Here is a 72,089-nt window from a genome sequence, read left to right on the forward strand (position 1 = left end):
TTAATGAAGGCAGATCATGCTCAACTTACCGAAATGATTTTTTATGAAGTAACAGGGAAGATAATGTGCTGAATGTTGCCGACATGGATTTTAAGAAAACGTTTGATAAACTACCACATAAATGGATAGTTACCAAAATTGAGGCTCGTAGAATAGGAGGGTTAGTGTCGAATTGGATAAAATAACTTGGCTTAAGGGCAGAACACAGCGACTCAGAGTAAATGATTGTTTTTCTTTTGGAGGATGTTAGATGGTGATGTTCTCCAAGGGGCAGGGCTGGGACCACTGCATTCTTTGTCATATATCTTGGACTTGGATCTCGGACGGCAGAGCAGAATCTCAAAATTTGCCAATGTTACAAAGCTTGGAGGTGCAACAATTAGTGAGGATGATATGATCTGACTGCAGCAGGACATAGTTAGGCCAGCAGAATGGGCAGAGAGGTGGACGATGGAATTTAATACTGAAAAGTGTGAGGTGATGCATTTGATAGAAGGAAACACTTTTATAAAGTGTGCATGGACAGAGGGGCCTGAGGGTGCAAGATGATCGATCTTTGAAGGTGGCAAGACATAATGAGAGAGTAGTTAGATATGCATATGGAATTTATGGCTTCATAAATAGAGACATTGGCTATAAAAACAAATGAGTTAAGCAGAACCTTTGTAATCGCCAGTTCGGCCCCAACTCCCAGTATTGCCTCCAGTTCTGTTCTCCACACTTTAGAAAGGATGTGAGGATCTTTGAGAAGGTGCAGTAGATATTTATCATAGCAGTTACAGAGAAATTTTAGTTACTAAGTTAGGTTGTAAAAGCTAATGTTGTTCTCCCACAAGCAAAGAAGATTGAAGGGAGACTTGAAAGAGGGGGATAAGATTATGATATGTTTAGATAACTTAGACAAGGGAACACTACTCCCATTAAATGATGTTACAAGGACCAGGTGACACAAATTGAAGATTTTGGGCAAGGGATGCTGAGGGATATGAGGAAGAACTTTTTTACGCACGAGTGGTAATGACCCGAAACTTGTTGCCCATGAGGATGGTGGAAGTGGGGACAATCAACGATTTCAAAAGGAAATTGGATGAGTACTTAAAGGAAATAATATTTCAGGGTTTGTTGATTGTTCGGGGCAGAGGGACTGACTGAATTGCTCTACGAAGAACTGGCATGGGATTGATGGGCCGAATGGCCTCTTTCTATGCCATAAATGATTCTATGAGTTTATGACTTCTTCCGTAGTCAAAGAAGATTGAAAAAGTATTTCCAAACTTACCCAGCCCCACCACACAAGAATTTTGGATACATCCCATTCAGACCAGCTGACCTTTCCACTTGCGCACTCTCTACCTATCTATGTATTCTTATCCTTTACAATTTCTCTACCCTCCTTATCAACTGTGATTTTGGCAGGTTTTCCCCACTATTGTGCACACAAAATGCAATTTGCCACATATTGCTTGAATTTAATGCAAGCATGATACAAGTTCTCCCTGTGACCGCGTGGGTGCTCCCGTTTCCTCCCACAGCCAAAGACTTGCAGGTTGATAGGTAAATTGACCATTATCAATTGCCCCTATTATAGGTAGCGGAATGGAGGTAAGGTGGGGATGTGGTAGGAATATGGGATTAATGTAGGATTAGTATAAATGGGTGTTTGATGGTCGGCACAGACTTGGTGGGCCGAAGGGCCTGTTTCAGTGCTGTATCTCTAAATAAAATTTTTTAAAAATACATAAAATAATATAAAAACTTAACGAATTTAGAATATACAAATAGTCGCCTCCCAAGTGACTGCATCTTGACATACTGGGAAGGCTTGCGTGCTATCATGACCCATTCACCACAACAAATAAAGTGTGTGTGTGGGGGCGGGTGGGGGGGGGGGGTGGTGGTTGGCGGAGTGGGGTGTCTGCAAGCGGCAGGAGTATCGATGTTGGGGAAAAAACAAATGACTCTCACATCCCCACCTCCCCTCTACTACGGAAGGCCCACTGAATATGGTGCTATTGAATTTAGCACAACGATGGGCCTCACATAGTATTTAGGACACTGTCACTGGAAGTACCACTCTTGGAGAGCTACTGGCCAATCAGAGGCCAGCTGCAGCCGAGGCGGTGGCTGCTGCAGTAACCATAGCGACCAGGAGCCGAGGAGCAGTGCTGGAACCAGGCTCACGCTAGGTCAGAGCAGGGGGTTATTGTGGAGCAGGGGTTGAGGGGGAGTAGCAGGGAAGGTGGTGACCATCAAAGGGCCCGCCCCTTCCCATTGGCTGGTCCCTCATTCAGTGCTTTTGAACGAAGGACGCCCAACACCACCACCAGCACTACCCCCATCATCCAGCTTCCGGAGTCGGGAAGCAGCCGCACATTATTTGCTGCTGTTCTTTCCGTGCCTTGGCAGGGCTGCCTGCCACATGGGTAATTGCGTATGCGGCGGGAAGAGGCCCTTAATTGGGGATTAATTACCCAGTTAATGTCCTCAATTGTTAGTGGGGCATGAAGGCCGTTCACAGGCCTGCTCGTGCCGGACAAAAGTGTGCTGGAGGTGGGATGGCGATGGGGTTATCCCCACCTCCCCTCACATACAACTCCACCACAATCCCAATGTTATGCTCTCCCCACCTACACACTTGCTGGGCTGAGGGGAAGGGAGAGGGAGCAGAAAAATTCAAGTTAAAGTATTTACATTCATGAAACAAAATGACATAGAATTAAGATGGATTCAATGCCTGGTATTAGTTAGTAGTAGCAATGTTTATTAGTAGTAGCAGGGTTTATTTATAATTTGAAAGCTATAGTAATGGCAGGGCTGTTCAACCTCCGAAGTGCGCATCCTGTGCTATGTGGGAACTCCTGGATGCTTCTCCTGCCTTGGATATCGTTATGTGTAGGAAGTGTCGTCCGTTGTAGCAGCTTGAGCTCTGGTTTCTGGACTTAAGCAGCAGCTGGCGTCACTGCAGAGAATCCGTGAGATTTACAGCTTTGAGGATAGCACATTTATGGATGTGGTCACCCTGCAGCTAAAAAGTATAGAGGGAGAAAGGCAATGGATGACCAACAGACAGTCGAGGAAACAAGCAGAGTGTGCAGAACCACCCCCTCCACCCCCACCCCCTGAACCACGAGTGTATCTCACTGTCCAGTATTCAGTTCTGAAGAGCAATAGTGATAGGACATTCGATAGTCAGTGAAACAGGCAGGCGTTTCTGTGTCCACAGACATGAATTCAGGATGGTGAGTTGCCTCCCTGGTGCCAGGATCAAGGACGTAATTGAACAGCTACAGAGCACTCTGAGGGGGAACTCGACCAACTGGCAGTCGTATTTCACACTGGTCCCAACAACAGAGGTAGGAAGAGCGATGTGGTCTAGCAGGAAGTGTTAACTGGGCTAGGTAAGAAATTAGCAAGCAGATAGTAATTTCCAGATTACTCATAGTACCATGTGCAAGTAAGTAAAGGGATAGAAGGATAGCACAAATGAATATGTGACTGGAAAGATGGCACAGAAGAGAGGACTTCAGATCCTTGGAAGTTTGGGACCGGCTCTGGAGGTGATGGGACCTTTGCAGGCTGGGCGAGTTGCACCTAAATCGAGCTGGGACTGAGTTTCTTGCTAGATTTTCTAGTTCTATTGTGGAGGATTTAACCTAAACTGGCATGGGTGTGGAAACAGCAAGAAATGTCAGAGAGTAATACCAAGTCACACAGAATACTGGGAGAGATAGGTAGCACTAAAGTGGGGAATCATGAGTTATCAGGTTGATTAATATTTGATGTCAGAGTAATGGAGAAATCAATAAAGTCTAAATCAAGATTAATGTGGATGTGAATGCACGAAGTGTGGTTAACAAGATTGGTGAGTTACAGGCGCGGGTTGCCATATAGAAATATGATTTTGTGACTGTAACAGAGACCTGGCCCAAAGAAAAGCAGGACTGAGTGTTACATATTCATGGAAATAAGAGGGGAGGGATGGCGGTTAATCATAGAATGCAATTTTTAAATCCATACGTCATTAATTTCATACATGGCATGGTGTCAGTATTGAGTGTGTGGGAGGGAGAGCTGACGTTTCACCTATGGGGCTAGAAATACATGCGCCCGATTTGTGGGCGTGGTTGCAATCCACGACATGTCCACCCCAGCTTTGATCTAAGTGGGAAGCATGCAAATTTGAAGCACTTACATCATCTGCATTATTGCAGTAGGAAGCGGTCCCAGCGCTGCTGAATTATTCTTGGCGCTGTTGCCTGCCTCGACGCTCAGCAGGGGACTGAGCAGCATTATGAAGATACAACGTGATGCAGCCAGGCGAATGGTCTTATAGGCAGACAGTCCCTCTTAAAGGGAAGCTGCACTGAATATTATTAGTGACATTCAAATGTTGGAAGAGAGAATACCAAGGCAGGGAGAGGATTACAGGGTGACAGAAACCGTGCTGGAGGCATTAGTGGTGATGCTCGGCAAAAGTAAAGTTGCCAAGGTGCCCCAGTAGAACAGGAGACATCATGGCACACCCTCATAAAAGAGTTCATTGCGCCACAGCAAAGCAATGCTAGGCCTCTGTTCCATCTCTGCAATTAATTTTACGCCTCTCGTCTCCAGCACTGGATTTACCTCGCCTCATGTCAGGCTCTGTTTTATAGAAGTTGACAGAGAGCGATTACTATGATCATTCAACAACGGCATTGTGGTTGCATCATGCGGCTATCAAGATGACAAAACACGAATTAGACTGAAATGTATATTGCATAGTGTAGATAATATTCTCATGAAATTTGATAAGTTTCCTTTTTATGATTTGGCTGTTTATCATTTGCACCCTGTTTCAAAAAGTATAATTTTGTTGGATTCGTTTTATAATGTTTGATGACACTAAGGATATCCAATTGATGAACTGGATGGTCTTTTCTTTTTATTTCCACGAACAATTCCTCTGTTCGATGTTTATGGGCACAGAAACGCAGCTGTAACGGTGCCTAGTGAGCAGCGAACAATGCCCGAGGACATTATGTGTTTCTACTACAGAGGAGGCACTGCCATCAAGATCCAAACCATTCCCAGGTGGAATATTGAGGTGCATTCATTAAACAGTTAAACTGAGTATCCAAACAACAGATCAGAGGTCAGAGTCTCTGTCTCCCACATAAATGTAGCCGTTCTCCGGAGCCCTCAGGACTGATGGGAATGTAACAGGCCTGAGTCAGCACAGGGTAAAGAACAGGAAACTAGCTGAGAACAGACTGATTTGTGTGCTGATGCAGCATCCTCATGCATTCTTAAATTCACACAGTGGGTAAGGATCCGAAAGCGACTGACTATGTATCTGGGAGGAGAGGCCATGTGTGACATGGACAAGAAGAGGAAAGAATGGGCATAGTGTACAATTCATGGTGGGTTTTACTGTTTTCATGAGCTAAATAACTTAACAATTAGACTCAGTGGATATTTCACCCCATTCTTCAACTCCTCTCTGAATTTACACTGGGTCCCTGCATAAATAAACGGATTAATGCAGGAACTCAAAAACTGAAGCATATATCCATTTTCCTCCAGAATAAATGTTGAGTCACTGAAATCGGAACCTGAAAAAAAAGTAACGTTCGCAATTCAGACATAGATGATCGTTATAAAATATAACAAATAAAGCAGGATGAAACTGCCCGAGATGGCAAAGAGTAAAACAATGGACTTTCTCCTCTTCTCCATCTCTGGGTCACTCTGAGTCTCTCCATTGCTGTGGGCTCGGAGTCTCCTGCGAGCTGTACTGGCTGCTAGAATATATCTGACAGTCAGAGCATTGAACAGTAAAATTAGAATGAATGGGAGACAAGGGGTTAAAATGACGACAATCCAGTCAAATGCGGCCCATGCAGGTGAGGTATAAAATATTAATTTTACACTACAGAACCAGGGTACATTGTTAAGTATGTGCAAAGGTTCATATATAAAATAAAAGAAAGTGTTTTTTAGACAGCTCAGGGTGGACACAATTCCTATAACCCGCGCTGCCGTTTTCTCAGTGCAATATTTTATTTTTAGTTGTTGGCAACAAATGGCCACAAATCGATCAAAAGTGAAAGCGACCGTTAACCAGGCAGAACAGTTAATGGAAGCATAGATGACGGCAATACGGAGGCTGCATAGGGGTGTGATGGACAGGAAACTGTATGGGAAATAAATACCAGAAATCCGGTTTAATATCACCGCAGTGATAATGAGAAGGAGATCCATCACAGCCATGGATACCAGGTAGTAAGTGATACATCTGGAGAGACCGCATTTTCCTCGGGACAGGATTGCAATCACTGCCAAGTTAGCAGTAAGAAAGAGGAAGAGAGAGACTGAGAGAAAAATGGAGAGTATATGTGTCCCAACAAAATCAGCCATTTTACAGGTTTGTGTGCGAAATCTACAGCCTTGATGCATGATCCTGAGTGGAAAACTATCGCTTAAGCTATGTGCACGTGTTACTGTGTTCATACCAAATAATCTGGTTAAAAATACAACAGACCAATTATATCAAAACGTAAAATAAAGCATTGATACATCACAGAGAACAAGACGGCATCAAAATCATATCAAAACCAACAGGAGAACATCAAATACACATGAAAAATAATAGATCAGCAAATAATTACCGAAAATATTGAAGAGGCATATCACACAATAGAACAATAAGTGTGAGGATGCAGTGATAACTCTGAGCTCTGCATCTGACAGTAACCTGAGATCATCAGTGCAATTTGAATCTGTAGAACTGGCAGATGATGAGGTGTCATAATAAGAAAGGTACCTTCTACCATGCAACACTTCCTTAATACTACATTGTGCGATTGTGAGAAATGATCAGATTGATTCTTTAGTGGATACTGAAATTAAAAGTATGTGTGGCAGATGCGTCAGATGCCACCAATTATGTGGCCTCTCAAAATATGAAGAAAATAGTAATGCCAGTCCGGGCCATTGCTAGGTACAAGGAGCAGAAGGAAATTTCAGGACTCAGCATTGGCCACTGTTGAACAATCAGTAGCAGCTAATGTGGAAGAGAAGAGCTGGACTGAATCAATGCGTATTAGAGACTAACAGCAGAAACACAGAGCGCTGTGAGTTTGGGGCAAATATAGATCATTCATAAAACGCTCACTGTTGTGTTGCTCGTATTTCTGTCAACATGTCTGTGCCTAATAAAGTCCTTTCAATAAATGCATTCAACAGATTCAGTTTGGAATTATTCAATGCTTAAATTCTGTGCATCAATGAATCATTTGTGGCAATTAATCTGTCACTGTTAATGTCAATAACACAATAGAACTGCAAGTACACCCTGATAACAGTGCGATAATATACCCACAGTAAAAGTGTCAAAAGCACAATAGAACTGTATTTACTCTGTGATAACAGTGTAATAATTCATCCACAGTAACAGTTTCAATAACACATTAGAATTACGTTTATACTGTGATAACAGGGTGATATTTCACCCACAATAAACAGTGTCAATGACACAATGGAGGTAAATTTACACTCCAATAACAGTCTGTTTAATTTAACTACAGGAATAGAGTCTATGACAGAATAGAATACATTTACATCGTGGCGTAACAGCAGGAAATGGGAGAACTTATTTAGTTTAAGTGATGGAATGGCACTGGTCAAAGGAAGAGTATATACTGTATATATAAAATATATATAAATTGGCTAGCTGAAAGAAGACAGAGGGTGGTGGTTGATGGAAAATGTTCATCCTGGAGTTTAGTTTCTAGTGGTGTACCGCAAGGATCTGTTTTGGGGCCACTGCTGTTTGTCATTTTTATAAATGACCTGGATGAGGGTGTAGAAGGGTGGGTTAGTAAATTTGCGGATGACACGAAGGTCGGTGGAGTTGTGGATAGTGCCGAAGGATGTTGTAGGTTACAGAGGAACATAGATAGGCTGCAGAGCTGGGCTGAGAGATGGCAAATGGAGTTTAATGTGGAAAAGTGCGAGGTGATTCACTTCGGAAGGAGTAACAGGATTGCAGAATACTGGGACAATGGGAAGATTCTTGGTAGTGTGGATGAGCAGAGAGTTCTTGGTGTCCAGGTACATAAATCCCTGAAAGTTGCCACCCAGGTTAATAGAGCTGTTAAGAAGGCATATGGTGTGTTAGCTTTTATTAGTAGGGGGATCGAGTTTAGGAGCCACGAGGTCATGCTGCAGCTGTACAGAACTCTGGTGCGGCCGCACCTGGAGTATTCTGTGCAGTTCTGGTCACCGCATTATAGGAAGGATGTGGAAGCTTTGGAAAAGGTGCAGAGGAGATTTACTAGGATGTTGCCTGGTATGGAGGGAAGGTCTTACGAGGAAAGGCTGAGAGACTCGAGGTTGTTTTCGTTAGAGAGAAGGAGGAGAAGAGGTGAATTAATAGAGACATATAAGATAATCAGAGGGTTGGACAGGGTGGATAGTGAGAGCCTTTTTCCTCGGATGGTGATGGCAAACACGAGGGGACATAGCATTAAATTGAGGGGTGATAGATATAGGACAGATGTCAGAGGTAGTTTCTTTACACAGAGAGTAGTAGGGGCGTGGAACGCCCTGCCTGCAACAGTAGTAGACTCGCCAACTTTAAGGGCATTTAAGTGGTCATTGGATAGACATATGGATGAAAATGGAATAGTGTGGGACAGATGGTTTCACAGGTCGGCGCAACATCGAGGGTGGAAGGGCCTGTACTGCACTGTAATGTTCTATGTTAAAGGGGAGGAATGGCACTATTAAAGGGGTGAAATTTTATCGTGAATGACGAGGAATTATGTCAGCGAAGGGAAGAAAGTATATTGTTAAAATGGAGAATTAATACTGTTAAAGTAGAAAAAAATACTGTAAAAGGAGAGAAATTATACCAATTAAAACAGAGAAATTTTCTCATTGTAAAGGGGAGAAATTACATTGTTACAAGGGAGAAATTATTCCATTAAATAGGAGAATGGATATCGGTAACGTCGAGAAGCATTAAGCATGATACCACAAAGCAATGATTTCCGTAATTAATAAATATCTGCACTAGTTTACCTGGGACTCCAATAGATGCAAGGATGGGATAGTAAATGGCAAACACGAGACCTTTTGGTGTTCCGTGCATTTCTATCAGAAGCCCTGAACGTGTTCTGTACTACACTGAAAGATTGTTACATTTATACCCGATGTCAGGCTCCAGGGTGATAATTAGATGGTTTAGTGTTTTACATTCATTACACTAATTGAGAAAAAAAGCAGATTAGTGCAGCTGCTGCAGGAGTCGTTAGCTTGTTTTGATGTAATGAGATGTTTTTCAAGGGATCTGATATAGCTTTAAAGTGAAATACCCAGAGTGTGCAAAGTGATTCCAGTTACATTTCTTCATAAACAATAATGAAAGGTAAAATAGGCGTTTGCAATGGCGCAACTGAACGTTGTACACGAGGAATTATCGGGTTAACCGCACAATGTTGAGTTCAGAAGCACAAGAAATAACTGACCAGAGATATTCTGGTCCTAAAGGGGAAAAAAAGCCAAGTTTGCACCATTGATTTGCACCATGGTTCAATCCATATGGTCACGAGTCACATGCAAAGTGGTTACACTTACACAATGCAGTTAACACGACTGTGTGCATTCAGTGTGGACATGTCCAGTTAAGCATGGTTACATTCGGTGTGTACAGGCCCAGTTCTTCACGATTACATTTAGTGCCGACTTGTCCTGTTTAGTGTAGTTTTTGTTCAATGCATACAGGTCCTATTCTGCCTGTAGAAATTCAATGTAAACTGGCCCACTTCAGCATAGTTTGGTTATATTCAGTATGGACAGATGATGCCCAGGTTTGGGCGCTTATATTCAGTGTGGAGAAGTTCAGTTCAGCAAGGTTACATTCAGTGTGGACTGGTCCATTTCGGCACAGTCACATTCTGTGTTAACCAGTCCAGATCAAAGTGGTTACATTCATTCTGCACAGGCTCATTTCCACATGCTTATATTCTTAGTTGACAAGATCTTATTCAGCAGGGTTACATTCGGTATCCATAGGTCCACCTCAACACGGTTACTGCTAGAGTGGGCTGGTCCACATCAGTTTAATGTGAAATAAAACGCTCATCTCGTCTGTGGTAACAGATTCTGCCTGACCTGCTGAGCATATCCAGCACTTTATGTTTTTACTTCGGATTTCTAGCAGCTGCTGTATTCTGCTTTTATATTTAGTGTAGACAGGACCAGTTCACCAAAATTTCACTCAGGGCATGAGTGTGAGCATGGGCAGCTAAGCACGGTTATATTCAATTTGCAAAGGAGCAGTCACGTTCTGCTAATTTCTTTGCGAACTGATTCTTGTCAGCATGTGTACATGTACCGTGAAAATGCTCACTCAGTCTCTTCCCATCTCCATCCATGAGACTTCACTTACCATCCGCTACATTGACAGTTTTCGGCTTCCTGGTCCTAACCCTTTCCTTTTCACCATGGACAGTCCATCACTCTACCCCTTCATCCCCCATCAAGATGATCTCTGATGATTTCCTACTGAACGGTGACCCAATCATTGCCCACGCATCAGTACCTTTCTCCGGTTGTCTGAACTTGTTCTTACTTTGAATAACTTCTCCTGCAACTTCACTCGTTCCGTTCAAATAAAAACTATTTCTATGGAATTCTGCAGGGTCCCAGCTATGTCTGCCTTTTTGTAGGATATGTGAAACATTCGCTGTTCCAGTCCTACTCAGGCCCCTCCCTCACCTCGCTTTTGGTATAATAATGACTGTATTAGTGTTGTTTCTTGCTCTCACCCTGAATTGGAAAATATCATTAGCTTTGGTTCCCATTTCTACCCTTCCCACGCCTTCACATAGTCCATCTCTGTCATTTCTATTCCCTCCACGACTTCGCTGTGTCCATTTCTGGATATCGGCTATCGATCAATATTCATTATAATCCCAACAATTCCCTCAGCTTCCTTGGCCATACTTCCTCATATTGTGTTTCCTCCATTCTCTCATTGCATCTGTTCTTTCCATGCTTGAGCTTTGGATATGTCTTCATTGTCCCCCAGCCAAGAATTTCCACCCCACCATGTTCGACAAAGCCCAGGACTGTGTCCATCCCATTTTCTGCACTTCTGCTCTCATCCCTTCCTCCTTCTCATAACCTCGATAGAGTTCCTCATGTCCTCACCTAGCACTCCACTAGGTTCTACAATCAACAGACCTTCCTTTCCCATTTTCCACCACGCCCAGCCTGATGCCAACATCAAATACATCTCCCCACCCTACCCTTTCTGCATGCAGAAGCTGCCGTTTGGTCCGGGTCACTCTTGTCTACCCCTATGTCTCCCCAACACCTCCTTCCTTCTCCTCGGCAACATCTCATGCAAGTGCAGAAATTGCAGCACCCACCCTTCTCACTGTCCAGGGCCCCAAAAACCCTTTCCAAGTGAAATAGTGTGTTACTTGCACTTCTGTCCATTTAGTATGCTGCATTTGCTGCTCCAGATGCAGTTTCCTCTACACTCAGCATCCCAATTGTAGATTGGGTGATCGCTTTGCAAAGAACCTCCATTCAGTCCGCAAAGTGATCTCGAGTTTCGCGTCACTTGTCATTTTAATTCTCTTCTCCGCTCCCACTTTGACACTTCGGTCCTCGGTCTCCTAAACTGTCCCAATGAAACTCAACGTAAGGTCGAGGAACAGCACCTCTTCCTTTGATTAGGCATTTCACACCCTTCTGGATTCAACATAGAGTTCAACAATTTCAGATCATAACCACTGCCCCCATTTTCTCTTTTTTGTTGTGTTTTTGTTATTTATTTTGTTTTTGGGCAGCAGCTCCTTTTGATCTTTCTGATTATTTCCATTTACACTAAATCGAGACATTAGCTTTTACTCTTTACTTGTCCTATTACCATATCCTATTGCCTTGCACCACCGTCCCTTTGTCCTTTAATCTCTCGTGCCTTTATTACAGACCTTCTCTTTTGTTCTTTGCGACCCCACCCTTTTCCTGCTTCTTGTTTAAAACCTTTCATATCTGATGATGACTTTGACTTCAATTATATCATATTATGAAAGTGCTTCCATTTTTAAGTGGATTCATTGGAGGACTGACGTGATTCCATAGATGCTGGACTTTTTTGAAGGCTCGCTGGATGGACTCTGCTTAAAAACAAAATTTACTAGATTCACACATCTTCAGTTAAGTAAACAACAGGCGCCTTCTGACTATGGTAGTTGTTCACAAGAGAGGTGACATGTCATGATTTATGGTGGTCAAGAGTTGGTCATTTTGAATATTGTTTTGAGTCAGTTAGGTTTGTATTCTGCTGAAAGAAACACCCAGCTCATCTATTCTCCACTTCTCTGAGAACCCTGCAAAAAAAAAATCTAGTATGTGCTAGCTGTAATTCCTGATGATGCATTTCTCCTGAGAGGAGTTTGGAAGACTTCCTTTCGACATGTCCTCAAAAAAATTGCTTCTAAAGAGATCCCAGTGACCTGGTATACTCGGACTTCATCTACAGCACAACATATTGCATTCTTTTTATTCAAGAATTAAGTAGCACTTGGACCAAAGCATCTTTATTTTTCCTTTAACCAATGTGTGTGCATGCGTGTGTGGGTGCTGTGTATTTGGAAGGGAATATATATATATATATATATAGACATATATATTCTGTCATTTTTCAAACTGTGTATTAAAGCTTTGCTTCTTTACTGAATACGTTGTCTTTTATAACAAATTAATACTTTTGTTGTTGATGAAAGAAACCTGGTTGGTGGATTTTATTCTGAAACTAAAATAGGTTCAGTATATAATTGGCCGCATTGGTAACTGGGTACGCATCTAAATATATGTTCTGAGCTGTGGAGAAGTGAAACTAAAGAAAGGCAGTGCACTCCTCGAGCCTTTGTCGAAACTATCATTACTGAACATGTACTGAACCTCTTCTATAATTGTGACCAATTTACTGGGCTTGAGTCTGTAGCAGTTTTGTTTAATTGGTTTAGTTTCCCCTACCATCAACCGCATGAATCGACAGTGATGTATATCTGGCTTATCTGCACCTACCGGCTTACACACCATCAGTAAGTCAGTTATTTATTTCCTCTGGTGCTCAGGTAGGTGTTGTAGCACCTCACTAAGACCCTATAACACCTCTGTGTTTGTAATCCTCACTGCAGGAGGCTCAATCTGGAAAACTCAATCTCAGGCTCAGCCTTTGGTTTATCCCATGCATCAGTGTCACCATCTACATTCTCTACCACTTGTGCTACAGCTACACAATCTACAAGAACACTGCCAAATGCTTTGGCAAATGCATATATTGGCATTAATGGCGCTTGTTTAATCGAAAGCTACAATTTCCCAATCATATGACATGTGTGATATGTCTGACACAAGTCAAACACATCATTGTGCAGCTTTGGCTAGTAAAAATGGATCATTACTCTGGCCTATATCTTCTGAATATTCAAAAGACCTGCAACTGGAATGTCATGGGCAATTCTCAACATTTCCCTGCAGTAGCAAGGAGGGAAACCAATTTGATGAGCTGCAGCCCGATCCTCAAAGGCGGACATTTGGGGAGGTCTCCACTTCCTCATAAGAATGCCATTCTTGACACAATAATACTCAGTGACCTGTTCAGCCTCTCCTTCAGAAAACGACATCTGAGCCAAAAGTCCTAAGTCAGGGTCTGCCTGTTGTGCTTCAATCAAGGAAGATCTGCTAAGCAGAAAAACAAAACAAAACAAAACACCATATTAGCATTGGAGCTTTTACAACCAAACTCTTCATCCAAATCCTTGATAAGAGTTTGAGACAACTGAACACCTGAATTGACCACCACAACAAATGAAGCCTTCTCATCGTACTTAACTATGAGTGGAATCTAGTTACATCGCAATACGGGAATATTCCAGAATGCTCTTCCAGGAAAACCTCAGTTTCAGCAACGTCTGCTGGATTTTCTGAAATTACTGGCAATGCCACTACCTTATCCCCAGCGAAGTGATTTCCTAGCAGAAAATCTACCCGCTCAATAGACCAAATTGGATTGACACCAACGGCAACAGGACCAGTGACCAAATCAAGTATTAAATTAACCCTATAAAAGAGAACGGATCGGTAGGTTCACCAATCCCTTAGATTACCATATTTGCATTCGACACACTGCCAGGGAAAAATGAATTCATGTCACCTGCCAACATCAGTGACAGTAGCATCCCTGTATCTCTAAGGATAACAATTGGCTTATCTACCACACCACATGACTCTGGAGATAATTCACCCTGAAACAGAAAACTTCTATAGACTACTGAAACCTGATTCACTCTATCCATGAATGTTGGAGTAATTACCAGCTTGCTGTGAACGTTATCCTCCCAGACAGTATTTCCTGGGAGGGCACCATTCAACCAAACACATGCTACAAGTTTATTTTTCCACTTCCAACACTCAACCTTCACATGTATTTTCTCATAACAAAAACAGCATGTTGGTCTCCTTGAACCAAACCTTTCCGCTTGGCTTTCCCGATGTCAAATACCGGCTCATCAAAGTGGAGAACCCCGAGAAAAGCTGCCGCAAGTATCCAGCATCTCCCGAGGAGAACAAACAGGGCAAGGTCATTATTCTCGAAGACTATGCAGATCCATTCGATGTTAAACAGGCTGGAGTGGCCCAGGTCGGACAAGAGAAAGTTACCGAGAATGATAGTTACATGGAACATTATGAAGCCCAGAAAATGATGGCAGGTAATAAATCTGCTGTGAGCTGCACTGAATCCAATGGATCACTTATCTTATTATCATATTGTACTCTGCTGCCGCCCGAGAAAGCTCACCGCGTAAGGTGGGTGACAGCTTCGAGTGCCGGTACCAGCAGGAATTCACCGACATTGCACTACAGATGCACCTCGAGCTGCATCAGAATACCTGAACGAAATCAGCTACAACAAAGGCAAGGTCTCCTTCCATGCTGGACACTGCGGGACACTGATATCGAGGAGGCCGCGCAAGCTGTGGGCTGGCCTGTTCACCAGGGTTGCGATCCACTTGTTGATGAAGACAATGCAGATGGAAGCAAACAGATTCACCGACAGCCCGATTACCCTAATGTGGTCCTTTCTTAAGGGCATTACTACTTACCAATTAATGAAGGTACCTCACCAGCATTCAGATCACTACAGGACAATGGTGGGAACTGATGAAATGTTTTATTAACTGCACCCCCTTCCTCCACCCCCTCCTACCCCTTCCGCCTTCCTCCACCCCCTCTCCCCCGCTTCCCCTTCCCAGCTACCCCCTCGCGCTCCCCTCCCAGCTCACCCATCTCGCGCCCCCTCCCCCACCCCCTCACACCCCCTTCTCAGCTGGCCCCTCGCACCATCTTCCCTCCACCCCTTCCCACCACACCCCTCCCCCACCGCACCCACTTCGCCCCAACTACTCCCACCGGAATCCACCCATCCCTGAGCAGGGACCCTAACAGCCCCACTTCCTCGTGGGCTTCTCGGGAGAGACCAAGGCTAAGGGAGTAAACCCTAACAGAAAACCTGGAGTGGAACCCCAAAGGCGTTCATGTGGCACCTTTGGCATGTTTCCGGCAGTTCCTGCAGCCATACTGGTGCCAAGCGACGTGCTCTGCACTCCTCTGGACCCCACCAGGAAGACGAGAGGGGGGTTTTGACACCAGGCAACTCACAACCTCCATACATCCGCCCAGGCATGCGCCATGGAGAGGTCACTCCATAGTCACCTCACAGCGACCAAAACAACCCAGAAGGCAGCAGTCTCGGGGTACAGGTCCAGCTCAATTGGCGTAGAGATTGGGCACCACCGGTTGCCTATGTCGGTGAGAGAGGTGATCGCATCTCACTGGACAGCTACCGCCCGACTCAGACCGGGCAGCCCCCGGTCAGTAAGGTTCTGTCCCGCCACAGTCCACTAGCTTCAATGGGTGCTTGGAGCTCAGGGTTATTGCCCGAAAAGTGGACTACAACATCGCACCAAACAGCACGACAAAAAAGGAAAGAAGATACCAGCCCTTCGTTTTGTAAGCTGGAACGTCAGAACTATGTGTGCTGGCCTGTCGGAAGACCTTACACAAATCAACGATTCTCGGAGGACCGCCATCATCAACAACGAGCTCAGTAGACTCAATGCGGACATTGCAGCACTTCAGGAGACACATCTCCCTGCGAGCGGACCTCTAAGAGAGCAAGATTACACCTTCTTCTGGCAGAGTAGGGATCCTGAAGAACCAAGACAGCATGGAGTGGACTTTGACATCAGAAACTCTTTGCTCAGCATGATAGAAGCACCCTCAAATGGCTCAGAACGCATACTGTCCATCCGACTGCTCACCACCTCTGGTCCAGTACACCTACTCAGCATCTATGCTCCAACACATTGCTCCCCACCTGAAGCTAAAGACCAGTTCGATGAGCAACTCCATAATATTATTAGTAGCATCCTCAATACCGAACATCTGTTCCTGCTGGGGGACTTTAATGCCAGGGATGTGGCCGACTATAACTCATGGCCCTCCTGCCTTGGGCGCTATGGCACTGGAATGATGAATGAGAATGGACAGAGATTGCTTGAGTTGTGTACCTATCATAACTTCTGCATCACCAACTCGTTCTTTCATACTAAACCCTGACACCAGATTTCTTGGAGGCACCCAAGATCACGTCGTTGGCACCAGCTGGACCTCATCATCACAAGGCGAGCCTCTTTAAACAGCATTCAAATCACACGCAGCTTCCACAGTGCGGACTGCAACACCGACCACTCCCTGGTGTGCTGAAAAGTTAGACGCAAATCAAAGAAGCTGCATCACTCCAGGCAGAAGGGCCGCCCACGCATCAAAACTCGCAGAATTTCTTACCCACAGCTGTTACATAAGTTTCTAAATTCACTTGAAAATGCCCTTCAAAACACTCCTGCAGAGAGACCAAGTAGGCCCACATCAGAGATGCCATCTATGACTCAGCAATGACCACCCATGGCAAACGTGTGAAGCAGAATACAGACTGATTTCAATCTCACTTTGAAGAAATGGAACCTGTCATAGCTGCTAAGCGCATTGCACTGCTGAACTACAAGAAAGCCCCCAGCGAGTTAACATCTGTAGCACTTATGGCAGCCAGAAGCGCTGCACAAAGAACAGCCAGGCGCTGCGCAAATCACTACTGGCAACACCTATGCAGTCATATTCAGCTGGCCTCCGACACCGGAAACATCAGAGGAATGTATGATGGCATTAAGAGAGTTTTTGGGCCAACCATCAAGAAGATCACCTCCCCCGCAAATCGAAATCAGGGGGTACAATCACTGACCAATGCAATCAAACGGACCGCTGGGTCGAGCACTACATAGAACTGTACTCCAGGGAAAATGTTGTTACTGAGACAGCCCTCATGGCAGCCCAGTCTCTGCCAGTCATGGATGAGCTGGACGTACAGCCAATAAAATCGGAACACAGTGATGCCATTGATTCTCTAGCCAGCGGAAAACCCCTGGAAAGGACGGCATTGCCCCTGAAATAATCAAGAGTACCAAGCCTGCTACGAACTGCTTTGCCTGTGTTGGGATGAGGGAGCAGTACCAGAGGAGAAGCGCGATGCCAATATCATCACCCTCTATAAGAACAAGGGTGACCATGGTGAATGCAACAACTACTGTGGGATCACCCTGCTAGCATAGTGGGGAAATTTTTCGCTCGAATCGTTTTAAATAGGCTCCAGAAGCTGGCTGAGCATGTCTACCCTGAGGCACAGTGTGACTTCCGAGCAGAGAGATTCACCATTGACATGCTGTTCTCCCTTGGCCAGCTACAGGAGAAATTCCGTGAACAACAGATGCCCCTCGACGTTGCTTGCATAGATCTCACCAAAGCCTTTGATCTCGTCAGCAGACGTGGTCTCTTCAGACAACTAGCAAAGATCGGATGTCCTCCAAAGCTACTAAGTATCATCACCTCATTCCATGACAATATGAAAGGCACAATTCAGCACAGCAGCGCCTCATCAGACCCCTTTCCTATCCTGAGTGGCGTGAAACAGGGCTGTGTTCTCGCACCTACACTGTTTGGGATCTTCTTCTCCCTGCTGCTCTCACATGCGTTCAAGTCTTCAGAAGAAGGAAGTTTCCTCCACACAAGATCAGGTGGCACGTTGTTCAACCTTGCCCCTCTAAGAGTGAAGACCAAAGTACGGAAAGTCCTCATCAGGGAACTCCTCTTTGCTGACGATGCTACATTAACACCTGACACCAATGAGTGTCTGCAGAGACTCATCGACAGGATTGCGGCTGCCTGAGCTGAACTTGGCCTCACCATCAGCCTCAAGAAAACGAACATCATGGGACTGGACGTCAGAAATGCTCCATCCATCAATATCAGCGACCACACTCTGGAAGTGGTTCAAGAGTTCACCTACCTCGGCTCAGCTATCAGCTGTAACCTGTCTCTAGATGCAGAAATCAACAAGCGCATGGGAAAGGCTTCCACTGCTATGTCCAGACTGGCCAAGAGAGTGTGGGAAAATGTCGCACTGGCACGGAACATCAAAGTTCGAGTGTATCAAGCCTGTGTCCTCAGTACCTTGCTCTACGGCAGCGAGGCCTCGACAACGTATGTCAGCCAAGAGCGACGTCTGAATTCATTCCATCTTCACTGCCTCCAGAGAATCCTTGGCACCAGGTGGCAGGACCGTATTTCCAACACAGAAGTCCTCGAGGCGGCCAACATCCCCAGCATATACACCCTACTGAGCCAGCGGCGCTTGAGATTTCTTGGCCATGTGAACCACATGGAAGATGGCAGGGTCCCCAAGGACACATTGTACAGCGAGCTCCACACTGGCATCAGACCCACCAGCCGTCCTTGTCTCCGCTTCAAAGACGTCTGCAAACGTGACATGAAGTCCTGTGATATTGAGCACAGGTCGGGGAGTCAGTTGCCAGTGGTCGCCAGAGCTGGCTGGCAGCCATAAAGGAGGAGCTAAAGTGTGGTGAGTCGAAGAGACTTAGCTTAGTTGGCAGGAAAAAAGACAAAAGCGCAAGGGGAGAACCAACTCTGTAACAGTCCCAGCAAACAATTTTATCTGCAGCACCTGTGAAAGAGTCTGTCACTCGAGAATTCGTCTTTAGCGCCACTCCAGTTGCAGCTTCACAAACCACTGACCACCTCCAGACGCTTACCCATTGTCTCTCAAGACAAGGAGGCCAAAGAAGAAAAAGAAGAATCCGTTGTGTGTCAGTGCTTTACCCTTGCCATCTTTCTCAATCGAATTAGATCTTTTTTTTCATTATCAACCTTTCTATCTGTCCAACCTCTCTGAAAGTTTCCAAACTGGGGCCTGTGACTACTGCTTTTGGAGGTCATTTATTTCTTATTCTTTCATGGGATGTGAGCGTCACTGGCTAGGCCAGCATTTATAGCCTGTCACTCCAGAATTGGCCTTTATAGCCACTCCAGGCGCTGCTTCACAAACCACTGACCACCTCCAGGCGCGTATCCATTGTCTCTCGAGATAAGGAGGCCCAAAAGAAGAAAGAAGAAGAAGGTGGTGATGAGCTGCTTTCTTGAACCGCTGCAATTCATAATCATCTGCCATTATTGCACAATCCCTTATTTTACCAACTTTATGTCCTCTCGGATCGGGCTCTTTCCTGAAGGGCACTATTCTTGAATTCTTCCATCAGAATTACTTCCTAAAGCTTTCAAAATTTTGTACATGCTTTCGCAATCTATATCACCTATGAATCACCATTTCCTTCTCTCTAACAAATTCTACATATGTCTAGCCCTGTTTCTTTGTCTTAAATTCCTAATTTCTGTCTGTAGGCATCTGCTACCAACTCAATTGCATTAAATGCACGGAGCAGAGTGCATGAAGCAGATGAGCTGAGGGAACAGATAGACATGTAGAAGTATGCTTTTTTAAACAATCACTGAACCATGGTTTAGAGAGGGACAGAATTACGAGCTTAACGTTCCTGATTAAAGATTTTCAGACGAGATAGAGGCATGAAAAAGGAAGTGTGTGGCAACATTGTTTAAAGAGGAAATTACAGCCGTGAAAAGGGATGACATGTTAGCGGGATCATCAATTGAGGCTATATGTGTTTGTCTAAGGATCGAAAAAGGGGCACTAACGCTGCTGGGAGTTTACCATAGCTTAATGGGAGGCATTCAAGAAGTAAACTCAATGGGTTCAGGGGAAACACGTTACCAAAAAGGCAGCAAATTGCTGAATGACAAAGTGCATCTGGGTAAGATAATGTAAAAAATTGTGCGTTCATTTCAGACACTGAGAGCTTAATACTTCAGAAAGCATCAAAGAGCACAGAAAGTGTAATGGTGAGAAACCACGAGAAATTGGGAAACAAAGCGAGGGCATAAACATACTGGGAAGTAAAATCAAGGGAAACCAAAGATGTTTTTAGTAATATATTAAATGCAGGAGGATAGATTCATGACTATGTTTCTGGGGATGAGGAACTTCAGTTACGTGGATTGATTTGAGAAGCTGGGGCGTTCTCCTTGGCGAAAAGTAGATTAAGTGGAGAGTTGATAGAGGTGCTCAAAATCATGTGGGGTCTGTACAGACTAGATCAGGATTAACTGCTCCCATTGGTCGAAGGATTCAGAACCAGAGGACACCTATTTAAGGTGATTAGCAAAAGATGCAACGGTGACATGAGGAAAGACTTTTACACAGCGCATGGTTAGGATCTGAAATGCTGTGCCTGAGAGTGTGATGGAAACAATTCAATCGAGACCTTCAAAAGTGAATTGTATAATTATTTGAAACAAAAAATTTCAGGGCTATGGGGAAAAGGCAGGAGAGTGGGATTAAGAGAGTTGCCCTTACAGACAGCTACATGGACACGACAGGCCAAATGTCCTTCTTCTGTGCTGTAACCATTCTCTGATTCTGACTCAGGGAAGACTATGGCCTATTAAGGACCAGAAATGTCACTTAAGTGTGGAGGCAGAAGATGTGGGTTAGTGTTTTAATGAATACTTCACAAAAAAGAGGCTGATGATGACATCGTAGCTAAGGAGGAAGAGTATTAAATATGGGATGGGAATATTAGTTGGCGAGAAAGTAGATCAATCACCAGACCAGGATGAAATATATCCCAGGTTGGCAAAAGAAGCAAGGGAGGATATTACGGAAGCTCTGACCGTCATATTTCAACCCTTCATGCTTAGAAAAGTGATACCAGAGGGTTGAAAGACTACCAACGTTGTACCATTGCTTACAAACGGAAAAGGGATAATCTGTGTAATTATAGGCCAATCAACTTAACTTCGGTTGTGGGAAAATTATTGGAATCAATTCTGAAGGACAGTAGAACCCATTAATTAGAGATTGACCCATTAAGAATAGTTCATGTCTGACTGACTTGATTGAATTTTTTAAGGAGGTGACAAGTAGGGTTGATGAGGGCAGTGTGGTGGATGTGACCTATATGGATTTTAGCAAGGCTTTTAACAAGGTCCCTCCTGGCAGGCTGATCACAAAAGTAAAGGCTGTTGGTATCCAAGGTAGAGTGACAAATTGGATCCAAAGTTAATTGAGTGACAGGAAGCAAAGGGTAATTGTTGACGGGTGTTTGTGCTACTTGAAAACTATTACCCAGGTTTCACATGGCTCAGTACTCTGTCCCTTGCTTTTTGTAGTTTATATTAATGATTTAGATTCAAATGTAGGAACACAATAAAGACGTTTGCAGATGATAAAAAAAATGGCCGGATGGATGATAGACTGCTGGAAATCCTTAGATTTCAGGAAGATTTAGATTTCTGGTCTGTTGGGCAGAAAGATTCTATCCAGAGAATCACAGAATCGTTACAGTGCAGAAGGAGGCCATTCGGCCCATGTATGAGATAATACATTTTGGGAGATGCAACAAGGCAAGGGAAGCAAAATAAGGATACTGTGTAGCGTGGAGGAACAGAGGGACCTTGAAATGCATGTCCACAGATCCTTAAAGGTAGCTTGACAGGTCGATAAGGTGGTTAAGGCATATAGCGTGCACTCCTCTGTTAGTTTAGGCACAGAATGTAAGAGCAGATAGTTTATGCTGGAGCTGTATACAACCCTAGATGCACCACAGCGTGAGTACTGCCTGCAGTTCTCGTCACCACCTTACAAGAAGATGCAATTCCACTGCACTGGGTGCAGAGCTGATTTATGAGAATGTTGACAGGATTGGAACATTTTCGTTGTGAGGAAAGATTGGATGGTCTGCGTCGTTTTCCTTGGAAAAGAGGAATCTGAGGGGTTATTTACTTGAGGTGTATAAAATTATGAGGTTTAGCTGGAGTGCACATGAAGGACACAATTACCTTAGCAAAGGGGTCAAAAATTAGGAGGCATAGAATTAACTGGCAGAAGGATGGGACTTCCTTGGTTCGTGAAGGCCCTACATCAATGAAATTCATTCATTTGTACCTTTAAATTTTGTCCCATTCACCAAACATTTGGGGTAGTGTAAAGATACATTAATCAGGTATTCCTTTAGTACCCAAACATTCTATCTCGTTCAGCAAACACCAGTAGCAGGCTAAAGCTATATTGATCAGCGAATCTTTTATTACCCTAACATTCACCAAAACGTTTGAAGTGCATGTTCGTAAAACTAAGAGAGTGCTTACCAGGTTGGTGACCTGCAGACACAAATTATCACGTGGATAAATTATATTCTGGTGATACCGGAGACCTTGCTCAAAACAGGGGATGATTCTATTCTTAATATTCCTGGATACAAAATATTTAGGAAGATAGAGAAAGCAATTAATAATCCCAACAATAAAGAGTCTAATCTCCTCCCCTTGACTATTAATGGCATTACTATGGCTGAATACCCTACCATCAAAATTCTGGGAGTAACCAGTAACCGGAAATTTAACTTCACCAGCCAGAAAAATGCTATGGCTGCAAGAGCAGGTCAGAGTCTAGATATTCTGTGGTGAGTAATTTACCTCGTGACTGCACAAATCCTTGTCGTCATCTACAATGCGCCTGTCAGGAGTGTGATGGCATATTCAATGGACTAGTGATTCAGAGGCTTGAAGTAATGCACTGGGGACACGGATTCAAATTCTACCACGGCATTCAATTAATTAATAAGAATCTGGAATTAAAAGCAACTCTCTGCAATGATGTCAAAAACTATCATCGATTGTCATAAAAAACATCTGGTTCACTAATGTCCTTTAGGGAAGCAAATCTGCCATCCTTACATGGTCTGGCCTACATGTGACACCAGACAAAAAAATGCAGTTGACTCTTAACTGTCGGCTGAAATGTCCAAGTAGCCACTCAGGTGTAACAAATGCTGGTCTTGCCAATGATGCGGACATCCCATGAAAGAATTTTTAAAAAAAATCTCCACTTGCCTGGATGATTGCAACTCAAACAAAACTCAAGAGGTTCGACACCATTCAGGACAAAACCATCCACTTGATTGGAATGCCATCCATTACGTTAAACGTTAACTTTGTGCACCACTGGAGCACCATGGCTGTCACGTGTAGCATCTATGACTTCTGTGATTCACCAACAGGACCTTCCAAATCCGCACCTCCATTGCCTAGAAAAACAAAGGCAACAAGCACATGGGAACACCATCATCTGCAATTTACTCTCCAAATCAAACATCTTTCTGACTTTAACTTTCTTCACCATTGCCAGGTCAAATTCTGAAAATTTCTGCCTCACAGCAATGTGCATGTATGTACATCAAAAAGACTGAAGGGGTTCAAAAAACTGTTCACCACTATATTTTCAAGGGCAATTAGGGAAGGGCAATAAAGGCTGGCCTTGACAGCGACACTCACATCCCATAAATCAATAAAGAAGGACGAGAGCAGCAGTTTGAAGAAAATATTGCAGAGTTTTAGAGAATGTCCTTGGCATAACAAAGACAAAATCTGGACCACCAATCTGTCTGCACCTCCACCCCCCCCCCCCCCCACCCCCACACCATGACGGTCAGAGGGCTCTCCGTTTCTTCCTTGAGCAAAAGCCCAAATAGGCCCCATCCAGCACCACTCTCCTTCGCCTGGCCAAACATTTTCTCACATTGAACAACTTCTCCTTCAACTGCACAAACTTCTTCAAATAATCGGTGTTGCTATCAGTACCCGCATGGGTCCTAGTTATGCCTGTCTTTTTGTAGGGCATGTCGAACATTCCTTGTTCCTGTCCTACTCATGCCCCTCCCAAAACTCTTTTTCCGGTAGATTGATGACTGTATTGGTGCCCTTTCCTGCTCTCGCCCCGAAATAGAAAACGTCATCAACTTTGCTTCCAATTTCCACCCTTCCCTCACATTTACATGGTTCATCTCTGACACTTCCATTCCCTTCCTCGACTTCTCTGTCTTCATCTCTGGGCTGGACTATCCACTAATATTAATTATAATCTCACGACTCCCACAGCTATCTCGAATAGACTTCCCCACACGTTGCCTCCTGGAAGGAGTCCATTCCATTCTCTCAAATTCTCCCTCCCCGACCCATCTGCTCTGATGATGCAACCGTCCACAACAGAGCTTCTGATATGTCTGCCTTTTTCCTAAGCCGAGGATTGAACCCCACCCCCCTGTGGTTGACAGGGCCCTCAACAATGTCCGACCCATTTCCTGCACTTCTGCCATTACCCCGTCCCCTTCCCTCCCTCCCAGAACTGTGGTAGTGTTCCCCTTGTCCTCACTTTCCACCTCATCAACCTACACATCCAAATGATCATACGCTGCCATTTCTGCCACATCCAGCATGATGCCACCACCAAACGCATCTTTCCGTCCCCTCCCCTGCCAACATTCCAAAGGCTTCATTGCCTCTGCGACACTCTGGTCCACTCCTCCATTATCCCCGACATCTCGCCCCCTTCCTGCAGCACCTTCCTATGCAATCGCAGGAGGTGTAATACGTGCACTTTTACCTCCTCTTTCCGCACTATCCAAAGCTCAAAACGCTCCTTTCAGGTGAAGTAGCACTTTACTTGTACTTCTTTGGTACACTATATTCGTTACTCTCAATGCGGTCTCCTCTACATTGAGAAGGCCAAACTCAGATTGGGTGACTGCTTAGTGGAACACCACCACTCAGTCCGAAAGCATGACCCCGAGCTTCTGGTTGCCTGACATTTCAACAAACCGCCTTTCTCTTAGGCCTGTCTTTGGCCTGTCTTTGGCCTGCTGCAGTGTTCCAGTAAAACTCAAGGAACAGCACCTCATTTTCCAATTAGTCACTCTGCAGCCTTCCGGACTGAACATGGAGTTCAATAATTACAGAGCATGGCTGACCCTTTTATTGTTATTTTATTTCGTTTCACCATTGTTTTCACCTTGTGCCTGTCTTAAATTGGGTTTTCATGTTTGTGCGTTTGGCTCGGGCTGTTAATTATTGTGTCATTAGCACTTTATCTGCACTAATGCTTTGTCTTTCTCCACACCATTAGTACAGCCTCTTTGCCTTTGCCCCATGACCTCCTTTTTAGTTAATCTCTATGGCCCTCTGTTCTCTCACACACATTACCTTTTGCTTTCTTCCCCCTCAAGCACCCCCCACCTCACCCCCACCCACCCTTGAGTTTCTTGTTTAAAACCTATCACATTTCTAATCTTTGCCAGTTCTGATGAAAGATCACAGACTTGAAACGTTAACTTTGCTGCTCTCTCCACAGATGCTGCCAGACCTATTGAGTATTTCCAGCACCTACTGTACTTATATCAGATTTCCAGCATCTGTAGTATTTTGCTTTTATTTACAATATCTATTTGGTTGGAAACAAGAAAGCATGAAGGATCTATCACACTTCTCTGTGTATTTTATACATCTCCGGAAAGTAGGAAGGAGATAGAGGAGTAATTTACAAATAAATTAGCGAGAGGCAAATGAAATCCCTTGGAGCAGTGAAAATTGGAGATTTTAACGACTAAAATTCGGTCATGGGATGTGTGCGTCGCTGGTTAGGCCAGCATTTAGTGCCCATCCCTAACTTCCCTTGAATTAAGTGGCTTTCCAGGCAATTTCGGCGGGCATTTACGGGTCAAGAATATTACTGTGAATCTGAAGTTCAGAACAGATAAGGGTGGCAGATTTCCTTCTCTAAAGGACATCAGTGAACCAAATGGGCTTTTACAACAGTTAACAATGGTTTCATGGTCACCATTAGACAGGCTTGTTAATTCCAGATTTATTAATTAAACTCAAGTTTCATCATCTTCCGTCATGGGATTAGGACCCATGCCCCACATTACCAGCCTAGGCCTCTAGATTACTATTCTAATGACATTACAACTACACCACGATCTCCCCTAGAGGTGCCAAAGGAAATATGCAATATTAGAGCATAAGAATCTGGAAAAAAGAGGTAAAAGAGTTGTTAGAGGTGAGGCATTTAGGAATCAAAATGGAGATCCATTGGTGAAGGCAGAAGGCGTGGCTGAGGGACTAAATGAATACATTGCATCGATGTTTGCCGAGTTAGAGGACTTTTCCAAAGCTATGGCAAAAAGAGAAAGTTGCTCGGACACTGAACAGATAAAACAAAACACAGTTAAGGAGACCTTTTTCATTAATGTGATATGGGCAACGCTGGCTAAGCCAGCACTTATTGCTCATCCCTAATTGCCTTTGAGAATGTGGTGGTGAGATGTCTTCTTGAACCACTGCAGTCCTTGGGGAGTAGTTACACCCACCCTGCTGTGAGGAAGGGTGTTCCAGGATTTTAACCCAGTGCCAGTGAAGGAACGGTGATATAGTTTCATGTCAGGATGGTGTGTGGATTGGAGGGGAACTTACAGGTGCTGGTGCTCCTATGCATATTCTGCCCATGTCCCTCTCGGTGGCGGAGATCGCGGTTTTGGATGGTGTTGTCGAAGGAGCCTTGGTGAGTTGCTGCATTGCATCTTGTAGGTGGTACACACTGATGCCACTGTGCATCGGTGATGAAGAAAGTGAAAGTTAAAGGTGATGGATGGGGTGCCAATCAAGCAGCCTGCTTTGTCCTGGATGGTTTCGAGCGTCTTGAGAGTTGTTGAGTATTCCATCACACTCCTGACTTGTGCCTTGTAGATGGTGGACTGGCATTGGAGAGTCAGGAGATGAGTTACTCGCTGCATAATTCCCAGCTTCTGACCTGCTGTTGTAGCCACAATATCTATGCGGTTATTCCAGTCCAATTTCTGGTCAACGGTACCCCCCATGATGTCGATAGTGCGATATTCAGCGATAGTAATTCCATTGAACAACAAGGGCAGATGGTTAAATCTCTCTTGTTGGATTTGGTCATTGCCTGGCACTTGTGTGGCATGCATATTACTTGCCACTTATCAGCCCAAGCCTGGATGTTGTCCAGGATCTGCTGCACCTGGACATGGGCTGCTTCAGTATCTGAGGAGTCCCGAATGGTGCTGAACATTGTGCAATCATCAGCGATCATCCCTGCTTCTGAATTTATGATGTAGAGAAGGTCATTGATGAAGCAACTGAAGATGGCTGGGCCGAGGACGCTACCCTCAGGAACTCATGCAGTCATATCCTGGGACTGAGATGATTGACGTCCAACAACCACAGCCATCTTGTTCTTTTGTCTTAGGTATGACTCCAACCAGCGGAGAGTTTCCCCCCTGATTCCCATTAACTCCAGTTTTGCTAAGGCTCCTTGATGCTACACTCCACCAAATGTTGCTTTCATGGCAAAGGCAGTCACTCTCACCTCACCTCTGGACTTCAGCTCTTTTGTACATATTTGCCAAGGCTGTAATGAGCTCAGGAGCTGGGCGGACCTGGCGGAAGCAAAACTGTGCGTCAGTGAGCAGGTTATTGCTGAGCAAGTGCCATTTGATAGCACTGTCGACGACCCCTTACATCAATGTACAAATGATCGGGAGTGGACTGATAAGGCGGTAATTCGCCGGGGTTGATATGTCTGGCTTTTTGAGTACAGGATATACTTGGGCAATTTGCCACATTGCTAGGTAGATGCCAGTGTTGTAGCTATACTGGAACAAATTGGCTAAGGGCGCAGCTAGTTCTGGAGCTCAAATCTTCAGTAGTACTACCAGAATTTTGTCAGGGCCCATAGCCTTTGCAGTATCCAGTGCCTTCAGTCATTTCTTGATATCACGTGGAATGAATGGGATTGGCTGAAGACTGGCATCTATGATGCTGGAGACTGAGATGGATCATTCACTCGGCACTTCTGGCTGAAGATGGATGCAAATACTTCAGCCTTGTCTATTGTACTGATATGCTGGGCTTCCCCATTGTTGAGGATGGGGATATTTGTAGAGGCTCAGCCTCCTGTCAGTTGTTTAATTGTCCACCATGATTAATGGCTGAATGTCACCAGACTGCAGAGTTTAGATCTGATCTGTTGGTTTTCGCCCTGTCTATCGCATGCTGCTTCCGCTGTTTAGCATGCATGTAGTCCTGTGTTGCAGCTTCACCAGGCTGACACATCATTTTTAGGTATGCCTGGTACTGCTCCTGGCATGCCCTCCTGCACTCATCTTTGAACCACGGTTTGTTCCCCGGTTTGATGCTAATGCTAAAGTGGGAGATATGCCAGGCCATGAGGTTACAGATTGTGGTTTAATTCAATTCTGCTGCTGCTGATAGCCCACAACGCGTCATGGATTCCCAGTTTCGAGTTCCTCGATCTGTTCAAAATCTACCCCCTTTTGCACCACACACCACGATGGTGGGTACCCTCATTATGAAGATGGGACTTCATTACCACAAGGACTGTTTGATGGTTACCTCTGCCAATATCTTGTTAGTTCCCTTACCACCTGCCACAGATCAAGTCTAGCAGCTATGTCCGATAGGACTCAGCCAGGAGGGTACGACCAGGAAGACATTGAAGTCCCCCACCCCGAGTTTATTCTGTGCCGTTGCTACGCTCAGTGCTTCATCGAATTGGTGTTCAACATGGAGAAGCACTGATTCATCAGGCGAGAGGGAGGTAGGTGGTAATCAGCAGGAGGTTTCCATGCTCATCTCTGACCTGATGCCACAACATTTCATGGGGTCCGGCGTCAATAGTTGATAACTCCCAGCACAACTCCCTTCTGACTGTATATAACTGTGCTGCCACCTCTGGTGGGACAGAACATAACCAGGCATGGTGATGGTGGTGTCAGAGACATGGTCTGTAAGGTATGATGCCGCGAGTATGACTATGTGAAGCTGCTACTTGAATTGTTTGTTAGATAGCTTTCCAAATGCTTCCACAAACCTCGAGATTTTAGTAAGGAAGACTTTGCAGGATCGGCAGGGCTGGGTTTGTCACTGTCATGTCCAATGCCAAAGTCGATACCGGGTGGTTGGACCAGTTTCGCTCCTTTTCCTACATTTTGTCGTGCTCCACTATAACTGAATGGCTTGCTAGGACATTTCAGACGGTATTTTAAGAGTCAGCCATATCGCTATGTGTTGGTGTCACATGGAGGCCAGACCAAGTAAGGACGGCAGATTAACTTATCTAAATGACGTTGTAAATCAGATGTGTTTTTTGTTGCACCATTCAACAATGGTTTCATGGTCACCCTTTGACTAGCTTTAAATTCCAGATTTATTAATTGAATTCAAATTTCACCACCTGCTGTGGTGTGATGGAAAACATGTTCCCAGAGCATTCGCCAAGGTGTCTGGATGATTACACCCATGACATTACCCCTACACCATCGCTTCCCCACATGATTAAAATACTGCTGGCAAGTAAAGTGGATACGCCATCTCGTCTAGATGGAATGCATTCTAGTTTGCCGAGGGACACAAGGGTGGAAACCACTATCGTCCAATTCAGCTTCGATACAGGCGTAATGCCAAAGGACAGGAAGTCTGCAAATGTTACGTTCTTGTTCAGAAATGAGGAGAAGGATAAACCTGACAATTCCAGGCCATTCAGTTTAACGGCGATTATGGGGAAGCATAAGAACCTGGAGTACAATAGCAAGTGGAAAATTGGATGCAAAATTGGCTCAGTGACAAGAACCAAGACGTAATATTTAATGGGTATTTGGTGACTTGGAAGGCTGTTTTCCGTTGAGATTCACGAGGCTCAGTACCTGACGCATTGCTTTTCAAATTTTAAAAATTTAGAGTAAATGCATTTTGATTGAGGTTGATTTCAGTTGCACAAAATTACGAGGGGCCTAGTCAGACTGAATTGGAAATATCTATTTCCCTTAGCAGTGAGATCAGTAACCAGGGGGCATATTTTAAAGTAGTTTGCAGAAAGACTGCAGAGGAGGTGAGGATAAATTGTATTATTCATGCAGAGGGTTGTGGGGTCTGGAACTCACTGCCTGAATGGGTGAGAGGTGTAGTAGACCCGCTCATCACATTTTAAGACTTATTTGATATGCACTTGAAGTGCTGCAACCTATAGGGCTACCGACCAAGAGCTGGAAAGGGGAGAAGGCTGAATCGCTCTTTCTGGCTGGTGCAGACACGACGGACCGAATGGGCTCCTTCTGTGTCCTAATTTTCCTACTTTCCTATAAAACAATAATTTAGCAGAGCATTAGGCTAATAAAGAAGATCCAGCACAGATTTCTTTTAAGGGCAAATTATGCTTCAGAATCGTGACTGAGCTTTTGATGGGTTATCATAGAAGATGGATAGGAACAGTGCAGTTGATGATGCGTATTTGAACTTCCCAAAGGTGTTTGCTAAAGTACCACATGTTCGGCTTGTCAAAAAAGAATTAGACCATGGGATAAAATAGGCATCAATGCAAAATTGGCTAAGAGATAGAAAATAGAGACCCGAGTGAGATGTAACCCACTCTGTTATGTAAAGCAAGGAAGGAAATAGGCTTTGGCCATCATTTGCTAAACCTTTCTAGCTGCAGGCGTGGTGCCAGATGAAGGGAGGACTGCTAACATTGCACTACTGTTTATAAAGGGAAGCAGGCACATACTGACAAATTACAGGCAGTCAGCCTAAAATCAGTGGTGGGTATATTATTGGAAACTATTCTGAAGGGCAATATAAATCGTTATTTAGAAAACTAAAGATTAATCAAGGACAGTCAGACGTATTTACCATGAAACTATAATCAATTGTCATAAACACCCATCTGGTTCACTAATTTCCTTTAGGGAAGGAAATCTGCCATTGTTACGATCAGGTGAGAAGGGGCTGAAGAGTTTCCCTCTTTTCCATCTCCTTGTTTGACCACAACAGGTTGAAATATTTTATACAATGAATGCACTGGCCAGTTCAGTGGGTATTTTATTGTTTGTGTGCTATGATCATAAAAGAACCAATCCGAGAGGTTTCCTTGAGTTTACAAAGGCAGGCGGTTAGCTTTATTGAACTTAAACCGATCTAAGGAAAATAATAAACTGCACTTCTACTTTCACACACACAGCCAAGACAGACGAACACACACACACACACACACACACACACACACACACACACACACACACACACACACACACACACACACACACACACACACACACACACACACACACACACACACACACACACACACACACACACTGCAGAGTGGGGAAGTGTAGATTGTCGAGTTAGAGCCCATAGAGAAAAGGCGTAAACGGTCTGTTGAGTTTGATGATTCGTCTGGTTTAAAGCTAAATTCCGTGCTCCTGAGGCTTCTGGTTGGAATGGATAGATGGCTGCATTAGTGGGTCTCTTAGAGACAGCGATGTGTACGATTTCCTCCAAGGGATCTCTGGTTGCAGTCGGAGAATGCAGAGGTAGTCAGTCAGTAGGTAGTATTTTATGCTTGCAAGCTCAAATGGAGAGAGATTGAAAATGGAAGGGCAGCCACTTGGGTCTGCAATTGTCAGAGTCAGATGCTTGTCAGCTTGCTGCAGAGAGATACCGCCTCAAAACACAGATGGGGGGGGGGGAATGCGGCTTGTCACGCGACAGTCACCCAATGATTCATGCATGCTAGTTTTGATAAAAGCAAAATACTGCAGATGCTGGAACGCTGAAATAAAAACAAAAAATGCTGGAAATATTCAGCAGGTCTGGCAGCGTCTGTGGAGAGAGAAGCAGAGTTAATGTTTTAGTTCAGTGACCTTTCATCCCCAAGTTTCAGTACTATGGCCACTGTTTGACCGCTGTCCTTCACATGCATTAATGAATTGTAGTAAGTGGTATAAGGCACAATTTAAAAATTTGCCCATAGCCCAAAACTTGAAAACGTTGTAAACTTTATGGAGATGATAATAAAATTAGGAGAACAGGTTGGTGAAATGGCTGGTCACATAGCAGACAAAAAACACTGCAGAAAAGTTTGAGGCAATACATTATGATAGGCAGAATAGGGAGACACAATATCTGCTGAATGGTACAATTTTATAGGGGGTGTAAAAGTTGAGAGACTTGAAGGTGCTTGTGCACAAATATTATAAGATGACAGGACATGTTAACAAAACAGTGAAACCATGTTGGATCCTGGGATTTATAAATACTGGCACAGAGTACAGAAGGCAGTAAGTCTGCTAACCCTCTGCAAAACACTAGTTTGCCTCCACGTGGAGCATTGCTTCCAATTCCGGACACAACACTTAAGAAAGGGCGTGAAGGCTTTTAAGAGGATAGAGAAGGCATTTATTAGAAACATTCGACTGGATTATAGTTACGTGGATCGACTGGAGGAGCTGGCATTGCTTTCCTTACAGTGGTGAAGTCTAAGAGTAGTTTTGATAAAGGTATCTAAAGTCATGAATGGTTTAGTTAAATTAAATAAAGTGAAGCTGTTTCCAGTTAGTGAAGGATTAATAATAACAGTTTGCAGATTTAGTGATTGGAAAAGGAACCAAATCCATCATGAGGAAATATATTCTTACACAACGTGTATTTAGGATTTGGAATGCACTGTCTGATAGGATGGCAGATACGGATTCATTAGTTGCCTTCAAATTGGCATTAGATTTTTATTTGAAGGTTGCAGGGGTATGGGGAAGGAGCAGAGGAGTGGAAATAACTGGACGGCGTTATGAAAGAGTAGGTGCAGACTCGATGATCCGAATGGTTCCTTTCTGTGCTGTCTTCTTCGATTATTCTACAACTGCAACAAAATTAACCTGTATGCTTATCGCGCCTCTAAAGCAGTAAAATGTCACAGGTCATCTCCCAAGAGTGTTATCGAACACAAAACGAGATTAGGGCAGGGAACTGAAAACTTGCTTGAAGAGGTACATTCTATGGACTGTCTTAAAGAAAGAGAAAGAATTAGAGAAGCAGACAGGTATGGGAACGGAATTCCAGCGATTCAGGACACCAGCAGCAGAAGGCTGGAGTGATTAAAATCAGGTTGCACAAAATGCACATTATTAGAGGAGTGCAGAATTCTTGTAAGTTTTCAGGACTGCCGTAGGCTCCAGGTTTAGTGAGTGGGCGGTCATGGAGGAATTTTAAAGCAATGATGATAATTTTAAAATCTAATCTTTACCAGACCAGGTGCCAATGTCAGCCACAAAACACCTTAGACAGGGTAATGTTGCATTGGTCAGCTATTCTTCTATCACCCGGACATCATGTCCTGTTCTCCAGACACTGGGGTCGGGTGATGATATATTGATCACCCATTCTCCGTTACCAGGACTTTCTGGATGCTTCAGCCGCACTGACAGCTGTGATCAATCCAAAAAAACCGTATTGCTTCAAAATGGCCACTAATTCATGAACTGATGCACCATTTTCAAATGGACAGGTAGGTTGGAATGTGAGGATAAGAATGAAAAGCTGTTGTCTTTTCTCCTCGAACACATGTCCATCTCCTTGTGGAAATCTCCGCCCTCTGCTGTTCATTCGAAATGCAAAGTGGCACTGTGGATTGTTTTAAGGTTTGGAAGCATCCTGTGCGCAAATCTTAATGCATTTATCCAGATGGAACGCAGTCCCTGTTTTGCAGCATTTGGAAAATAGTTCTGGTGCAGAGATACAAATTATCTGTCGTCGTAGCGGTCAAAGATTCACCTACTCCATTTCAGAGACACCGAATTCCAAGGGCCTTTTAATGATAACATTAAATCTGCACCTTGTAAAGTTTGTCCATCCTCAGGCAGCACCGTTACATCTTGAGATACAACTGTTCTGGAATTCAACAACTCCAAAGGGGTTAACGGGCCAATAATTGTTGAGGGGCCGGCAGACGTGTCTCCTTCAGAGCACGTTGCCTGGAGCTATTATTGGAAGATGAAGTTTAGAGGACAGTTGGAATGTTTAAGCCCCAGTACTTTTGAACAAAAAACACTATTCTAGAGTGTAATCCCCGTGCAGGAAACATTGATGCCAAAGTGCAGGTGTGAAATAAAGGAAGAAACTGACTGTATTTTCTTTGGAATAATTGCTGAAGATTTATTGACCAAAAAGAATGTGTCACTCTTTTCGTCAGTATTTACAGTAGAGAAATTTTTCGTCAGTATTTACAGTAGAGAAAGAAAATGTTGCCGAGGAGAATACTGAGATTCAGGCTACTAGGCTAGATGGGATTGAGATTCACAAGGAGGAGGTGTTAGCAATTTTGGAAAGAGTGAAAATAGATAAGTCCCCTGGGCCAGATGGGATTTATCCTAGGATTCTCTGGGAAGCCAGGGAGGAGATTGCAGAGCCGTTGTTGTTGATCTTCAAGTCGTCATTGTCGACAGGAGTAGTGCCGGAGGACTGGAGGATAGCAAATGTTGTCCCCTTGTTCAAGAAGGGGAGTAGAGACAGCCCTGGTAATTATAGACCTGTGAGCCTTACTTCGGTTGTGGGTAAAATGTTGGAAAAGGTTATAAGAGACAGGATTTATAATCATCTTGAAAAGAATAAGTTCATTTGCGATAGTCAGCACGGTTTTGTGACGGGGAGGTCGTGCCTCACAAACCTTATTGAGTTTTTCGAGAAGGTGACCAAACAGGTGGATGAGGGTAAAGCCGTGGATGTGGTGTATATGGATTTCAGTAAGGCGTTTGATAAGGTTCCCCACGGTAGGCTATTGCAGAAAATACGCAAGTATGGGGTTGAAGGTGATTTAGAGCTTTGGATCAGAAATTGGCTAGCTGAAAGAAGACAGAGGGTGGTGGTTGATGGCAAATGTTCATCCTGGAGTTTAGTTACTAGTGGTGTACCGCAAGGTTCTGTTTTGGGGCCACTGCTGTTTGTCATTTTTATAAACGACCTGGATGAGGGTGTAGAAGGGTGGGTTAGTAAATTTGCGGATGACACGAAGGTCGGTGGAGTTGTGGATAGTGTCGAAGGGTGTTGTAGGGTACAGAGGGACATAGATAGGCTGCAGAGCTGGGCTGAGAGATGGCAAATGGAGTTTAATGCGGAGAAGTGTGAGGTGATTCACTTTGGAAGGAGTAACAGCAATGCAGAGTACTGGGCTAATGGGAAGATTCTTGGTAGTGTAGATGAGCAGAGAGATCTTGGTATCCAGGTACATAAATCCCTGAATGTTGCTACCCAGGTTAATAGGGCTGTTAAGAAGGCATATGGTGTGTTAGCCTTTATTAGTAGGGGGATCGAGTTTCAGAGCCACGGGGTCATGATGCAGCTGTACAAAACTCTGGTGAGGCCGCACCTGGAGTATTGCGTGCAGTTCTGGTCACCGCATTATAGGAAGGATGTCGAAGCTTTGGAAAGGGTGCAGAGGAGATTTACTAGGATGTTGCCTGGTATGGAAGGAAGGTCTTACGAGGAAAGGCTGAGGGACTTGGGGTTGTTTTCGTTAGAGAGAAGGAGGAGGAGAGGTGACTTAATAGAGACATACAAGATAATCAGAGGGTTAGATAGGGTGGATAGTGAGAGTCTTTTTCCTCGGATGAGGATGGCAAACACGAGGGGACATAGCTTTAAGTTGAGGGGTGAAAGATATAGGACAGAAGTCAGAGGTAGTTTCTTTACGCAGAGAGTAGTAGGGGCGTGGAACGCCCTGCCTGCAACAGTAGTAGACTCGCCAACTTTAAGGGCATTTAAGTGGTCATTGGATAGACATATGGATGTAAATGGAATAGTGTAGGTCAGATGATCGGCGCAACATCGAGGGCCGAAGGGCCTGTACTGCGCTGTAATATTCTAATTCTAATTCTAATTCTAATTCTAATTCTTGGTCAATCAGGGAAAGATGCTGAGATCAGACATCATCGGTGGGAAGAGCAGAACACTTAATGTGGGAGGTTTTGATCCTGCTGAAGCCTCAACTGCCTCGAACGTGAATCCCTTTGCTTTGTTCCTGAAAATTGAAATTTCCTGATCTCCCCCACCCCTGATGCTGACAGACCTGCTGAGTGTTTTCAATTTCATTTGTCTCAAATTTTTAACCTCTCTTGCTTTTTAAGTGAAATTTATTTTTGTGTGACTTCTGTTGAGATAAATATCTTCCGACAGTGGTGAATTTAGATGTTATGTTTGACACAACAATATGGAGTGATGTAAGTGGCGGCCAGATCAGTGGCTGCAGAGCTGGGGTTCAGGACAGTTTTAAAACAACTGCCCAGTGAATCGTGAGCTACGATGAATAAATAAAAGAGGAATCTAGAGGGCGACTATTTGCACCAATTTTCATTAACCTGTCCTGTATAAAGAGGCCAACACACTTGTGAGCCCGGTCACAAGAGCTCTGGCAGTGCTTTGACCAGGTCAATCGTGGAGTTTAGAATAAAGTTAACTGAGAAATGACCACCTGATAACGGGGCTGTGAATGGCAATGAAGAGGGACAGGATCCCAAGTGACCACCGTGGAACTGGGGAGTAAAACGCCGAAATCCCAATGGCCTCTCTTCCTAATGACGGGAACTGTGGGCAGTACCAGAAAGGGACAGGTTCACAAACCACCAGTAAAGAATAGGCCCTTTAGGTTTCCAAAGGAAAACTATTTGAGAAGTGTTGAATCCATTACCTTTGTAATACTTGGTGTTAAAAGTAGAAAAAGTACATATCATTGAGTGAAATGTCAAGACTTCTTCACTTCAGTCTTACGTTGTGCATTGATATATAGGGGTGATCTACATTTTAAAAATTATTTCATGGGATGTGGATGTCGCTAGCAAAGCCAGAATTTGCTTCCCATCCCTAATTGCCTTTGACAACTGCATGCCTTGCCTGGCCATTTTAGATGGCACTTAAGAGTCAACTACATTGTTGTGGGTCTGGAGTCCCATGTAGGCCAGACCAAATAAGGAGAGCAGATGTCTTTCCTTAAAAGGATTTTAATTGAACCAGATTGGTTTTTTGAAAGTTCGTGATAGTTTCATGGTACCATCACTGACACTAGCTTTCAATTTCAGGTTTTCATTTAATTAATTGAATGCAAATTCCACCAGCTCTGCTGTGATTTTAATGTCCTGAGAACATTAGCTTGGGCCTCTAAATTACTCTATCAATGACATTAACACTACGTCACCATGTCCCCAGTTCTGGAGTGTAACAGCGGTAATTAACCGGTCATTTGTATTAATAAACTTCGTGTGGCAATCCGGATCACTTTCCTCCTGAACTGAGACAGCAGATTGGCATCAATGGAGGACACAACTATAATCTCGATTAGGGGCCATTATGTAATGGCCAGTAAGTGGCAGATTAAGCATAATGTGGATAAATGTCAAGTAGCCCTCTTTTATTTTAGAAAAGAGTCGAAGCAGTTGATTATTTTTAAAAAGGCAAGAGTCTGCAAAATGTTGGTATACAGAGAGACCTGGGTGTCCATGTGCACACAGGACAGAAAGTTAGCATGCAATGACAACAACTCATTAGGAAAGAAATGGCATATTCACTATTATTACAAAGGGATTGGAGTGAAATTTTGTTCAGTTTGTGAGTTTAAAATCCGCTTCATATTCAATAAACCGAATGCAAGGTTCCAATCTACTATTAATCCCTCTTTAAAGCGCCGACAGAGCTGGCGTTGCGTGTCAAAATCTCCAGAGACCATCAGTTGTTTCCTTTCATAGGAACATAGGAGCATAGGCTATTTAGTCCATCGAGCCTTTTTTGCCATTCAATACTATCATGGCTGATCATCCACTTCAATTCCTTTTCCCCACACTACTTTCATATCCCTTATGTTATTTCTATTTAAAAATCTGTCAATATCTGCTTTAAACATACTCAATGACTGAGCTTCCACAGCCCTCTGCACTAGAGAATTCCAAAGATTCACAACCCTCTGAGTAAAGACATTTCTCCTCATCTCGGTCCTAAATGGCTTCCCCCTTATTTTGAAATTGTGTCCCTTGGTTCTAGACTCCCTAACCAGGGGAAACATCTTAGCTGCGTCAACCCTGTCTATCCCTTTTGTAGGTTTCAATTAGAACACCTTTCATTCTTCGAAACTCTAAAGAATACAGGCCCATTTTTCCCAATCTCTCTTCATAGAACAGTCCCGCCATCCCGGGAACAAGCCTGGTGAACCTTCGTTGCACTCCCTTTGTAGAAATAGTACCCTTCCTAAGATAATGGGACCAGAACTGCACACAGTACTCCAGGTGCAGATTAACCAAGGGTATGTACAATTTCTCACAGGAGCCAAGAGGGCTGTGGAACTGAAAATTGGGCGGAGTTTAAAATGGATGGCTGAATTACCACTATCTCAACTGTGCTGCATCTCAAGAGTAATTTCACCCCCATGTTCTTTGTATCAGATTGCTACCTGTGTCTGGATCCATTTATATTAATTGCTTCGTCCATGCTCTTCACTTTAAGGTTGTGCTGGGGAAAATCTTTTTGAACTTACCAAGAAGAAGCAAACATGTAGCGGCCACTTACAGATGGAGGTGGAATTCTGATTAACAACTAACTTTCCATTCTTTTGCTTCAGGTGGATCCATTAGCTAAGACATATATGGGGAGAAGGGCAGGGAAACGGACTATTTGGATTGATTATCACAGTGTTATTTTCTATTGTAACCCCATGTTCCAAGGCAGCTTTCATATTCCTTTATTCATTTTCCTTCAACCAATTCTCTACCTTATATAATATTAAACCGGGTCTCTGTTTCCGTCACTACCACTGATAGTGCATCACAGAGCCTTCGAATCCTTTGTGTAACAGGTGTCCTCCAAGTTCTTTGTCCGAACCCTCTTATATTTTGTCTCATATCTGTGTCATAAATCCTTGACTGATTGGAGCATCTATGTAAAATGCTGACTCTGCATTGTCCTGACTCACCACAAAGAGCAGCATGTATAGAATTGGAATCATTCTTGTGATTCATGTATCCTGGTGATGATACACTTGTATCATTTGATTTCTGTTTGTTATTGTGAAGAGTTCAACTATTTCAATTAATTTGAATAACACACAGAGCTCCTATATCAAGTGCCTTTTTAACCCAATTTGCCTCTGTAAGTTAAAACAAAGATGTCAGTTTCGGGATCTGGATCAATCATTATTGTCTGAACCGAGAGTGAACCAGAAACACTTTCTGGAAAGGTGTCGAGCAGCATGGATACAGAACAAAACCATAATTTTGTGTAATGTCACACAGGGCACACGGAGACCTGTAAACTAAAACAAAAACTGAGATTTACCATTGCTGGGTCGGATCAATCATTAAAAACCTATTCAGTTATCAATTTCCCTGTCCAATGTTTACCTCTGAACCAGCATCGCTGAATCAGGTTATCTGGTTATTATCACATTGCTGTAGGAGCTTGTTGTGTAAGAATTGGCTGCCGCCTTCATAACATTACAACAATTATTACACTTCAAAAGGTTTTTCATCAGTTGCAAAATGATTTGGGATGTCCTGAAGCCATGAAATGGGCCATCTAATAATGAAAGATACTTTTCTCCTACAAGCAATCAGATTCAGTTCTACGATTATCAGTAGAAAAATGCAGCTTTGATAAAAAAAGGTATTAACATATTAACTCTTCTCAAAATATCGAGGTATGATCAAGACCACAATGTGACAGTAATAACATTGTTAAATCTCAATGCTCGTTTGGAAAACAGCGTGTCCACTATTGATAATGCAAGACTAGTGTACACAAGAGCATAGCTTGGTTTCAGAAACAGTACAGCGCCCTGTTAACAAATTTCAAATGAATCTGTATTCACCATAGGACCAGGTAAATTACCACTCGGCTCATCAATATCTGCTCGACTAATTGATAAAGTAACTAAGAAAGAACTTGTATTTATATAGCGCCCTGCACGACCTCAGGACATCCCAAAGCGAGTAGTGGAATTAATTTGGAATTGATAGCTGAATCCAAAGCAATTTCCACTGCCCCAGTTTATCCTCTCTATCACCTTGATTGTATCCAAAACAATTCCTACTACCCGTAGCCCTGTCTCAATTGAGACTTGACCCCATTGCCCCACTCTCTCCCCATCGCCCAGAATAAATCCAGAACAAATTATATTTGCTTTACACTCTGCATCAATCTCCAAGCTAATCTGACTGCTCTGCTCTCTCCCCAGAGCCCTGCATCAATCCAAAACTAATCTCACAGACCACATGGATCGGTTGGAGCAGCAACTCGATGCACTTAGGAGCATGCAGTTGGCAGAAAGCGTCATAGACAGGAGTCTTGTAGAAGTGGTTACACCCAAGGTTCAGGCAGATAGATGGGTGAACGCTAGAAGGGGCAGGCAGTCAGTGTAGGAATCCCCTGTGGCTATCCCCCTCTCTAACAAGTATATCGTTTAGGATACAGTTGGGGGGAATGGCCTATCAGGGGAAAACAGCAGCAGCCAGAGCAATGGCACCACGGCTGGCTCTGTTGTTCAGCAGGGACGGACAAAGCGCAGAAGAGCAATAGTTATAGGGGACTCTATAGTCAGGGGCACAGATAGGCGCTTCTGTAAACGTGAAAGAGACTCCAGGATGGTATGTTGCCTCCCTGGTGCCAGGGTCAAGGGTGTCTCTGAACGGACAGGGGGCATTCTCAAGTAGGAGGGTGAACAGCCAGAGGTTCTGGTACACATCGTTACCAACGACATAGGCAGGAAGAGTGATGAGGTCCTGCAGGGGGAGTTTAGGGAGTTAGGTAGAAAGTTAAAAGAGAGGACCTGTAGGGTTGTAATCTCGGGATTACTCCCTGTGCCACGTACCAGTGAGGCCAGAAATAGGAAGATGGTGCAGCTAAACACGTGGTTGAACAGCTGGTGTAGAAGGGAGGGTTTGAGATATCTGGACAATTGGAATCTCTTCAGGGACAGATGGGACATGTACAAGAAGGACGGGCTGCATCTAAATTGGAGGGGCACAAATATCCTGGCTGCGAGGTTTGCTAGTGTGGCAGGGGGGTGGGAACCAGAGCAGTAGGACAGCAAGTGAAATAAATGAGGGGGAACTAGTAAATAAGGCCAGTAAGACTAAGAGGAAGAGCAGGCAGGGAGATGTTGCGGAGCACAGCGGGACTGGTGGTCTGAAGTGCATTTGCTTCAATGCGAGAAGTATAACAGGTAAGGCAGATGAACCTAGGGCTTGGATTAGTACTGGGAACTATGATGTTGTTGCTATTACAGAGACTTGGTTGAGGGAAGGACAGGATTGGCAACTAAATGTTCCAGGATTTAGAAGCTTCAAGTGGGATAGTGGGGGATGTAAAAGGGGTGGGTGAGTTGCATTACTTGTTAAGGAGAATATCACAGCTATACTGCGGGAGGACACCTCGGAGGGGTCGTGCAGCGAGGCAATATGGGTGGAGCCCAGGAATAGGAAGGGTGCAGTCACGATGTTGGGGGTTTTCTACAGGCCTCCCAACAGCAAGCGGGAGGTCGAGGAGCAGATATGTAGACATATTTTGGAAAGATGCAAATGTAACAGGGTTGTAGTGGTGGGTGATTTTAACTGCCCCCATATTGACTGGGACTCACTTAGTGCTAGGGGCATGGATGGGGCAGAATTTGTAAGGAGTATCCAGGAGGGCTTCTTGAAACATTATTTAGATAGTCCAACTAGGGAAGGGGCCGTACTGGACTTGGTATTGGGGGATGAGCCCGGCCAGGTGGTCGAAGTTTCAGTAGGGGAGCATTTCGGGAACAGTGACCATAATTCCATAAGTTTTAAGGTACTTGTGGATAAGGATAAGGGTAGTCCTCGGGTGAAGGTGCTAAATTGGGGGAAGGCTAATTATAACTATATTAGGCAGGAACTGAAGAATTTAGATTGGGGGCTGCTGTTTGAGGGTAAATCAACATCTGACTTGTGCGAGTCTTTCAAATGTCAGTTGATTACAATCCAGGACCAGCATGTTCCTGTGAGGTAGAAGGATAAGTTTGGCAAGATTCGGGAACCTTGCATAACGCGGGATATTGTCAGCCTCGTCAAAAAGAAAAAGGAAGCATTTGGAACGGCTGGAAAGCACAGTGGCACAGTGGTTAACACCGCAGCTTCCCAGCTCCAGCGACCCGCGTTCAGTTCTGGGTACTGCCTGTGTGGAGTTTGCAAGTTCTCTCTGTGACCGTGTGGGTATCTGCCAGGTGATCTGGTTTCCTCCCAAAGCCAAAGACGTGCATATTGATAGGTAAATTGGCCAGTGTAAATTGTCCCGAGTGTAGGTAGATGGTAGGAGAATCGTGGGGATTTAGTAGCATTGTAGGATTAGTATAGATGGGTGGTTGTTGGTCGGCACAGACTCGGTGGGCCGAAGAACCTGTTTCACTGCTGTATCTCTGAATAAAAAATAAATAAATAAGGCGAGGAGCAGGCGAATCCCATGACGAATATAAAGACAGAAGGAAGGAATGTAAGGAAGGAGTCAGGAGGGCTAAAAGGGGTCATGAAAATTATTTGGCAAACAGGATTGAGGATAATCTCAAGGCTTTTTATACGTTTATGAAGAGCAAGAGGGTAACTAGGGAAAGGGTTGGCCCACTCAAGGACAGAGGAGGGAATCTATGTGTGGAGCCAGAGGCAATAGGCGAGGTACTAAATGAGTACTTTGCATCAGTATTCACCAAAGAGAAGGACTTGGTGGATGATGAGCCGAGGTAAGGCAGTTTGGATAGTCTCAGTCATCTCAACATCAAAAAGGAGGAGGTGTTGGGTGTCTTGTAAAGCATCAAGGTAGATAAGTCCCCAGGGCCTTATGGGATCTACCCCAGAATACTAAGGGAGGCAAGGGAAGAAATTGCTGGGGCCTTGACAGAAATCTTTGCATCCTCATTGGCTACAGGTGAGGTCCCAGAGGACTGGAGAATAGCCAATGTTGTTCCTTTGTTTAAGAAGGGTAGCAAGGATAATCCAGGAAATTATAGGCCGGTGAGCCTTACGTCAGTGTTAGGGAAATTATTGGGGAGGATTCTTCGGGACAGGGTTTACTCCCATTTGGAAACAAACGAACATATTAACGAGAGGCAGCATGGTTTTGTGAAGGGGAGGCCGTGTCTCACTAATTTGATTGAGTTTTTTGAGTAAGTGACGAAGATGATTGATGAAGGAAGGGCAGTGGGTGTTATCTATATGGACTTCAGTAAAGCCTTTGACAAGGTCTCTCATGGCAGACTGGTACAAAAGGTGAATTCACATGGGATCAGAGGTGAGCTGGCACGATGGATACAGAACTGGCCCGGTCATAGAAGACAGAGGGTAGCAGCGGAAGGGTGCTTTTCTGAATGGAGGGATGTGACTAGCGGTGTTCCGCAGGGATCAGTGGTGGAAACTTTGCTGTTTGTAGTATATATAAATGTTTTGGAGGAAAATGTAGCTGGTCTGATTGGTGAGTTTGCGGATGACATAATGGTTGGTGGAGTTGCGGATAGTGATGAGGATTGTCAGAGGATACAGCAGGATATATATCGGTTGGAGACTTGGGCAGAGAAATGGCAGATGGAGTTTAATCCGGACAAATATGAGGTAATGCATTTTGGAAGGTCTATTGCAGGTAGGAGGTATACTGTAAATGGCAGAACCCTTAGGAGTATTGACAGACAGAGAGATCTGGGCGTACAACGCTACAGGTCACTGAAAGTGGCAACGCAGGTGGATAAGGTAGTCAAGAAAGCATACGGCATGCTTGCCTTCATCGGTCGGGGCACAGAGTACAAAAATTGGCACGACATGCTGCAGCTGTACAGAAATTTAGTTAGGCCGCACTTAGAATATTGCGTGCAATTCTGGTCGCCACACTACCAGAAGGACGTGGGAGCTTTGGAGAGGGTACAGAGGAGGGTTACCAGGAAGTTGCCTGGTCTGGAAGACATTAGCTATGAGAAGAGGTTGGAGAAACTCGGATTGTTTTCACTGGAACGACGGAGGTGGAGGGGCGACATGATAGAGGTTTACAAAGTTATGAGCGGCATGGACAGAGTGGAGAGTCAGAAGCTTTTTCCCAGGGTGGAAGAGTCAGTTACTGGGGGACATAGGTTTAAGGTGAGAGGGGCAAAGTTTAGAGGGGATGTTCGAGGCAAGTTCTTTGCACAGAGGGTGGTGAGTGCCTGGAACTTGCTGCCAGGGGAGGTGGTGGAAGCAGGCACGAAAGCGACGTTTAAGAGGCATCTTGACAAATACATGAATACGATTGGAATGGAGGGATACGGCTCCTGGAATTGCAGAAGGTTTTAGTTTAGGCAGACATCAAGATCGGTACAGGCTTGGAGGGAGAATAGCCTGTTCCTGTGCTGTCCTGCTCTTTGTTCTTAGTTCTCATCACTATTCTTACTCCTTTTAGCAATCCAACGCTAATTATTCTTCCTCATACTTTCTCCATAGGTTTCTTTCAAAACAATCTAATCAAACTACACTGCTCCCTCACCACCGAACACCACTACCCCGTGCCGCCAGCCCTCCTCCCTCATCAACAACGCCATAACTCTGCATTAATCCCAAACTGATCCCTCTGCGCCACATTATCTCCACAGGCCTGCATCAATCCTAAAATATCCCTACCACCCCATGCTCTCCCGTTGGCGGTGCAGTAGTCCCAAACTAATCCTATTCAGAGGCGCCATGCACTATCATGTTACAGAGATACCAGAACAATGGACTTTTCAGTACGAGAAAAGGTGCACAATATTAAATAAGAAGTTGAAAATTATCATATATTTTCCAAATGTAATTTAAAAACAATTAAGCCAGTTGAGGCAAACCAGTAAACTAACAGTAAAATTAGACTGTTTGTGTCCCTTATGCAGGAAGGCTGCATTGTCGCACGGAGAGAAATGGGATAATCTGGGGCAGACCATGAGTTCACATTCTCATGAAGATTATTATCTGTAGCAGAGGAAGTCAAGGCCCAACAACTGCAAAACTCTTTTCAAGTCACTGAAAAATTGATGGTTAATTGTTGGTAAATTATAAAGCTTCGGTTAATGGGACAGCAGGAAACAGAATCAGTAAATTGAGTTCTGTACATGTCTGGTACGCAAATGTCACCTGCCAATAAATTGGGAAGTTTATGTCTCTGGTACAGGAAGGTCATCTGTCATTAAATGGGAAGGATTGTGTCCCTGGTACAGGAAGGTCACCTGACAGTAAATTGCCTTTACGATCACTGACTTTTCCCCACATCCATACACCAGTCACTCTAATGTTTCAATGCGACTTTTAGCTGAAAAAGGTTGCAATTTTTGATACACACGACAAAATACAGAAATGTGTTCACTTTTCATTAATATACAGACAACGAGAAAACAGTCTTTGTTTTCCAAGGATAAAGTAGGCTAGTGTTATTCATACAAGACATAAAAATTCTTGCAATTTATTCTTTTCATCATTTACAATTTGCATATTAGATTCAGTGGATGATGCATCATATTACTTAACTGTTTTCTGAATTTACTCTGAGTCACTGCATAAATAAAGGTGTTTGTGCAGCAGCTTAAAAGCTGAAGCATATTTGCACTTTCTTGGAGAATAAATTTGGGATCACTGAAACCTTTGATTATATAATTCTTTAAAAATCGCTCAAAAATGAATTGCAAAACGTATGGTATCCACAACAGGATGAAACTGCTCGATATAGCAAACAGTAAAATGATGGAATTTCTCCGGTTCTTCATCTCTGGGTCTCTCTGATTTTCTCCATTGCTGTGGGTTCGGAGTCTCCTGCGGACTCTGCTGGACAGGAAAATGTGCCTGATGGTGAGTGCATTGAACAGAAGAATCAAAAAGAACGGGAAACATGGGGTTAAAAGATGGTCCGTCCAATCAAACGCTGTCCATGCAAGTGAAGTATAACGGATATCCCTCTTACTGCAATACCACGGGACATTGTTAATTATGTAGATGGGTTCATGTATAAAATACCAGGGGATATTGGTTAAACAGCCCAGACCAAAGACGACTCCTACAACCACGGCTGCCGTTTTCTCCGTACAAAATTTTGTTTTCAGCTTCTGGCAACAAATGGCGACAAATCGATCAAAGGTGAAAGTGACTGTTAACCAGACCGAACTGTCTCTGGATGCATTGATTAATGCAATGCTGAGACTACACACGGGAGTAATGAACAAGAAGCTCCCTGGAAAATAAATACCAGGAATCCGATTTAACAGCACGGCAGTGATAATGACCAGGAGATCCGTCACTGCCATGGACACCAGGTAATAAGTGATACATCTGGAGAGACCGCATCTTCCTCGGGACAGGATCACAATCGCCACTAAATTAACTGTAAGAGAGACACAGACGAAAAGCTACAGAATAGATTTGTAGGAGAAGCAATATATTTTCCAGAATTCTATCAAGTTTCTACAGATCACATGTGATCTCATAGAATAGCTTGTACGTTTAAGAACATTTGCATGCGTTACTTTTATGAATAACTTTGTATATATTTTGTGCAGAATTGCAATGTCAATGCTGGATTGTAAAGCATGATGGTCATTTTCACTGAAATATGTTGAAGTGCCATTTTGGGACATTTGTGTGTGGAAATTTTCATCAATATACAGACATCCATACGGACATGTAGCCTAAACTGGAAAGGAGAAGTCATGCAGCTGGAGGTGGGCCCACGTTGTGGTGGCTGTGGGGCATGACATATTTCCTGTTTGTGAAAAATAGGGACAGCTAAACTAATAGTACTAATTATATGATGTATCAATTAATATAGTGCAGTCTGAGCTAATTATTGCTTTATTATGAAATGTTTTTTCAAGGCTATACTCTGTTCAAATCTTTGTGTAAGAACAATGGGAGAGATCAGTGGAAGACGTCAGCACTCCTTGCAGGGGCAAAATGAGATAAATGTGAAAATGCAGAATTGCAAAAATCGTTAGTATCAGCATGAATGTGACCTTTAGGATATTTCAGTGAAAATGACCATCATGCTTTACAATCCAGCATTGACATTGCAATTCTGCACAAAATATATACAAAGTTATTCATAAAAGTAACGCATGAAATAGAAAGAAACAGGAAGCATTTGTAAAGTGTGTAGATAGAACCATTAACTAGCTAGTGTTTTACAAAGATTTCAACCTGGACCAATTTGGATTCACTAATATGATAAGATCCTCGCTCTCCAAGAAGAATAAAATAAAGGGGGTTATGGAATATCATCGGCACACTTATAGAGGGGTCAACATAACATTGTTGGCACACTTAGAATGAGGAGATAGACCACAGTCAACGGAGAGGAGAAAGGAGAGAACGCCGTGCCCAGTAAGCTTAGAAGCAGGAACCAGTACTGAGTGTTGCTGTATACCTAATTGCCGTTGTTGATTATTAACTTTGTATATCTTAGTTAAGCCTATTAAACTCTCTGACTTGATCACAGAACTTGAGTCTGTATCTTGTAGGTATTTCTTGGTCCAGAATCTCAACGTGAGACGGGCTGGATATCCTCCTTATCAGCTCTATTCAGTTAAAGTCTGCCTGAAAACTCAAAGGATGAACAGATGAAAAGGATTAATGGTTTCCTCCTGTTCCTGTGTTCATATGCTGCAGCTAGATACTTGTAGCGATGGGAGCTGCTTTAATTATGCAGGGTGAAGCTGAGACAGACTAGTGACCGCTGGAGAATCAAAAATGGTATTCAAGTTCATAGTGAAACAAAATCCGTCAAGCTAAATTAAAATTTCAAATAAATGTAATTAATTCATTGTGTAATGAGAAAGAAATAAAGCTATAAGTAATGCATACTGATTTTAGAAAAATAATAAAAACACATGATAAACACAATAACAAGTGGATTAAAATTAAACCAACTTTAAACCTCATAATACAAACAAGGAAACAAAGATTCTGAATACTTGCATTTTTGTGGCTCTCTCACAGGTTCTCAATATTTTAGAACTGTTTCACATTAACCAATTCAACAGTCTGCATGAGTCAGTACCGACAAACAGCAGTGAGACCATTAACCAATTAGTCCAGGAATGGCCACATTGGTTGAGAAAAGAATATTGCCCAGGGCACCAGGAGATCTACTGGCCTTTCTTCAATAGTCTAATAAAGTCCTTGACGTCCAATCCAGTCAACTAAGTTGGATATTAATTTAACTTGTCATAGGAAAACGATAAGTTCAGCCATCCAGCATTCCATCAATATTTCAGAGTTAACTAAGATGAAGGTCCCAGGCAAATTTAGGATGAAGATCTGGCTTGCCATTAACAGAACTAAGATCATACAGTTGAAAATTAATGCACGGAATGCAATAGGATGATACATGAAAGAAAGGGTCACTGGGGAAGTGATACATGGCACCATAGTATTGCCTGGGAAAGGTAGCCCTCTGGTTTTAATTTGGGATACCAAACAAATGATTAAGTAAAAGTGAGCAAAGTTATCTGGTGGGAAAGACTGGTTCTCGAATCGAGAGGCAAAATACAAGGGCGGACCAAAGGTTTGAGCCCGAGAACTGGGTTGGAGGAAAGAGTTAGAACTGCAAGGGTCAAATTTGAGAATGCACGTTCTGGTTGACTGCATTTGTAGCATAGAAACCAGGAACAGATGGTTTGGGAGAAAAGTGACAGATAAGCCGAACGGAAGGGAACGGAAGTAGCAGTAAGAAATAAACTAAACCGATGGAATCAGGAGCCCGGGATGTATGTTCCTGGTATGTGAATTATTAACGATTCCAGTCACTTGCTTCGTCAGCCTTAATGATCAATAACACGTGGAGCTACAATTTACTTTTGATAAGTTATTCCTTAAAACCGATCATAATCGTGTTATTTGATATATCAATTTACCAATTGTTAATTTCTTAATTACTTAATCAAGCCTGTTAATCATTAAAGCATTTGAGGAATTCACCCAGGACCAACATCATTCTGGAATCGAACAAACTCGTTGAATTCATTAAATCCAGTATAATAATGTTAATGCAAGAAATGTGCAAACTTCATCCGTGTCACAGCATGTCTATTAATTGTTGCCCCTCTTTTTCCATGTCATTCCAACAGCCATGTCTATTAATTATATTACCGTTATTTTTCGCATGGTGTATCTAATTCCGAAATAGTCAAAACAATATGTTTCACATACTAATCTTAGACTCACATCTGGGTCCATTGACAGGAAGGACGTTGAACTGATGTGCAGTTTCCATATTTCACACAGTATTACATTGGGTAGAGTTCACTGCGTGTTTGACAGGTGCTAAACAGATTAGGAAAACAGGAGAAGTAGGCCATTCACCCCCTCAAGCCTCAAACTCCATTCAAGTAAATCGTGGCTGATGTGCACTTTTACTCAATTTCACCATCTCAGTTACAGATCTCTTAGTACCGTTTTCTAAAAAAAAACTATCAATGTCAGTTTTGCCATTTTCTATTGACCTTGCCTCAACAGTTTTTTGGTAGAGAAGCTCCAGGTTTACTCCATACTTTGTGCGAAGGCATGCTTCCACACTTCACCCCTGGAACCTCTAGCTCTAACTTTAAGTTTCCTACCCTTCTTCCAGAGTCACCCACAGGAGGAAAAGCTCTGTTTCTCTCCTCTAACGAATCCTTTAACATCTTTAAACACCACTTAACCTTCTATATTCTGGAATAAAAAAAATTATGTTTATGCAACCTGTTCTGAATATTTAACCCATGAAGCCTCGGCATCATTCAGGTGAAGGTGCGCTGCATCCCCTCCAAGGGCAATAAATCCTTCCTGATTTGCAGTGCCTAGACTGGAACACAGTACTTTAGATGCAGTCTAACCAGAGCTCTAGTATTCGAGACCACTTGAGATAAGGCTAACAATCAGCTAGATGTTAAATAATTTGATGCAAGACTTTACCTGGAACAGAAATAGCTGCAAGGGCAGTATAGTAAATGGCATATACCAGACCTCTGGGCGGGGAGTGCATTTTATGAGAAGGAGCGATGTATGCTCAGGAGCCCACGCGTGCTCTGTTCGACATTCAAAGGTTCCTTTATTATACCTGATGTTAAACCCCAGAGACAGAATTAGATAACATCACCGTTAATGTTAGTTACAGTCATTGAACAAACATATTATGTTACTTCATCATTTGCATTGCATACAGACACTGATCAAATAAATCAAGTTATATCGCCACTCATATCAGTTGCAATCACTGAACAAATAAATAAGGTTACATCACAATTAATGCTAGTTGCAGTCATTGAAAATCACGTTAATGTAGTCGATTTTATCCTCATTTCTAATGCTACAGAACGTATAAACATAAGTGTCTCAGAGTTTTAAAATAAAATATTATGTCCTTTAGGGAAGAAATTGTCTTGTCCTCATCCAGTCTGGCCAAATATGATCCCAGTCCCCCAGTAACGTGGTTGACACTTAACTGGCCACTGAAGTGGCCAAGCAAACCAGTCAGCTGCATCAAACAACTAGAAAGGAGAAAAATAATAAAACCAGGTGAACAAATGGTCTGCGGCCTAGGCATCGAATCAGGACAAGACAAAGGCACAATCGGATCAGAAGATCTGCAAATGCATTCTCATTAACATTTTGGGACAGGTGCCATATTTGGGAGAGCTGCCTTACAGACGACTTCAGCAACAGTCTGACATAGTCTTATTCTCAGGATCATACCTATCAGCCAAGATTCTGATCACCATCCTTAGATCTGTCCGATTCCACCTGTAGGTCAGACCTACCACATATGTGGATAAGGATGGCATGCAATCAGGAGAGAGTGACCCTGAGAGTTGATGCTGTACCACATAACAGTTCATGGTTGCAGCTCAAAAATGGGAAAGGAAACTTAGTGCTGATTGCCATCTACTGCACTTCCTCAGCTGATGAATTTGTACTTCGCTATGGCAAAATTACTTAATGGAAGAACTCAGGGGAACAAAAGCATCGACTATACAGTGAGCAGTGGACTTCAACGTCCATCACCAAGAGTAACTCGTAAGTATCATCATTGACCGAGCTGACCGAGTACTGAAGGACATAGCTGCAGAATATTTGTGGCAATTGATGATTGAACCATTATGAATAGAAAACCTACTCGTCTTCGTCCTCAGGAATCTACCCGTGGCAGATGCATCTATCTATGACAGCATTAGTAACAATGGCAGCGACACAGTCTTCGTGGAGACGTAGTCCCATCTTCACACTGAGATCAAGATGCATTTCACCATAAAAAAAAATGACCACACGCTATTTGTATAACTAAAAACTAAACATCTAAATGCTAAAGACTGGGCTTCCACGAGTGGCTGTGGGCCATCATCAGAAGCAGAATTGTATTCCACAGCAACCTGTAACCTCATCATCCGTCACATCCTTCATTCCTCATCACCATTAAATCAGGTTATCAATTCCAATTCAATGGGAGCATAGAGAAGCCATAGGAAAATATCACCAAGTGAACCTGAAAATGAAGCACCAACCTGGTGCAGCTACAAAACTGGACTTCATGCATATGAACATAAGAACATAGAAGCAAAAGAAGAATATTCAGTCCCTGGACCCTGATCAGTTCTTGGAACAGCACCTCAGGAATGATATATCGAACTTGAAGGGAGTGCAGTGCAGATTCAGCAGAGTGATACAGAGATAAAGGCATTACATATTGACGACAAACTGCACCGACTAGGCTTGCATTCACTTGAGGAGAGAAGAGAAAGTAGTGATCTAATTCAACTGTTTAAGATGATTAAAGTATTTAATAGCTAGCTAACGAGAAACTATTTCCTCTGGTGTGGAGTTCAGAACAAAGAGCAGAAGACTGAAATTAGAGCTCGGCCATTCAGAAGAAAATCAGGACACATTCTTCACAATGCGTAGTGTAAATCTAGAACATTCTCCCAAAAATGTGTTGAGGCTAGGTAAACTGAAAATTTCATAACTCAAATTGAGTGATAGTTGTTAGTTATGGCTCAAAGGGGCTTGGGAGCAAGGCAGATGAATGGAGGTATGATATAGTTCAACCATGATATAACACAATGCTTCAAAACGGTCGAGCGGCTAAATAGTTTATTACTGTTCTCATGTTGCTGCGAGTTTCTTGGTCCACCATTGGTATCTAGCCGACAATCTGTAAAACTAACCAAGTATATCCTTGCGAACCTGAAAATGAAGTACCAACCTGGTGCAGTTACAAAACTGGACTTCATGCATATCGACATAAGAACGTAAAAGCAAAAGAAGAATGTTCAGTCCCTGGACCATGTGCACCAAAACAGGACACGTCAATCCTGGCCAATTACTGCTCCTTAAGCATTCTCCCAATCAGCAACAAAGTGAGGTGAGAAGTCATATTATCTCGCTTATTCACCAATAAACGGCACACCCAGATGCATTTTGAGTTCCCACAGAATCACTCGACACCAGACCTCATTGCAGCCTTGTCTGAAATATTAAAACAAGAACTGAATTCCTGAGGTGAATTGAGAGAGATCACCCTTGATATAAAGGTCAAACATTGAAAAAGGGGATGAATTTCAGAGGTGACATGAGAGAGAACGCTTTTGATATCAAGGCCAATCAGTTAAATAAGAGCTGAATTCTAAAGATGAAGTGAGAGCGACTGCCCTTTACCAAAATGGTACATTCGACCGAATACAGCATCAAGGAAGGAAAGACTTCCATTTAAATCGTGCCATTAACATTTGTTCTGCAAAAAAATGTGGATCAGGTGGGTTTATACAAAGATCGATGATAGTTTCATGGCACAAGTACTGGGACTAGATTTCAATCGGATATTTTATTGAATTTAAATTCTACCAGCTGCCGTGGAGGGAATGAAACCAGTGCCGCCAGGGAATTAGCCTGGAGCATATGGATTGCTAGTTCAGCAGCATTACCACTGCATCACTGTTCCCCTTAGCGCCACAGGCTGTTGAAGCAATCAGGTAAGAGGCTATTTCTACAGACCAACTAATAGTGGAAGGGAGGAAAAATAATGCAAGAAGTTAGGAGAACGGGTAAAAGGACAAATAATGACAATCATGGGCGACTACCCTGCGATCAATTCACCAGAAGGTATAGGTGAAGTGGTATTGGGAATTCTTACAATACAACACAAAGGCGACAAGTCCGACTGTGGTAACGACAGAGGGGTTTCCCTGCTGTCCGCCACAGGGAAGGTCATCGCAAGAGTCCTTATCATCTGCCTCCTCCCCGTGGCTGAAGAGCTCCTGCTGGAATCACAACATGGATTCCGTCCATCAAGAGGCACAGTGGACATGATCTGCACAGCAAGCCAACTCCAAGAAAAATGTAGGGAGCAGCAGCAATCTTTATACATGGTCTTCGTTGAGCTCACAAAGGCCTTCGGCTCTATCAACCAGGAAGAATTATGAAACACCCTCCTCAGAATTGGCTGCCCAAAGAAATTCGTCACCATCCTCCACCTGCTGCAAGACGATATGCAAGCTGTAATGCTTGCCAATCGTTCTGCCATTGACCCAATCCGAGTGCAAACTGGGGTCAAGCAAGGCTCTGTCATCGCACCACCACTTTTCTATCTTCCTCGCAGTAACACTCCACTTCGTCTCCTTGAGAGTAGATTTGCTGTACAGGACGAGCGGCAAACTACTTAACCGACGTCGCCTCCAGTCCAGAACCAAAGCCACTCGAACCTCTCTCATCGAGCTGCAGTATGCTGACAATGCTTGTGTATGAGCTCATTCAGAGGTCCAGCTTTAAACCGTCGTTGATGCATTCACGGAGGTATATGAAATAATGGGCCTTAAGCCCTTGGGGAAGAGAAAGGTCCTCTACCAAAATGTACTCGCAGCGCAATACTGCCCCCCGCCTATCAAGATCCACAGTGAAACACATCCCACACCTTGGGAGCCTTCTCTCAACAAGGGCAGACATAGAACATAGAACAGTACAGCACAGTACAGTCCCTTCTGTCCACGATGTTGTGCCGACCCTTCAACCTACTCTAAGATCAAACTACCTACATACCCTTCATTATACTATCATCCATGTACCTATTCAAGAGTCGCTTAAATGTCCCTAAAGTATCTGCTTCCACTACCACCGCTGGCAGTGCATTCCACGCACCCACCACTCTCTTTGCAAAGAACCTACCTCTGACATCTCCCCGAAACCTTCCTCCAATCACCTTAAAATTATGCCGCCTGGCGATAGCCCTTTCCGCCCTGGGGAAAAGTCTCTGGCTATCCACTCTATCTATGCCTCTCATCATCTTGTATCCCTCTATCAAGTCACCTCTCATCCTTCTTCGCTCCAATGAGAAAAACCCTAGCTCCCTCAACCTTTCTTCATAAGACATGCCCTCCAGTCCAGGCAGCATCCTGGTAAATCTCCTCTGCACCCTCTCTAAATCTTGCACATCCTTCCTATAATGAGGCGACCAGAACTGAATACAATATTCCAAGTGTGGTCTAACCAGGGCTTTATAGAGCTGCAGCATAACCTCGCAGCTCTTAAACTCAATCCCCCTGTTAATGAAATCCAACACCCCATACGCCTTCTTAACAACCCTATCAACTTGGGTGGCAACTTTGAGGGATCTATGGACGTGGACCCCAAGATCCTTCTGTTCCTCCACACTGCCAAGAATCCTGTCTTTAAGCCTGTATTCTGCATTCAAATTCGACCTTCCAAAATGAATCACTTCACACTTTCCCAGGTTGAACTCCATCTGCCACTTCTCAGCCCAGCTCTGCATCCTGTCAATGTTCCGTTGCAACCTACAACAGCCCTCCACACTATCCACGACTTCAGCAACATCGACAATGAAACTCAGCATTGCCTCAATCCTGGCATCAAGCTCATAGAGTACAGGGCTGCAGTGTTACCTGACCTCCGGTATGCATCAGAAATGTGGACACTGGACAGCACAGATCTCAAAGCCCTGGAGAGATATTACCAGTGGTCCCTCCGCAAGATCCTGCAAATTCAGTGGCAGGACATGCGTTCCAATATCGGTGTGCTCTCTCAGGCCAACATCCCCAGGATCGAGACACTGGTCATGGCTAGACAGTTATGCTGCATGGGCCACATCGTTTGCTTGTCTGACAGAAGACTCCACTCCGAGCTCCATCATGGCAAGAGGCTACCAGGAGGGCAGAAGAAACGCTACAAGGATGTCCTTAAAAACTCCCTGAAAAAAAATGAGACATCTTCACCAATTCGTGGGGATCCCTTGCCTGAGACCGCCCAAAATTGAGAAGATGCATCCGCAACAGTGCCAGCCAGTACAAACATGCCCAGGCAGCGACCAAGTGCAAACAGCAAAAGGAGCCTTCGGAATTTCGAGCATCGCATTCACTCGTCTCACCAAGCACCACCTACCCCACCTATGGCAGAGTGTATGGTTCCAGAATGGGGCTATTCATTCATCTAAAGACCCACAACCCTGGAGTGGAAGAAAGTCATCCTCATTCCAGAGGGTCTGCCTGAGAATAAGAGGAAGACATGATTCCTTTCTAACCCAATATATAATAAAGCTAAAAGGGGCGAATTCTCTATTGGATAAAGTAATGGGAATGTTCCAGAGAAAATGAAAAGAATGTAGGGAAACAGCAAGGTAATAGCTGGCAGAATATAGAATCTGGCTGAGCGTGTCTACCCTAAGGCACAGTGTGGCTTTCGAGCAGAGAGATCCACCATTGACATGCTGTTCTCCCTTCACCAGCTACAGGAGAAATGCTGCAAACAACAGATGTCCCTCTACGTTGCTTTCATAGATCTCACCAAAGCCTCTGACATAGTCAGCAGACGTGGTCTCTTCAAACTACTAGCAAAGATTGGATGTCCACCGAAGCTACTAAGTATCACTACCTCATTCCATGACAATATAAAAGGCACAATTCAGCATAGTGGTGCCTCATCAGACCCCTTTCCTATCCTGAGTGGCGTGAAACAAGGTTGTGTTCTCGCACATGTACTGTTTGGGATTTTCTTCTCTCTGCTGCTCTCACATGTGTTCAGATCTTCAGAAGAAGGAAATTTCCTCCACACAAGATCAGATGGCAGGTTGTTCAACTTTGCCCATTTTCGAGCGAAGACCAAAATACGGAAGGTCCTTATCAGGGAAATCCTCTTTGCTGACAATGCTGCATTAACATCCCACACAGAGGAGTGTCTGCAGAGACTGATCGACAGGATTGTGGCTGTCTGCGACGAATTTGGCCTAACCATAAGCCTCAAGAAAACGAACATCATGGGACAGGACGTCAGAAATGGTCCATCCATCAATATCGGCGACCATGCTCTGGAAGTGGTTCAAAAGTTCACCTACCTGGGCTCAACTATCACCAGGAACCTGTGTTTCGATGCAGAAATCAACAAACGCATGGGAAAGGCATCTGCTGCTTTGTCCAGACTGACCAAGAGAGTGTGGGAAATGGCGCACTGACATGGAACACAAAAGTCCAAGTGTATCAAGCCTGTGTCCACAGTACCTTGCTCTACAGCAGCGAGGCCTGGACAATGTATGTCAGCAAAGAACGACGTCTCAATTCATTCCATCTTCACTGCCTCTGGAGAATCCTTGGCATCAGGTGGCAGAACCATATCTCCAGCACAGATCCCTCGAGGCGGCCAACATCCCCAGCATATACATCCTACTGAGCCAGCGGCGCTTGAGATGGCTTGGCCATGTGAGCTGCATGGAAAATGGCAGGATCCCCAAGGACGCATTGTACAGCGAGCTCGTCCCTGGTATCAGACCCACTGGCCGTCCATGTCTCCGCTTTAAAGACGTCTGCGAATGCATGAAGTCCTGTGACATTGACCACAAGTCTTGGGAGTTAGTTGCCAGTGATCGCCAGAGCTGGTGGGCAGCCATAAAGGCGTGGCTAAAGAGTGGTGAGTCGAAGAGACTTAGCAGTTGGCAGGAAAAAAGACTGAAGTGCAATGAAAGAGCCAATTGTGTAACAGCCCCAACAACCAATTTTATCTGCAGCAACTGTGAAAGCGTCTGTCACTCTAGAATTGGCCTTTATCGCCACTCCAGGTGTTGCTTCACAAACCATTGGCCACCTCTAGGCACTTACCCATTGTCTCTCGAGACAAGGAGGCCAAAGAAGAAGAGGAAGAATATAGTAGGCATTAGGATAATAACTGCGAAGGACTTAAGTATGATCAAGATCTGATTAATGGATTGGAGAAAAAACATTATTGAGGAGCTGCGAATAGAGGTTCTGAAAGTATTATGCACAATAATACTGAAAAATTGATATAGAACTGCAAGGGGAAATATTTAAAACTGTATTCAAAAGTGTTTAGGAAAATATGTTTCGCTAAAACCAAGAACGACCTACGCCCTGTGATTCATCATAGATGAATAAAGACAAAAGGAAAACAATGAGCTTAAGGAAAGAGACATTTCGCAAGGAAAACAGGGGAGAGTAGGACAGGAAAAATGCGAAGAAATTAGAAGGGAAGTAAAAAAGAAAACAAAAGGCAAAGAGGAACTGTGCAATTAAATTATCTAAAATCAGTAATCAGAATAGTACAACATTTTACAGGTACGTAAACTAATAAAGGAAAAGTCAGAAGGGGAAAAGGGTAGCTTAATAATTCACAGGATGATATGACATGCAACGGTAAGGAAGTGGCAGAAATATAAAATAATTATATTCCTTCTCCATTGACCAAGGAAATAGGGCCTTCCGTCAGATGATGTGATTTGAAATGAGATAACTAGATTTAAAATAAATGGTGAAATGGTAAATAAACTAATCAAATATAAAGAGGATGCCATTCTGGACCAGCCAGATTACATTCACGCATTTTAAAGGAATGTAGAAAAGTGAAATTAGAGGCATTACTACTCATTTTTAATAATTCGTTAACGTGTTAAAGAAAACGTGCAGTGCCAGAGGAATGACAGATAGCTGTCTTTATACCAGTACTTAAGAAGGGATAAAAACAAATTGCCCAAGAAACTATACACGAGTCAGATTAGCAGCAGTAACAGGAAAAATAATGAGGAGAATAGAAGGACATTTGGAATCCAAACACATAACAATGAATAATGCACAGGTATGTGAGAGAGTAGTCAAAGGTGATGCAGGAAATGTAACTTACCTCGATTTTCAATCGGCCTTTGAAAAGGTACCACACTATAGTCTAATGAATATGATCCGAAAGTGCGGAGACAGGGGACATGTGGCAGAATGAATGCTGACTTCAAGACCAAAAGCAAGGAGTGAGAGTAAAGGGCTGTTGTTCAGCGTGACAGAAGCTGTAAAGTGGTGTTCCCCAAAGATCAGTGCGAGAACACTTCTAAAAATCGATTTGTATCATTGATTTATAACTTGGAATCATAAACACAATTTCTAAATTTATATGTGACATCAAATTATGGAGGTGGAAGTGGGCGATGGTAGTTGGGGGTGGAGGTGGTTAGTCAATACTGAATAGGACTGCAACAAATTATAGGAAGGTATTAACTAACTTGCAGAATGGATATCTAATTGGCAAATGAATTGCAACATAAATAATTGTGTGGTATTACATTTTAACAAGAAAAATAAAGAGCTTGCAAATTATTTAGAAAATAAAAATCTAAATGGGGTATGTGAGCAAAGTGATCTGGGAGTACAAATCATAAAAGTAGTAACACAGCTTAACAAGGAAAATAAATGCACCAGGGCATACCTGAGTGGAATGGAAGTGAAAATCGAAGAGCTTTTTGCTGAAATTGTGTGGAACATTCGTTAGACCACATTTAAAGTATTGCATGAAATTCTGGTTGCCATCTTATAAAATATATGGAGGAACTTGACAGCGTGCAAAAAAAAAGATTACTATGACCATACCAGACACGCGGGGGTATACCTATCTGGACAGGATGAACAGGCTGTATCTCTTTTCTCTTGAAAGAGGAAGGCTGAGCAGAGATCTAACAGTGGCCGTTAAAATTATGACATATTTTGATAGGGTAGATGCAGAGAGAAAGTTTCCACTTATGTAGAACAGCAAAACCAGAGACCATCAATCTGAGATAGTCACCAATAAATCAAATTGAGAATCCAGAATATACTTCTTTACCCAAAGAGCAGTGAGAATGTGGAACTCTCGACCACATGGAGCTGTTAAGATGCATTTAATGGAAGGTTAGATAAGATATGAGGGAGATGGGGTTAGCGGGTTATGCTGATAGCGTTAGACGAGAAAAGGCAGCAGATGGCATGAGTGGAGTATACACCCGGGCACAGACTGGTTGGGAAAAATGACTTGCTTTCGATGCTTTATATCATATGTAGTCCTATGTATTTCAGATCTTGTCTTGTGCAAACGGAGAGTGTTAGTAATCTCACATTGAGGAATCTTCTGGGGAAGAGTAATCATTAGAGGATGGAATGTCCCATTGAGTTTTAAGTGACACACCTAGGCCCGAAACTAGAACATGAACTTGTAATAAAGCCCATAACATATGTATGAAGGGTGAGTTGGTTTAGCTCGATTATGAAAGTAGATCAAAAGGCTTGGTGGTAGATACAAAACAGTGATCATTCAAATAAATGTTTCATAATTCTCAACGAATATAGAGTCTATTAAAATTAAATACTCCAGGGGTGAAGTGATCCATCAGTAGCTGACTAAAGTTGTCCAGCGTTGTATTAGATTAAAAGAAACAGTTTATAATGTTGCCAAGAAGAGTAATAATCCTGAGGATTGACAGAGTTTTATATACCAGCAAAAAGACTGAAAACAAGGACGATGGAGAAAATAGCATATGACAGTAAAGCAGCAAGAAATATAGAAACAGGTTTTGTAAATTTGAAGAAAAGGAAGAGGGTAGCGAAAGTAACCATAGCAATAGAAATTATAATGAGGAATACGTAATTGGAATATTCGTTAAATATTTTGTATCTGCTAGTTAAAGAGCCAAAAATTATACCAGGAAGTGAAGGGCACAATGAGAGTGAGGAACATAAAGTAATTAACAAGAGTACGGAAAAACAACTGACAAAGTTAACGGCACTAAAAGTCAATATATTTCCAGACCTGTAACCTACATCTTAGGGCTCCAAATGAGGTGTCTCCAAGGATAAATACTTTGGTTGTGGTCTTCCAAATCGGCCCAGATTCATTTAAAAATTTTTTTTGCATAGAATGTGAGCATCTCTAAGCTATCATTTGTTTCTGATCCTTGATTTCCCTTGAGAATGCCATGGTAAGTTACCTTCTTGAGCAGTTGCAGTCCCTGTTTTGTAGGTGCACAAACAGTGCTGCCAGGAAGGGAGTTCTATGTTTTTGACCCAGCGAAGGAATGGCAATATAGCACAAGGTCAGGATGGTATGTAGCTTGGAAGGGAACTTGGGGTTCCCATGCATCTGCTGCCCTTACCCCTCCAGGTGGTAATGCTTGCGGATTTGGAAGTTGCTCTCAAAGGAGCCTCGGAAATTGCTGCAGTGAATTTTGTAGATGGTGCACACTGCTGCAACAGTGCCGTGGTGATGGAGGGTGTGAATGTTAAATATGGTGAATGCGGTGCCGATCAAGTGGGCTGCTTTTTCTGGATGGCGTGAAGATGATTTAGATTTTCTGGAGATGCACTGTCCCAGGCAAGTAGAGAGTATTCCATCACACTCCTGACTTGTGCCATGTAGATGGTGTACAGGCATTGGGAAGCACGGGGCTCAGTTACTCATGGCAGAATTCCCAGCCTCTGACCTGCTCTTGCAGCCACAGTATTTATATGCTGGCCCTGTTAAGTTCCTGGTAAATTATAACCCCCAGGATGTTGATGGTAGGGGAATCATTAATGGTAATGCCATTGAATGTCCAGGGGAGATGGTCAGACTCTCTCTGGTATGATCCTCGTGGTTTGGTGGTAGGAAATGCAAAAACACTATTCTGTAAAGTATGGAACTAGAAAGCAAAGAACTACAGGTCAATTATTCGAACATCAGTTTTCGGGAAGATCTGGAACCTATTATTGAGGAAGTGGTAACAAGGCACCAGGAAAGTCATAATATAAGTGAGAACTAAGATGTCATTATGAAAGGGAAATCTAATTGAATATTTGATTATTTTTGAGGATGACACCAGTATGGTCGATAAAGGGAAACCAGTAGATGTCGGATTTACAAATGGCATTCGATGATGTGCCACATAAAAGGGCATGTTCGATGCTCGGGGTACATGGGATTGGGGGCAATATATTAGCTTGGGTTGGTGATTGGTTAAAGCTGATCAATGCATTTTTTTCCTGTCCCCAGTTCTTGAGTGAATCATATAGACAGCAAGGATAAAAGAGGACTATCAGCTTAATGTTTCTTTCCCATGTCCTGGATGTTTAGTGAGTGAGAAAGAATTCTAGAGTCACAGAGCAATAACGCTGAAAGCATTTTACTCAGACCCCAGCGTTTGATGAACGGGAATGAGTATTCAGTTAATGGAAAAATAGCTCATCACTGCATCTTCACCCGGCCCCAGGTATTAGGTGCCTGGGACAGACTGTCTGGGTAATCGAGGCTGAGCTGCTCAGTGCATGTTTACAAGACCCCAGCTGTTTGGTGAACTGGACAGATTGTCCGGGTGATGGAGAAATAGCTGATGGAAATTTTTGTGCCTTGCATCAGCAGTTAAGTGAATGGGACAATACTCTCGGGTAATAACGGAATAGCTGATTAATGTATCCTTTCCTTGCCTCAGGCGTTTAGTGAATGGGATATGATGCTAGGGTAGTAAAGCAATTGCTGCGGAAATTATTTTACTCAGGACCTGGTATTTGGAGAATGAGCCAGAATGTCAGGCAATTCAACCGTGCTGAATTGGTCCTGTCTACTTAGAATGCAACTGTACTGAATTGGTGCAGACGACACAGAAAGCAACAATGCAGGACCGGACTTGTTTACTCTGAATGGAAGCTTGCTGCACTGGAATTTTCCACACTGAACTTTTTTTTATTCATTCAGGGATGTGGGCGACGCTGGCTAGGCCAGCATTTATCGCCCATCCCTCATTGCCCTTGAGAAGATGGTGGTGAGCTGCCTTCTTGAACCGCTGCAGTCCATTTGGGGTAGGTATACCCACAGTGCTGTTAGGAAGGAGTTCCAGGATTTTGCCCAGCGACTGTGAAGGAACGGCGATGTAGTTCCAAGTCAGGATGGTGTGTGACTTGGCGGGAAACATGCACGTGGTGGTGATCCCATGCATTTTCTGCCCTTGTCCATCCAGATGGCAGAGGTCGCGGGTTTGGAAGGTGCTGTCTAAGGAGCCTTGGTGCGTTGCTGCAGTGCATCTTGTAGATGGTACACACTGCTGCCACTGTGCGTTGGTGGTGGAGGGAGTGAATGTTTGTACATGGGGTGTCAATCAAGCGGACTGCTTTGTCCTGGATGGTGTCGAGCCTCTTGAGTTTTGATGGAGCTGCACCCATCCAGGCAAGAGGAGAGTATTCCATCACACTCCTGACTTGTGCCTTGTAGCTAGTGGACAGGATTTGGGGAGTCAGGAGGTGAGTTACTCGCCTCAGGATTCCTAGCCTCTGACTTGCTCTTGTAGACATGTATTTATATGGCTACTCCAGTTCAGTTTCTGGTCAATGGTAGCCCCTAGGATGTTGATAGTGGGGGATTCAGCGATGGTAATGCCGTTGAATGTCAAGGAGAGATGGTTAGATTCTCTCTTCTTGGAGATGGTCATTGCCTGGCACTTGTGTGGCGTGAATGTTACTTGCCACTTATCAGCCCAAACCTGGACATTGCCCAGGTCTTGCTGCATTTCTACACGGACTGCTTCAGTATCTGAGGAGACGCGAATGGTGCTGAACATTGTGTAATCGTCAACGAACATCCCCACTTCTGACCTTAGGATTGAAGGAAGGTCATTGGTGAAGCAGCTGAAGATGGTTGGGCCTAGGACATTACCCTGAGGAACTCCTGCAGTGATGTTCTGGAGCTCAGATGATTGACCTCCACCAACCACAACCATCTTCATTTGCGCTAGGTATGACTCCAGCCAGCGGAGGGCTTTCCCCCCACTTCCCATTGACCTCAGTTTTGCTAGGGCTCCTTGATGCCATACTCGGTCAAATGCTGCCTTGATGTCAAGGGCAGTCACTCTCACCTCACCTCTTGAGTTCAGCTCTTTTGTCCATGATTGAACCAAGGCTGTAATGAGGTCAGGAGCTGAGTGGTCCTGGCAGAACCCAAACTGAGCGTCACTGAGCAGGCTATTGCTAAGCAAGTACCGCTTGATGGCACTGTTGATAATACCTTGCATCACTTTGCTGATGATTGAAAGTCGGCTGATGGGGTGGTAATTGGCTGGGTTGGACTTGTCCTGCTTTTTGTGTACAGGACATGCCTGGGCAATTTTACAAATTGCAGGGTAGATACCAGTGTTGTAGCTGTACTGGAACAGCTTGGCGAGGGGCGTGGCACGTTCTCGAGCACAGGTCTTCACTACTATTGCCGGAATATTGTCAGGGCCCATAGCCTTTGCAGTATCCAGTGCCTTCAGTCGTTTCTTGATATTGCGTGGAGTGAATTGAATTGGCTGACGTCTGGCATCTGTGATGCTGGGATCTTCAGGAGGAGGCAGAGATGGATCATCAACTCGGTACTTCTGGCTGAAGATTGTTCCAAATGCTTCAGCCTTATCTTTCACACTGATGTGCTGCGCTCCCCCATCATTGAGGATGGGGATATTTGTGGAGCCACCTCCTCCAGTTAGTTGGTTAATTGTCCACCACCATTCCTGGCTGGATGTGGCAGGACTGCAGAGCTTAGATCTGATCCATTGGTTATGTGATCGCTTAGCTCTGTCTATCGCATGCTGCTTACGCAGCTTGGCACGCAGGATACCGTCCATCGTGTTGTGTGGCACTACTACCGTGCTAAATGGGATAGATTTCGAACAGATCTAACAATGCAAAACAGGGCATCCATGAGGCACTGTGGGCCATCAGCAGCAGCTTCACTGTGTTGTAGCTTTACCAGGTTGACATCTCATTTTGAGGTATGCCTGGTGCTGCTCCTGGCATGCCCTGCTGCACTCTTCATTGAGCCAGGGTTGGTCTGCTGGCTTGATGGCGATGTTGAGTGGGGGATATGCCGGGCCATGAGGTTGCAGATTGTGGTTGATTACAATTCTGCTGCTGCTGAAGGCCCACAGCGCCTCATGGATGCCTAGTTTTGCATTGCTGGATCTGTTCGAAATCTATCCCATTTATCACAGTGGTAGTACCATACAACACGATGCTGCGTTTCCTCAATGTGAAGGCGGGACTTCGTCTCCACAAGGACTGTGCGATGGTCACTCCTACTAATGCAGTCATGTACAGAAGCATCTGTGGCAGGCAGATTGGCGAGGACGAGGTGAAGTATGTTTCTGCCTCTTGTTGGTTGCCTCACCACCTGCTGCAGACCCTGCACGATGAATGTAGCCATCCTGAATAGAAGCAGACTACACTGAATCTAACCATGCGAAACAGAACTTCTCCACACTGCATATAACTGTGCCGATTGGAACCAGTCCTCATAACTTCTGCTCAACTCAAACTCCCTCCACTGAATGTAACCATACACAACTTGAAAATCATTATTAAACATAACCGCGCTGAACAGGAATTTCCACAATGCCTTGAAGAGAGTGTAACGTCTCAGACGGATTTGGAGTGAGGTGCATGAGATCCGACAGGTCAGAGACTCCAGCTAAACAATGAGCAGGAGTGAGCAAGTGGCTGCATTTTACTGTGGAAGCAGATTATCACTGGTAAGTTAAACCTAGTGGTGTGGCCGCTTAGCATTTAAAGATTTTAACCTGGAAATTCCTCCATCGCAGGGTTCACTTTCAACATTTCAGCCGCCTCTTCAGCTTTTCATTTCCGTTCATGAAGAAATGTAACGAGTATGCCACTTTCAGCTCTGAGCATTTCACTATGGAGCCGTTAAAAAATATTCCATTCCATCAAAACAAAAACACGAGTCCAGCAAAGTTTGTTTTAATTAGTCCAATTAATGTAAAAGGTAAAAGCATCACATTATTTCCCTGGAGCCTGACATCAGATATAAATGTGACAATCTTCCAGTGGAGAAGACGCTCAGAGCTTCTGATAGAAATGCACGGATCTCCAACAGGTCTAGTGTTTGCCATTTATTATTCCGTCCTTGCAGCTATCGGGTTTCCCGGTAAAGTCCTGTACTTAATCGTTAATTACGGGCATCATTGATTAGCTGTGTCACTGCTCTTAATTAGCAGAAGTGTTTCTCCATGGTACCAATATACGTTCTCCCCTATAACGGGATGATTAGTCCCTTTACTGGGAAAAAGTTTTCCTTCTAACTGGTAAGATTTCTCTCCTTTAATAGCGTCACTTCTTCCATTTACTGGTACATAATTCCTTTATATCACCAGTATAATTTCTCCCCTTTATAGTACTCATTTCCCGTCTCTCCTCGAAAAATATATTTTCATCCCTCCAACTGTAAAACTTCTCTCTTTACACGTCCCATTTCAAGGTATAAATATATTTCTATTGTTACTGCTGCAGTGAATTGTCATACTGTTATTATGGTATATTTAAAATTCTGTTGTGTTATTGACACTGTTACTGTGGGTGAATTATCACACTATTATCATAGTGTAAAACATAGAATCATAGAAAGTTTAAGGTGCAAACTGAAGCCATATGGTGCATCGTGTCTGAGCCAGCTGAAAAACGATCCATCCATTCTAATACCGCCTTCCAGCATTGATGTATAGCCCTGCAGATTACAGCACCTGAGGTGCACATCCAGACACTTTTCGAATGCGTTGTGGGGTTCTGCCTCCACTCATTTCAGGCAGTGACTTCCAGACCTCCACCACAATCTCGGTGAAAACTACATGCTCAACTCCCCTCTAATTTTTCTACCAATCACTTTAAATCTATGCCCCTCGTTATTGACCTCTCTGTTAAGCTGAATAGATCCTTTACTTCCACTCTAACCAAGCCCTCAAAATTTTGTAAATTTCAATCAGATCTCCCCTCAGCCATCTGTATTCCAAGGACAACAACCCCAATCTATCCAATCTTTCCACATAGCTGCAATTTTCCAGTCCTGAAAACATCTCCTCTGTACCCTCTCTAGTGCAATTGCATCCTTTCTGTAATGAGGTGACCAGAACTGCACACAGTACTCAAGTTGTTGCCTAACCAATGGGTTATATAGTTGCAGCATAACCTCCCTGCTTCTTTATTCTACACCTCAGCTAATAAAGGAAACAATTCCATATGCCTTCCTAACCTCTTTATCGACCTGCCCTGCTACATTCAGCGATCCGTGAACATTCACTCCAAGATCCGTCACTTCCTCTACACTTCTCAGTGTTTCCCATTAATCATGAAATCCTTTTCCTTGTTTGACCCCCCTCCAATGCATCACCTCACACTTCTCCATGGTGAATTCCATTTGCCACTTTCCGCCCATATGAAAAGCCCAACAATGTCTTCCTGCAGCCAGCAACTATCTTGCTCGCTATCTACCTCACAGACAATCTTTGTGTCATCTGCAAACCTCTTGATCATGCCCTCTATAATTATGTCCAAATCGTTAATAAGCACCACAAAGAGCAGAGGACGCAGTACTGAGTCCTGTGGAACATCACCGGAAACAGCCCTCCAGGGCAAACACACCCATCAACAATTACCCTTTCTTTCTTGACACTGAGCCAATTTTGTATCCACCTTGTTGCATTTCCCTGGATCCCATGGGATTTTATCTCATTAACCAGTCTGCCATGTGGGACATTGTCAAAAGCCTTGCTAAAATCCATGTAGACCACATCAACTGCACTACCCTCATTTATCTTCCTTGTTACTTGTGCAAAAATTCGATCAAGTTGGTCAGACAAGATCTTCCCTTAACAAATCCATGCTGACTATCTTTGATTAACCTGTGCCTTTCTAAATGATTGTTTATCCTGTCTCTCAGAATAGATTCCAATAATTTTCCCAGTACTGAGATTAGTCTGACTGGCCTGTAATTATTCCGTCTATCCCTCGCTCCCTTTTTAAACAGAGGTACAACATTAGCAGTTCTCCAATCCTCTGGCCCTGCACCTGAATCAAGTGAGAACTGGAGAATGATGGCCAGACCTTCTGCTATTTACTCTCTTGCTTCTTTTAACAGCCTATGGGTGCATTTCATCCCGCCATGATGCTGATCTCATTATAAATGGCCTCTCTACCGATGTTTATCACATCCAATACTTCACACCCCTCACCTTTAACTCCAATATCTGCATCAGCCTCCTCTTTTGAGGAGACAGAGGCAAAATATTAAGTCATAACAATACCAATATTCTAGAATTATTAGAATTAGAACATTACAGCGCAGTACAGGCCCTTCGGCCCTCGATGTTGCGCCGACCTGTGAAACCATCTGACCTACACTATTCCATTTTCATCCATGTGTCTATCCAATGTCCACTTAAATGCCCTTAAAGTTGGCGAATCTACTACTGCTGCAGGCAGGGCGTTCCATGCCCTTACTACTCTCTGAGTAAAGAAACTACCTCTCACATCTGTCCTATATCTATCACCCCTCAACTTGAAGCAATGTCCCCTCGTGTTTGCCATCACCATCCGAGGAAAAAGACGCTCACTATCCACCCTATCTAACCCTCTGATTATCTTATATGTCTCTATTAAGTCACCTCTCCTCCTCCTTCTCTCCAACGAAAACAACCTCAAGTCCCTCAGCCTTTCCTCGTAAGACCTTCCCTCCATACCAGGCAACATCCTAGTAAATCTCCTCTGCACCCTTTCCATAGCTTCCACATCCTTCCTATAATGCGGTGACCAGAACTGCACGCAATACTCCAGGTGCAGTCTCACCAGAGTTTTGTACAGCTGCAGCATGACCTCGTGGCTCCGAAACTCGACCCCCTACTAATAAAAGCTAACACACCATATGCCTTCTTAACAGCCCTATTAACCTGGTTAGCAACCTTCAGGGATTTATGCACCAGGACACCAAGATCTCTCTGTTCATCTACACTACCAAGAATCTTCCCATTAGCCCAGTACTCTGCATTCCTGTTACTCCTTCCAAAGTGAATCACCTCACACTTTTCCGCATTAAACTCCATTTGCCATCTCTCAGCCCAGCTCTGCAGCCTATCTATGTCTCTCTGTACCCGACAACATCCTTCGGCACTATCCACAACTCCAACGACCTTAGTGTCATCTGCAAATTTACTAACCCACCCTTCTACACCCTCTTCCAGGTCATTTATAAAAATGACAAACAGCGGTGGCCCCAAAACAGTTCCTTGCGGTACACCACTAGCAACTAAACTCCAGGATGAACATTTGCCATCAACCACCACCCTCTGTCTTCTTTCAGCTAGCCAATTTCTGATCCAAAGCTCTAAATCGCCTTCAACCCCATACTTCCGTATTTTCTGCAATAGCCTACCGTGGGAAAACTTATCAAACGCCTTAACTGAAATCCATATACACCACATCCACTGCTTTACCCTCATCCACCTGTTTGGTCACCTTCTCGAAAAACTCAATAAGGTTTGTGAGGCACGACCTCCCCGTCACAAAACCGTGCTGCCTATCTCTAATGTACTTATTCTTTTCAAGATGATTATAAATCCTGTCTCTTATAACCTTTTCCAACATTTTACCCACAACCGAAGTAAGGCTCACAGGTCTATAATTACCAGGGCTGTCTCTACTCCCCTTCTTGAACAAGGGGACAACATTTGCAATCCTCCAGTCTTCCGGCACTATTCCTGTCGACAATGACGACATAAAGATCAAGGACAAAGGCTCTGCAATCTCCTCCCTAGCTTCCCAGAGAATCCTAGGATAAATCCCATCTGGCCCAGGGGACTTATCTATTTTCACACCTTCCAAAATTGCTAACACCTCCTCCTTGTGAACCTCAATCCCATCTAGCCTCGTAGCCTGAATCTCAGTATTCTCAACAACATTTTCTTTCTCTACTGTAAATACTGACGCAAAATATTCATTTAACACTTCCCCTATCTCCTCTGATTCCACAAACAACTTCACACTACTATCATTGATTGGCCCTAATCTAACTCTAGTCATTCTTTTATTCCTGATATACCTATAGAAAGCCTTAGGGTTTTCCCTGATCCGATCCACCAATGACTTCTCGTGTCCTCTCCTTGCTCTTCTTAGCTCTCCCTTTAGATCCTTCCTGGCTAGCTTGTAGCTCTCAAGCGCCCTAACCGAGCCTTCACGTCTCATCCTAACATAAGCGTTCTTCTTCCTCTTGACAAGCGCTTCAACTTCTTTAGAAAACCACGGCTCCCTCGCACGACAACTTCCTCCCTGCCTCACAGGTACATACTTATCAAGGACACGCAGTAGCTGCTCCTTGAATAAGCTCCACATTTCGATTGTTCCCATCCCCTGCAGTTTCCTTCCCCATCCTATGCATCCTAAATCTTGCCTAATCGCATCATAATTTCCTTTCCCCCAGTTATAATTCTTGCCCTGCGGTATATACCTGTCCCTGCCCATCGCTAAGGTAAACCTAACCGAATTGTGATCACTCGCACCAAAGTGCTCACCTACATCTAAATCTAACACCTGGCCGGGTTTATTTCCCAGTACCAAATCCAATGTGGCATCGCCCCTGGTTGGCCTGTCTACATACTGTGTCAGAAAACCCTCCTGCACACACTGGACAAAAACTGACCCATCTAAAGTACTCGATCTATAGTATTTCCAGTCGATATTTGGAAAGTTAAAGTCCCCCATAACAACTACCCTGTTACTCTCACCCCTGTCGAGAATCATCTTCGCTATCCTTTCCTCTACATCTCTGGAACTATTCGGAGGTCTATAAAAGACTCCCAACAGGGTAACCTCACCTCTCCTGTTTCTAACCTCAGCCCATACTACCTCAGTAGACGAGTCCTCAAACGTCCTTTCTGTCGCTGTAATACTCTCCTTGATTAACAATGCCACCCCCTCCCCCCTTTTACCATATTCTCTGTTCTTCCTGAAACATCTAAATCCCGGAATCTGCAACATCCATTCCTGCCCCTGCTCTACCCATGTCTCCGAAATGGCCACTGCATCGAGATCCCAGGTACCAACCCATGCTGCAAGCTCACCCACCTTATTCCGGATGCTCCTGGCGTTGAAATAGACACACTTTAAACCAGGTTCTTGCTTGCCAGTGCCCTCTTGCGTCCTTGTAACCATATCCCTGACCTCACTACTCTCAACATCCTGTACACTGGCACTACAATTTAGGTTCCCATTCCCCTGCTGAATTAGTTTAAACCCCCCCGAAGAGCACTAGCAAACCTCCCCCCCAGGATATTGGTACCCCTCTGATTCAGGTGAAGACCATCCTGTTTGTAGATGTCCCACCTACCCCAGAAATAGCCCCAATTATCCAGGAAACCAAAACCCTCCCTCCTGCACCATCCCTGCAGCCACGTGTTCAACTCCTCTCTCTCCCTATTCATCGCTTCGCTATCACGTGGCACGGGCAACAACCCAGAGATAACAACTCTGTTTGTTCTCACTCTAAGCTTCCACCCTAGCTCCCTAAATTTTTGTCTTAAATCCCCATCTCTCTTCCTACCTATGTAGTTGGTGCCTATGTGGACCACGACTTGGGGCTGCTCCCCCTCCCCATTAAGGATCCCAAAAACACGATCCGAGACATCACGAACCCTGGCACCTGGGAGGCAACATACCAACCGTGAGTCTCTCTCGTTCCCACAGAACCTCCTATCTGTTCCCCTAACTATGAAGTCCCCAATGACTAATGTGCTGCTCCTCTTCCCCCTTCCCTTCTGAGCAACAGGGACAGACTCTGTGCCAGATATCTGTACCCCATTGCTTACCCCTGGTAAGTCGTCCCCCGCAACAGTATCCAAAACGGTATACCTGTTGTTGAGGGAAACGGCCACAGGGGATCCCTGCACTGCCTGCTGGTTCCCTCTCCTTCCCCTGACGGTAACCCATCTACCTACTTCTTTTACCTGAGGTGTGACTACCTCCCCATAACTCCTCTCAATAACCTCCTCCGCCTCCCGAATGATCCGAAGTTCATCCAGCTCCAGCTCCAGTTCCCTAACGCGGTTCTCGAGGAGCTGGAGTTGGGTGCACTTCCCACAGATGCAGTCAGCAGGGACACTCTTGGCGACCCTTACCTCCCACATTCTGCAGGAGGAACATACAACTGCTTTAACCTCCATTCCCACTATTCCAAATTCCCAACAAATCTACTGAAAAACCAAAAAAAACCAAAAAATCAAAACTTGTTAGGTTCGCAATCCAACGGACAGAACTTCCTAAATAAAAAGCTTACCTTATCAACACACCAGAGTCCTTTTTTTTTGGTTCGAGGAGGAGGGTGGGTGGGAGACACTACACGTGTCGTGTCTCGGGTACAGCCACCACACAAATATATACCTTTTTCCTTACCCAGCAGTCCCCTGGTCCTCCGAAAACAAAAGGGAATTCACTTTTAAACTTACGCTGAAATTGACTTCACAGCTATAAGCCCGTTCACGCACCTCCGTTGCTATCCAAGCTGCAGTCACCGAAACTAAAAGAAAGAAATTCTAAACCACACAAATATATACCTTTTTCCTTACCCAGCAGTCCCCTGGTCCTCCAAAAACAAAAGGGAATTCACTTTTAAACTTACGCTGAAATTTACTTCACAGCTATAAGCCCGTTCACGCACCTCCGTTGCTATCCAAGCTGCAGTCACCGAAACTAAAAGAAAGAGATTCTAAACCACACAAATATATTCCTTTTTCCTTACCCAGCAGTCCCCTGGTCCTCC

At 43.9% G+C, this 72,089-nt stretch overlaps 1 protein-coding gene and 1 pseudogene across 1 annotated transcript; both read right to left on the reverse strand.

The window, feature by feature from the left end:
- Positions 1-5,415: 5,415 nt before the first annotated feature.
- On the reverse strand, positions 5,416-9,133 carry LOC137348529 (thyrotropin-releasing hormone receptor-like; annotated as a pseudogene).
- Positions 9,134-26,456: 17,323 nt separating this feature from the next.
- Positions 26,457-50,235, reverse strand: LOC137348877 (G-protein coupled receptor 15-like). The gene is made up of 4 exons (XM_068014110.1): positions 50,166-50,235; positions 45,708-46,599; positions 29,294-29,442; positions 26,457-26,584 (listed from the first exon to the last, which is right to left on the reverse strand). The coding sequence occupies exons 1-4, from the start codon at positions 50,233-50,235 to the stop codon at positions 26,457-26,459; spliced, it is 1,239 nt and encodes a 412-aa protein (XP_067870211.1).
- Between the last annotated feature and the right edge of the window lie 21,854 nt (positions 50,236-72,089).

This window comes from Heterodontus francisci, chromosome 34 (genome assembly GCF_036365525.1).
Source record: "Heterodontus francisci isolate sHetFra1 chromosome 34, sHetFra1.hap1, whole genome shotgun sequence".
NCBI classification, from domain to species: Eukaryota; Metazoa; Chordata; class Chondrichthyes; order Heterodontiformes; family Heterodontidae; genus Heterodontus; species Heterodontus francisci.

Excerpts from the sequence above, each read along its gene's own strand:
- LOC137348877 (XM_068014110.1), bottom strand. The coding sequence starts at position 50,235 with ATGCACTCCCCGCCCAGAGGTCTGGTATATGCCATTTACTATACTGCC. Across the intron at positions 29,443-45,707 it reads CTGAATCTAATATGCAAATT|CAAGCCATTCAGTTATAGTG; the intron begins GTAAATGATGAA and ends GAAATGTCCTAG. Across the intron at positions 26,585-29,293 it reads TTCCTTACTAAAATCTCGAG|TGTCCGAGCAACTTTCTCTT; the intron begins GTTTGTGGAAGC and ends TTATCTGTTCAG.